This window comes from Caloenas nicobarica, chromosome 9, assembly GCF_036013445.1.
Source record: "Caloenas nicobarica isolate bCalNic1 chromosome 9, bCalNic1.hap1, whole genome shotgun sequence".
NCBI lineage: Eukaryota > Metazoa > Chordata > Aves > Columbiformes > Columbidae > Caloenas > Caloenas nicobarica.
Genome location: NC_088253.1, coordinates 8371142 through 8443230, shown reverse-complemented (window position 1 = coordinate 8443230; position 72089 = coordinate 8371142).

Below are 72089 nucleotides of genomic sequence, written 5' to 3'. Positions count from 1 at the left end.
AGCTGCATCCAAATACCTTGTTTCTTCAAAGTATTATCTCTTTGGCATCTTCTGTTGAGTAAGCTGGAAATAAATGTGTCTGTTATTATTCCTAAGTTATAATACTGATTATGTATTCTAAAGGTCATGGACACCTCACACAACCTGGGGCCAGGATTCTTCCCAGTTTCTGTTCCATCCTGTTGCAGTTCGTTCCCCTGATCTCAAGGACTATCTTGTAGTTTCTGCAAAGATCCCCAGCTGGTCCATCAGTGATCCCTCTTCTGAAATAAGGATGGAGAACACTCAAACGAGACTCCCCTCCTGTGTCCCAAGAGAGAGGGGACAGCACTTTTGAAGAGTTCAGATGTTCACGGTCACGTAAATTCTACCGCGATAAGTCTCTCATCCAGATTCCTGGTGTCAACTCAGAGCCTACATTTAAAGGGAGCCATTTCACAAAATACAACATATAAAAGCTGGCCAGGATCAGCCCAGCTCTGCTGTTTAACTGAAATATGTCTTGAGACATAAGTAGGCAGGGAGGTGCTTCTTTAAAGAAACTAACTCATGGATTTTGAATAGGATTAGGCACAAATATCCTTCTGCTTTTATAAATATTGACAAAAGGAACCATGAAGACAGGTCTGTCCATAAAGAAGAGGTCTGTTAACCATAATGCTGCTCTATCCAAGTGATAGTTTTATCTGTGTCTTAAAACAAAAGGGTAAGGCTAGATATTACTTTTTTATACTGACAGTTCCAAACCTCATAAATTATCAGTATCTGTATCAGCCATAAAAATTAACAACTCCAGATCCTTCAGTGTTGTGGTCTTCAACGTTATCACCAGTTTTTCAGTTTTCTGTGTGTGCACACACATGTGCGTACGTACATATATGTATGTGCACGCACATGTCCCTTCCTTCCTGAGCTGTTTGGCTAGTGATGAATGGCCTTATAATTGCTCAGCAAGGCTGTATGGTAGGGTTTGCAAGTGGCACTCCTGATTCCTTTACATCAGAGGTCACTATTGTACAGTAAGATCCTGATAGGAGATAGCAATAACAAGATGAAACAAAAAAACCAAACAAAAATAAAAAAGAAAAAAACTCTGAGTTTGATGATGTGGATTGTTCTCCAGTTAAATAACTTTCTAGTCACAAAACTAAAAAATTCTATCAGGCATCTCAGTCCAAAACTGCCCTTTTAAAATGTTTGGGAGCCAATGTAAACACTAAACTCAGTATGGTGTTTGTATTCACTTACTCAATCTCACTTTTATTAACAATTAATCCATCAAATTTCAATGCCTACAAAATCCCCTGAGTCACAAGCCCCTCTGGAAGCTTGTATGTTGAAAACAAAAATTGCAATTACTGGCATTACTCTTTTTTCATGTAGAATCAAATTTAAATAGGGTTTTACAAAGTGAAAAAATATCTGCATTTCTCCTGTCTAAAGGCATCAGATTCCCTTAAAGCTCATATACAGTGCAAACACATAGGAACTACAGGAGGCAGCCAATACATATGGAACAGATAAAGGCCACATAGTTTATTGAACCTTGTGGCCTGCTGATGTAACAAAATCAGCTTTGCAATGAGCATTCAGATCTGAACATCGGCTCGCTCCTTCGCAAGAGTGTAATAGATGATAGCTCTCCCAGGGCCAGATTTGGATCCCCATATTTATCAGGAGTCTTACTTCAGTCTCTGGCCCTCAGAGCTGAATGAGGGATTTAGAAACATTCATTTGTAATATATTCTCTTCTCTGAGCAAAGTGTGGTGAGAGGCAGCTGGAAGGCTTTGTGTTCCAGCAGTTGAGGGGAAAGAGATCCTCAGACCAGCTACATGAAATCTTTTCAGTATTAATGAGTCCATCTCTTTCAAACAGGTAAACAGCTCTTTGTCAGGGTTAAAGCAATTTGGACTGAACTGTGTCATCACTGCAATAAACCCTTGCTGAAATTTTAAACCAACTGGAGGAGCCAAAGCGAGAAATCTATGCCATTGCCTTTACCTGCTAGCAGCAAGGAGTCCATTGCTCTTGAGATATACCCTTTTTTCTTTCATTTTCTGTACCTATTTGCTGCCTCCCACACACACTTCCTTTTTAAAAAACTTAGCTTTGCCAGGATTTGAAGTCTAGTCACTCTAGCATCATTAGTAATAAAATCAACCCATGAGAGTCTGGTGTGAGGATAAGCAAGAAGGTTCTCACGCACCTTAAATCTGGTGCTAATGGAAATACCTTTAGACTTTCCCTCAAAGCGTTGCTGCACTGCCATCTATATCAACATTTAGGGTATCTCAAGAAGCCAAAGAACTTTTTCTGTATGACTGGGGACTCTTACCTCTCCAGCTGGAAAGAATCCAGTCTCCAAGGGTACAAGCCCAACACTAGTGCTCCAAGGAAGTGACCCATGTTCTCCACGTCTCTGTACAAAGATGTTCCTGATGATGAATTGTGGCTGTGGCAGTGAGTTTTGGCTCATAAGGATTGCTTGTTTGCTGGTATCATATTTATTAAAACACAGTGCTGCTTGAGGAGACAGTTTTTGAATGAAGACTATGGAACTGCGAGAAGAATGGGTGACTTTCCTCTCTTGTGTTTCCAGCAATTCTCCTTGTTTGCTTTTCTTTCTGTGTTTATTTCCATTCTTCTGTTGGGAATTAACTAACCCCAGTTTCTAGGAAAATTTAGGCTGGAAGGAACCTCTGGAGAAATACTATTTCATTCCAACAAGAGGCCTGGCCTGTATTCCCTCCTCACAAGCCACCTACATCCTCCCAGACATATAAAAGAGTAGGTTAATGTCCTTGTTATACAAATACTTTTACAAATATGCATTCATTAAACATCCATCTTCTCTTCAGTGAAGACCAGAGCATATTCCTAACCTGTTCCTGCTCTGGAAATGCACTCCTGGTTCACCAGACCACACTCATTCATCCATACTGCCCACTGAAACAAAGTGACCAAACCACAGGACAAATTAAATGCAAGTACATTGTAATTCATCCATAATATAGCAGACATCTATAAAAAGCAGCTTCTCATGTTATCAGAAATCTGCAGGGAATGAGAAGTACATTTCAAGATCACGCAAAACCTGAATACTCCAAAAAACTTGCAAACACTAAAATTGCTGTAGATGGCTCTTGTGGGGACATAACACCATTGGAGAAAAGACAGCTGCTCACCGGCAGCTGCCGAAGGTAAGCAGGGCTGAATTAAAAGGATTCCCAGTCCTGGCAGCCAAAGAAACATGAGTCAAACAAGATCTAACACAGCCCAGTCTCAAGTCCAGATGAGAAAGAAGGGGGTCACAGTCACCAGTGGCATAAGCAGATAAAAAGACCCAACAACATCATGGAGACATGTCCCCACTGAGCCAAGAGAGGAAGGTCACGCAGCTCACGGCTCTCCTGCTGCTCCAAGAAAGCTCTCTCAGTGCCCTGGACCAGCAAAGAAACCACTGAAGCCCTGTTGAAAAGATTATTGCCTGGTGGTATTCTCTGAATTACCTTCAAAGCATTCTCCTATCCTCATTAACCAAGGAGATAACTTGGTCTTTTGCCTACAAAGACAGAAGAGGGACAAACATTCACAATACAATAATGTGTTGATTCCTGAATAATAGGAACTTGAGCTCATTTTCCACCTCCTTAACATTTTCTGCATTGTGTAGGTAGCAGTCAAGGGCCAGTTGTTCCCAATATCATTGTATTTGTTTTGGTTTAGGAGATGAGAATTAAACACTTCTGGATCAACTATTACTTTTAGCTGCCTTTCCCATTTCGCACCCCATCCCCGCCCCAATAACACATGGCCTATGAAAATGTCTTCCTAGGAAGTGTTGAGATACACACACAGACCGATCATAAAGCTTTCTAAGAGCTTGTGGTCTAACCACAGGGTGCATTGGTTCAGTCCCTATTATCTTTCATCTTCCAAAGGTTAACACACTTCATTCCATTTTGCTTATTATGTTGTGGACCTCTTAAAGGAAAGTCTAAAAGCAAAGGCCCTTTGCGATTGGTGCTCCTAGAACATAATTTTCCAAGGGCAAATCTCAGTATAATTCTTCACACAGGAGAAATGAAGATTTATCCTCAGGGAACGGCTATCAGGGAAAAAAAAAAAAAAAGACCTACAAGACCACACTCTTCATTCAAAGTCATACCACTATACATGTGATTTTTAAAAATAATCTGATCCTCCATACAATAGTTCATACACTTTGAAATGAGGTTATATATTTGCCATGGAGTCCTGTGATGACACACTCCCTGTTAAGCCTTTGTTCTACACCCTGTTCTCTATTTCCATGGTTCCTTCAGATTTGCATTTCAGTGATGCACTTTGGGATCCTCAAGATGAAATACATTACTGAAATGTTAAAATAGTTTCATAGCCCTTATTTAATATGTTTTTACCATTAAAGGACAGGAATTACATGAGAAGTTTGCAGCCTAACACATAAGAAAACAATGATTTAGATAAAGGAGATCTGCACAGCTTATTTATTTCTTGCTCTTCAACCTATTACATGACATCATTTTAATATAAAAGTACTTTGTCATTATGATGACTTTACTGATAATTCTTTGTTGTACAACACTGGATCTTCCTTATCCAAGCCCAGAGATCTTTCCAGAGATCTTATACCCACACCCTAATGAAGTCCCACAAAAACTCTTCCAACCTTCTCAACTGCCTGCTGTGTTTCAGTGTGCACAAAACAGCATTTTCTGTAGTTTCCACATTTTAAGCTTTAATCTCTGCCTAGAGGGCAGCAAAACAGCATCTCCTGAGGACTCCAATACCTAAATTTGCTTCCTTTATTCAGCAAAGGACCACAGCCTCTTCCTTCTGTATTTCTAACACGCTGCTAGAAGGTACAGCCAAAACCATACCCGATCTCGGCCAGCGTGGCTTGGCAGAGCCACGGCGTGGTTTGCCCCATCTGTCTCCCCACTGACCCAACAAACCAAGCTGGGACCTGCCAGGAAAGAGCCTCCACTAGCTGTCCCCACGGGTTTGGTCAAACCTGCTGCCAGCGACCCACCAGCCATGAGGTAGTGTCTCTGGCTGCAGGGCTGGAGATTGCAGGATGCGCTCAATTATTTAATGATGGGGGAGACATTACTGCTGAGACTGGAACTTGCAGTTCTAGCTTCTGGGCCTAAATGGGGCCTGTGAAGAAACACTGGAAGCAAGACAAGCGCACGAATGTTCAGTTGCAAAACCTAAACGTCTGTAAGATTTTCTTCCAGTGAGGTATGCAGTGGAGACACTGCTTTGTGGATCAAAAGTCACCTGGCTAGTGGAACGAGATCGCAGATAGGCAAGCAGCCTGGGTGCTCTTTTTTACACCCCTCCCCTCCCCAAAAAACCCCAAAAAACCATATTAAAAACAACCAACCTCCAAAAATATCTCTCCAGATCTCCCACCAAAGCTCTGAAGAAAGACACTTGCCCAGAGGGACTTACCTCTCCATTACCCACCAAAGTATTTGAATTATACAGGAAAATGCACTTGAAGCAGAAGTGAAGTGTTTCCTAGATTAAAGCAGATAACACTGAAGCTGCAAATGTTGGAGTCAATGGTAACAAGAATGTCCCCAGCAAAGAAAAACATCTGAATAACTGTCTTGAGCAGCAGGGCTAATAAATCTGGCATCTCCTGGCTTTGTGTGTCTTGACTGGCTTCTCAGATGCATCATGAGGGCTCTTGTTGTACTTTTTTCTATTGGGGAAGGTGTGACCAGGGTCTTTCTCCTTTATCTTGCTATCTATTTTCATAAACCTGCATAGACATTTTTTTCCCCATGGCATTCTCTTTTTTTTGTCTTCTGTTAAAATTGACCAAAAGGATTAAAAGTTAGCCAGGGAAGATCAAGACGGACAGAAGCAGGATATGATAATAGTCTCTCCCCTCTAGAAAATGAGAAAATGTGCCAGAAAAAAAGTAATTACAATTTAAGTTAGCTATTTGGAGATATGAGGGCAGAACACATGCAGGAGTGTCATCCCCTCAGTATTTGGAATTACTTAATCTTGCTGGGAGATGGTAACAATAATAATAATAATAATAAAGACTCACAGCTAGGGTCAGTCTCTATCAGATATTTGCAAATATTTTCAGGCGTCAGTGCAGAAGGGATCACCCCTGCTGGCAGTCAGAACAGAGTGACCACTTTCTATCCAGCATTGCCTCCATCCTGTTTCTTAAGCACAGCTCTGGTTATGGCAAGCCATAAATCATTTTGATTTTCTTCATGGATCTTGACCCCCCTCACAAAGCTATCAGATACCTCAAGCAAAATTTACTGGAATTTGAAATTTGCCTGAACTGGTTTGTCCGAGCTCTCTACTTACAACAATACTCAAAATTCATGGCACACTCATACCCACACTCACAGGTTGCTCTGAATAACAAACACAACCTTCTCTTTTATCTCTGGCAAAAATGGAGAAGCAAAGCAAGACGGCTTGTAAAAAGCATTTTATATGCAAGACAGATTAGAACATTAGTGGTGTAATAAAGTAAATAAGATGGCAATTGACCTAAGACATGTGGGGTTTACCCCAATTTTTTGTTTATAGTCGAAGGTCATAAGCTATCCAAACCTCTATTGATCAGAGTCCTCTTTGTTTAAACAGAACCTACTGTATTTATTTGTGCTGTTCCTCTAAAGTCAAACAAAAGAGGACAGTTTTAAGTAAATCTCTGCATGACACTGCTGCCATGTGGTTCATTCACTCAGTATACAGATGTTTTCAATCTGTACAGTTTGTCTTTCATATCCATATGAGATGAAGCAGGCTTGATTTGCGCTGGGAATGATGCCAAAGAGAGAAGACACATCATTAACCCTTAATAAACGACTTACGAAACATCCCTGGTTTATTCATTAAAAGGACTCCGTGAAAGATTACCATAACACCTTATGAGCGGTAAGAACCTTTTACTTTTTTGTAATATTGTGCGACAAGTATTTATAGGAAAAACAAAATGTTTGTTGCAGGAGATCCTCCCCTTTCATTCTCTTGCACACTAGTATACATGCTAAAAATAAACATCTACCCAAGCTCAGCATCCAGATAACAAATATTATTGAGAATAAGAGGATGTAATTCATTTGGGTTTCGTGTTGCAACTGATACACTGCGAAACCAGAATCCTGTGCCCTGGGCATCATTAAGTCTTTCAGAATTGGTTCTTGCTTTGCAACCTTAGTACCTACTACATGTATATACTTAACACGTGCTATAGGCATTTACGCAACACGTACTACATATAAGAGACAAAATGGTGTCTCTTATTACGCATCTGTGGAACTGAGACAGCAGATTAAGAGACTTTCCCAAAATCACAAGAGAAGGATGTAGCAGAGCCAGGAACAGAACCGAGCTGCCCCAAAATGCAGCCCAGGTACCTCCTCACACGACCAGTCCCTCTATCTTGTTTCCACTCTGCTTTCCTCAACACCCTTTTTCCTATCAAACTGTTACAGCTCTTAACAAACATTAGATGCATGTTCAGTACAGCATTGGGCTCGTACTGGATACAGGAATATTAGAAGCAGCTACTGGCTTGGAAGAAATTGGGGAAAATTTTTCTTCAGACAGTTTACAGGGCTTTGCATGCTGAGTATATTCTTACTGTATTATTCAGCAAGCAATCTGTTGCATCGCTACAAAGAAGAAACTGCTGATCCAACGCAACTAATAGACAATCTCATTCAATCAGTTTCTTCCTTTATTAGAACATGCAAAACACAGTAGTGAGTTTAAACCTGCTGTGCCAATAGTAACTCTCTTGATTTTAGCAGGCAGCAGTGTGGCTTAGCAAATAAAAAAAAAAAAATCAGAATTGAGGGGTTTTTTTTTCCTTCTACTGCAACTCAGTTAGAAAGCAGAAATTCACACCACTTAGCTTAAAAAAGTCAGAATTGAAGGCCATTGCTCAGAAGCGTGGGCTGAAAGACTGCTCCCTGCTATAAAGCCTTGTCCCTACAGATTTTAGAGCCAATCCTATGCAGTTAGCAGGAGAAAAAGCCTATGGAGTTGGAAGATATTCTGCCCCGTTTCAGATTGTGTTTGAAGAAGGGGCTATACGTAGTCACATGTATGTTCAATTATTCATTTTCCAGGAGGTGTTTGAGCCAGGGATAGCAGGCTCAGCACATACCATAAAAATAGTTCTGCTCCTTATTCTCAAGATCTGCTCCACAGGTCAAACAAGCTATACTCAGTCATGGGACATTAAGTCCCTGTATCTTGAACTCCAGCTGACTGCCTCACCCAAGCTTTTGGGCTAAACGAGCATCTCCCCAGCCTAGCTGCTAAGTGAAGAAGTCAGCGGGTCAGGCTTCTCATAACCCTACTGCCAAGAGAGCTCCTCTCAGGACAGCTCTTGCACAGCCCAAACCCTCCCCAGATACTGCACGAGCAAGGAAATCAGTCGAACGCCGTTTCTTTCCATCTCCTGCCCTATCGTAAAAACTCAACTCCCCCAGTGCTAATCCCAGCGCTGGAGACACAGCCCTTTTCAAGCTGACTGGGGGGAACTCCTGAACTCGCGCAGCTGGCCCAGCGCCGCTCCCCCGGCAGCGCCGGCGGCCAGTGCTCGCAGCTGGGAGCCCTCGGCTCAGCCGCTTTAACCCCCTCTCTCACTGCAGAACCCCGCTGCGCTCAGGGCTGAGCCCCATCGCAGGGGCACAGAGGGGGAATTGGGGTGCCCGGACTGGGACAGCACCCGCTTGGCTGCTATCGGGCTGGTTAAACACCCCCCCGGTTAATTGCAGGGGCTAAGCATGGTGTGCTGCTCCTCCTAGGGCAGAGCCCAGCCCAGCCATGTCCCCAGCTCTGCTCGTGGCCTCTCTGGCACATGAGGAGTTTTGAACTGCAGCTGGGTGGGAGCCTGGACCCCTTGCAAAGCTAAAAGCCCAAAGACCAAGAGGTTCACAGGACAGTGATGCAAGAGAACTGGAAATACCCCAAACTGAGGGTGGATGGTTGAAAGCAGATCTCCAAGGAAGGGCCCTGACTGTTGGGCTGTGATATAAAACACGAGCGTCATCATCACCATGTTATGGTCTTCAAACTCTTGGACTCTGCTCCATTCCTTGGAGGATCAGTTTTGGGTGCCCCTGCCAGGGAGCGACCAGCATCTGCACATCAAGTGTTCTCCGTGTGAAAATGTCTGATAAAACAGGGGGAATCGCAAATTAAGTGAAGTGAAATACAGTGATTTCATCCAATTCATAAACCAAGTGAAGAGCAAAACCAGCCAAGAGCCCAACGAGTCCCAGTCTTATTCACCAGCTTACACCATCCCAGCTATGCAGCCTACAACCATATGGAACAGACCTTTTTGGAGACACAAACTCCTCTTCAAAAAAATTAAGAAAAGCAGACTGTTTTATCCACAGTACTTTAACAGAAAGCTGCTTCAGCAAGCCTATTTTAGAGTCAATTACTCATTTAAATATGGGGCAAGAATAGGGGATTAAGGGGGAGAGAGGGAGCCACGGTTACTGGCCCCTTTTTGAGTTTTAAACCAAACCAGAGACAACAGTCAAACTTGGGACAATCCTGGGTAAACCACAAAAGATGGCAGCACTTCTCATCATCCTAAAACAACAACATTTTTCCAAGTTTTTTCAATCAAAAATGCTAGCAAGGCCACCCTGGAATTTGCTACCATTTTTCCTTACCCAAAGCTATTTTTCAACACAAGTATTGAGTTTACATATTAATACACCACTAAAAACAGGATGAAGTGATTGGAATGTTGGAGTTACTGATTTGTTTGGGATTTTCTAAGAAAAAATAAAATAACTGTGTTCCCCCAGTTTTCTTTTTTGTTTCTTTTCCATTTCCCCATTAAGTGACTGTTTCAAATTAATAGAAAGAGGATGCAGCATTTCTTGGGTTTTATTTTATGGGTTTTCCCAGCATATGGAATCTTTTTAAACATGAGAAGCTGTGGGTAATATGTTATTATATGCATATTTTAAGTTAACCATTCTTTATATCTTTCTCAAAAGAAATATTTACCATATTTATGTCTGAGAAATATGTTTATTTGAAAGATTTACTCCAACTCTACTGACTTCTTTTACAGGGTTGTCAACTGGAAAACTATACTAGCATTTTTTATAATTAAAATTAGGGTGGAGCAGAAAGTAATCATTGCTTGTTGCTTTTCTAAATCATGGAAGCTTTCCGTAAATCAGACTTGACAGGCTCAAAATGTTATTTACTGAGCTTTGTTCCTTTGCCAACAGGGCCATTTTTAGGGTGGTGACAGAAATCTTGACCTGTAATGCCAACGGAGCCATAGGCACATCTGAGAGATCACAGGAATCCACATTTCCAAAAATGGTTACTAAACTGAAATACAGCATTTTGGGAAGGTGAAGAAGCAAAGGAAGGATTTCTCAACACCAACCTGGCAGAAGGTGATGGCCACGGAAAGCTCTAGGTCTCTGAGGAGCTGCTGAGCACTGCTGGAGAGCGAGAGTCACGGGTGAGCTGAAAAACGTGAAAGCAGCCAAAATCAGCAGCCACAGTATGAAAATATGAAAAAAAATGTGTACGTGACCCTGTTCAGCTCTCCTTAAAATAGATGTCATAACAGGAGGTATTACTGAGCTGACATGAGCATTAACAAAAATTTATAAAACCTTCATTAGCTATACTTTGCCTGTATATATACTTTGCCAGCGATAGGTGGTATCCACAAACCTGCAGAAACATCCACTGGATCTGGCACCTTAGCTGATACTGGCCCCAGCTGAAATTATGTACACAGTTTACTTTTTTCCTTCCTCACTAACCTAAAGTACTAGGATAAGAAAAGTGCTATCTCCCAAAATGGATTTCTACAAATACAGCTAAAAAAACATTACATTCAACAGACAGAAACTAAAGAAAAAACTAGTTTTATGTAAAATCTGCCTGCTGTAAAGAAAATTTCAGTTTTGGCTCAGGAAAGACATTTTAATTACACGGGAAAAATTATATGAAGTTGTTACTAAGTGATAACTGGGGAGGCAGGTTTCTGGATTCAAATTTACGTGACTTTGGGATTTTGTCTGGGTATGTGTTTAGTGTTGCTGTGTATGAGACCTGGCAAGTCATGCTGAATGTAACATTTATCTCCTCTGTGCTGTAATTCAGCATTGATGTGAAATTTCACAGGAGGGTGACACCAAGCTAATAAGGACAGCTATAAAACCTGTTCACACAGACTGCCCCTTCCCAAACTGCCCATCCCTTGGCCCCAAAACACAATTCACTTTTGAATTACCGTAGGAAACAGAGCAATCATGTTCCCCAGGTAAAGAAGTGAACCATGGACAAAGAGTGACCGCAGCCTGGAGATAGTAGGAAAAAAGCGAGGAAGTTCTACGAGTTCCTGGGGTTGATGCCGGGTGGCAGGACCAGGAAAATTGATGTCTATGGGGGGTGACAGGCAGAGGTGGAGCCTCCAGCATGGAGGGCTCTAAATTTGGCAACTCCTGAGCATCCACCTGGTCTGTGGAAGCTGTGTGACAAACTAGCTGACTCCAAGCTAAACCTAGATTTGCTTCTCCAGACCTTGTCACCTAGAACATTGGTCTAAGCAATAAACGCAAGTGGGTCTAACTGGCAGCTCTGGCATTACTCTCCAGTTCTGCACAGGCGCTCACACCACCTCCATTTCCCAGTGCCACCCATGACAAGCCCTGCAGATGTCCTCAGGAGCTGGGCTCCACGGATGATGGCTTCCACATTTTGCTGTTTCAAAGGCCAACTGAGCTCATCCGTGGAGCAGGGGGGTATCACCAAGTCAAACCGCAACATTAGGCTAAGGCAACACGGACATACCCACACTCTGTTTGACATGCCTGGCTTGGCCACACAAGGACAGGGGAGAGAAGCACGGCCCACCTGTGTCTCCTTTTCGTGCGCAGGGTGTGCGAGGAAGCGGAAAGTGCTGTGGAAGACCGATCCTATCAGCTGGGGCTGGCCAGACTGCCATGAATCAAGAGCCTGTAGGAAGATCACAGACAACAGTTTTAGTGCCTCATTTTGTATCCACTCAAACAGCCTTTGTTGCTCAACAGTTTGTACATCCATGTTTTTTTTTTTCCCACAGCTGTCAAACCACATTGATTTTCAGTCATTTAACCTGGGCAGGATCAGCAAACCTACTCCCCCAGGTGAAAAGCCAGGACTGCAAGGAAATGACTCAAGTTGGCTGAATTATCCAATTCTTCTAAGACACAAAGAATTTGTTTGCCTTGCTTATAAGAGCCAAGGGAGAGATGGCACGGAACGCTAAATCCTCGCTGTCCCCCTGGTACGCACTTCATGCTTTGCTATCGATGCAGGCATAAATGTTTCCAGGGCTTGCAATGCAGTTGGCAGTGTCTTTTCAGGAAAGGACCTCTACTGAGCAAGTGTGTGTCTGAATTACATCTCAGCCCTAGGGAAGATGGTTTCTTCAGTTCCTCTTCAAGGTCAGTTGTGGGGTAACATATGTTATTTGTCTCTCAGTCTTGCTAAGAGAAAATCTGACTGAGCGACATGTGGAAACAGGGAAATGAAAATAAACAAAATGAATAAACACATTTAAAGGGCTTGCGGGGGGAGACAGAATCCCGACCTATGCATAACATCCTTACCAACAGGACAATGCAAATGAAATTTGGGATTTGCATCTTGATGGGTACGGTAAATTTGAACTCTATGTGACTCCAGCGCATCTGCTAAGCAAATAGAGCCACTCTTATTACAGATGTACGGCACGGAGTCAATGTAAGATCTGAGAATCAGCGAGCTCACTGCCCTGGTGAATAGCACGTTCAGGGTTTTTTGTTGTTGTTTTTCTTCTCCTTGGACATCTCTTTTAATAATTAGAATGGAGCAAGATCTTGCAGAAATTAGTTTAAATGGTGTTTCAGCTCTCCTTTAACATGCCGTAGCAGGATGAAGTTGGAAAGCCTTTGTGTTCCCAGCTCTGCCTCTTCTCGCTCTCCAGACACACATTTCCAGCTGCACTTGCCCAAAGCTGGCTGGACACAGCCATGAAGCCCATACCAAACCCCTGAGGATTGGGGACGGAGCCCTCACAGCTTGACGGGAGCCATTCCATCCACTTGACGATTTCTCCCCAGGACAGCATGGGCAGGAGTTTCAGTGTGGTCTGTTGTTCCTACCAGGGATACGCACTTAGTCAGCACAGCCTGGGGACACATCAGCAGAGCCCAGACAGTTGTCTCAAGTATGCAAAGAGGCAGAGGAATACGTCTAAAGATGTTGTTCATGTTATCTGTGTTGTGTGCTGATATCAGGGCAAAATGGTTGCATGTTCTAGACATTCAGGGTTGCTCTTTCCTGGGTGTAGCAGCTGAAATTAGACCCCACGGTAGCGTTGTAGCCCTACTCCGGCATTTCTCATCTGTACAGTCATGTTTGCCATTCCAGTCATGGTAAAGAGTTCCTTCAGTGGCTCACCAATGCTTCAGCACACCCACTTCTTTCCTAAGATTTGGCTAAAGATCAGAGCAGCTTGGTTATAATAGCATTTGGCAGTAAAAGACTACCAAGCAACCTGGCCTGAACAGCTGAAAGGAGAGCAGTGAAGCGAAGTATGAGAGATGATTAAAAGAGACTCGAGACTCCAGAAGGAAATTTCTAGGCATCTCTTAAAACCACCATATCCTTGGATTTCTATTTTTGCCTCATTCCGCTGTGTAACACTTTTGTTTTCGCTCCTCCTTCCTTTTTTTTTTTTTTTTCATACAATTTGGAAGGGAGAGGGGTGAATTGTGAAGACAGGTTATGAGCATCTGCCCGAGCCTGTGTGTGTGCACGTGGGCACAGGAGAGCAACCAGCAGCATTGCCAAGGAGAAAATCTGGAGCCAGGCTAGTGAAAAGAAGTAAAACTGAGGATAGTGAGTTATAAGGAAATGGGTGAGAAAAACAGAAAAATTATCACAACAGTTTGTCTTAGCCAGCTGGCATAGCTGCTCCACTAGTGATAAACCTAGAGACTTTCAGAGCAGTGTATTTCTTAAGTGGGGTATTACAACTAAATTAAATTACAACACATCACACAGAAAGGCACTTTAGCATTTTCTACAGGAGCACTGATGCTGGAACTGAAGTGCTTTTGAGCTAGAAGTGAAACCCAAAGCCTTTGCTTTGGTTTTTCATGTAACAGTGTGAAATAGGCTTATGCTTCCCAGGAGTTGGAAGACGCTAGTGTCAAATCTAGGACAAGGATCTCCTCTTCAGGAACTCCTGAGGATCAATCACTGATCCAGGTTTCCTGATGGACAAGATTTTGTTTGCAAAGATCCCATGGTTACGGATGTGCTCCCTGAAAAGCAGGTTTTGCAGTGCATCTTGCATCACAGCAGCCAGGTCCTGGACCTACATCAAAGCCTTCACCTTATGAGTCGCAGGAGACATCAAGATGTGCTGCTTGCTCCGATCTGTGCAGCACCAGCTGTGCCTTTGCAGGGCAGGGTACCACGCCTCACACCACCCTGGTGATGTTAGCGGCATCTCAGGGAATAGCCCTTGCTCTGAGTAAGTGCCTGCTCAGTGATCATTCTCAGGTGGCAAGCAAACCAGGCAGGTTTTCTACCAAATTATTTCTGATCCTTGTAGGACCAGTCAGCTGCAGCATACTCACATGAAATTTATTAGCACACCCCTTCTGCTAATCCTCACTGGGTTTAAATCAATGGTGTATACATTGATTTTTCCTGGCCTCTAGGACAGCTGTGTAAAGTCAGAAGCATGTGCTTTGGGACAGGCTGAACCCTGGAGCTCGGCTCTTGAGAGATTACAGAAAATTGGGATCTGAAGGTTCACTTGGAGATCCAGGTGGATTTAATTTCTATTGCAATTCAAAGCAAAACTGCTACCTCTTGAGACCCCTCCACCCTTGCCACCTCCTACTTGAAATACCAGGATACACCACTGTTACCTGAAGGAGACTGCCAGGCACATCCAATGCTCTGACTCAAACCAGAAAGCACGAGAGAACAGACTCCACATGTACAGACACCCCCAACACATATGCACTGAAGACATCTTTAGGGTTTACTGAACAGCATATCCACTCCACCGTCCCACAAACCCCCAAGCATTGTGAGGTGGTTCTGCAAGCTTGCTGCTGACAGGCTCAGGAGTTGAATGCAAAAAAGATTCTCCTTCTGCCAGCTTTGAAAATGAGCCTTATCCAAACAGCCTTGGCTCCAAGGCAGCCACCTAATGACTCCCAGGCCTAGCTGAACGTCTTTATCTCTCTAAATACCATGTGATTCGGGATAGATTCAGTGGCTTCTCTGGACTACCACCATGAATAAACACGAGACACTCCCTGAAGATAAAGGTGGAGACCATCTGCTGTACACTCAGGAGTCCAGACCATTGGAGCAATCGCAAATGTGTGAACATCACTTCTTTAAAATGCTGGCATTGCGGCACCGCTCACGTGGTTCAACCACACCAGAGCTGCCAAAACACGTCATGATACCATGTTGGGAGCCACCCCACATCTGCCTGTCCTCACCCGGCATCAACAACGCTGCTCAAGCATGTAGCAAAGCCATGGAGAAATCTGCGGTGGCAATGGGGGCACAGCCCAGTGGGACAGAGTAGCGTCAGAGGAGGGATGCAGGAGAGGGAAAGAAAGAGATAGAAATCAAACCTGGAAGAGGTTTAAGGAATAGAAAGAAGGACATGACCAATAGGAAGCAGACTTACCTCACCTTTCAGAGCTTGATCAGACATGCACTGAGAGCAACGCAATTTATTTCTCCATTTCTTTAGATGTTAAGTATCCAGTTGCATCCAGCACTGAGTGACACCCAGGAGCAGACGTAAAACCGTAGATGTACAAGTGTGGATACGTGGAGCTCTTACACTTTCTGGAAAACTTTATTAATAGTACAACCTAGAACCTCAGCTGTGCCCTAGTAATTCCCACCAGCTTGGGAAATGCAATCTATACTTAAAGATTTAGCCCATATGCCCTGTACTGTCAGGTGCTGCCATTGACAACAATGGAGAATTTGCCCGCTTTTTATTGCCAGTGTTCTATCGTTCATTATCCAGAACATTGGTTTGGCCATGAAATTCTCACTAGAGCTTATTGTAATAAATCATTTGTGTAATAAGTCACACTTCTGAATTTGCAAATTTTCCCTACATGCCTCTCCTTTTTTTGGGAACATATTCATTATTCAGAATTCAGTTGTGTGAGGTCCGGTATAATTTTTTGCCCCACTTATAGGATAGTTGGTGTAAAAACAATTTTTATACAAAATTAGGGCACAGGTTATGTTTCTGCTCCATAATTGTATTTTCAAATTCAAGTTCTTAAATTTGGGCATCTAAGTCTGTATATAAGCATAAAAAACCCAATTTGTTTGTCAGAGGTATTATCTGCTTTTCTGTCTCCTTCAGGAAACACAAAACATTTAGGAGAAAGATTTCTAAGAATAAAATTTTAAGATTTCCATGGATTTCAGCATCTCTTCAAATAACAGATGATTATTCTTATTACTACTATTGTGAGGTTTAGGTAATCTCATAACATCCATGTCAAGTTATTTATCATTGCCAGAATTTACATCTTCAATCTGGGCTAAACTAATTAAATTAATAATCACATGCTCAGCCTGCTGGATCCTGGTGCCTCTCCCCCTTGCAGCCAGCTTGGCACTCTGTATGTGAGCTGGTAGATAATCCAGGTTTTAAAGGCTGACTCCCTCTTTATCATTACGTGACGCTGGCCTGCAAAGTTCAAGGTAAGGCCATTGTGTCTTGAGTCTATTTTTACTGTACAAAACGGTTGATGGAACTTAATTATTTTTTCCATCTGCCAACCATTTTGACTAATTGAACCCTTTGGAGCCAGGAGTCAAGGTTTCCCAATGTAAACCAGACCCTGGAATTCAGCATTAGCAGAAACGTTGAAAAATCATGAGGAGTTTTTGGTTCTGAGGTTTGGTTCTGTTTTCCAGAGTCTGACCAGGATTCAGAAGAAACCCAAACCCTCTCCTACATATACATTTTTTGGGGGGTTCCTTTAGTGTCTCAAATTTTCCAGGCACTAAAACTTCCCATTACCAAAAAAATTTTAAAAATTGAAGGATATAACTTAAAGCCACAGAAGTATGGAAATTCCCAGCAAAGGCTCAGACTTCCATTATTTTGGCAAAAGCAGAGCGTACTTGGGCAACATTAAATATGAAGCATAACTTAATACTGGAGGGTTTCCTGATAAGTGCTCTGTCCTGAAGATCAGATTGTTTACAATTCTGCAGCAGATTTTAATGTTATTTTCACCAACAGTTTTTCCCCTTAAGAGGGTGACTGATGCAGCAAATAAATTCTGTTGCATGTTTTATTTGCTTGATGACCCATAAATAAGTTGCCAACTGCAATAACATTCTGTCTCTGATTTTAACCCAGAATATGCAAATCTTGGGATTGGTGACTCTTCCAGCAGTACAAGATCATCAAGGACTGAAAGGTCAGAGGTATTATTTTCCAGGAGTGACTTGCGATACAGCTCTGATGAGACCGGGGAACTGCGCTTCAGATTCTCCTGCTTGGTATTGAAGCCTAAGTGGGTAGCTTGTGCCTCTTAGTTTTCGATTTCGGTACAAGAAGTCTGCCTTTAGTTCTTTTTAAGGATGCGACACAATTAAGGTGGTATTTCCATGCTGATGACTGCTGCTTCATTCATCTCAGCCTCTTCTGCTATTGACGTCTCTCTCCCCAGCAGTTCCTCAACTTGCCAGCGGCACTAATGATACGCCACTAGAGATGGTTCATCCTTTGTATTTCCTGTCTTTGGTTCCTGGCCATTAGGAAGCAGAAGATTCAACGGCTTCCACCACCACACTCATTCCCTTTGACAGAAAACTCATTTTACAGCATAGCTGTGACAGTCTGGAAATACTTCACAGAAATCAGGGATCTGTCTGAAATTCCACACTGGAGGCAAATGAAAATTTTTAATAGATCTGGGTCTTAGTTCCGCTAATTTCAATGGTTCGTTTCGCTGTTCTGGCAGTCAGGATCCATTAGTGGAACAGAAGGAGAAACATGTAAAATGCATGTAGAGCAACTGCATACTAATATGAAATTTCTTTTTTCTTTTAAGTTCTTATTTTTTTAAATAAATATATAATGAGTTACTGACAGTACTTAACAATATCTTATACTAGACACTGTAATACCCCAAATAAATACTTAATTTCTGCTTTCCTGCAACTTCACTAGGATTACATCATGTCAGATTATTCTAAGTCTGCTTTAACCCAGTTTGAAAACACTGGTTACTCAAAGATCTTTACAATTCTTAATTTCATCCCTTGAAATACCTTTTCTTTTTCTTCCTTTATACATTTTTTCAAGCCTGTGAAGGCCAGGGAGTTGTTGAAGTCAGAACAAGCCTGCAAGGAGGAAGCTGGGAAAGCACAAATGCAGTTCAGCTGACAGCAGAGCTCCCTCCCTTCCTCTCCCACTGGCCAGCAGCATTTCATTCTGCTGGGTAGGGATACGGCTATTTTCTGCACCTAATTCAACCTTCAGACTGTTTGATGTGGTAGCAAACTTACCAGTCGTTTTTGTGATGTGATGTAACTATGGAGAATGACACAGGCACCATGAATTCAGTTCCATAGGGTCCTCACCATCCATGCGACACCACGTGGTTTTGATCTATTGACCTGCTTGTAGATCAGAACCCCTGAGTAAGAAGGGAGTGTGTGCTACCTTTAACCACCCAGTGAAGTCATTAACATGCGCTCCCTACCATGAATTAAATTAGTTTAGATTCTACTGACGATGCAAATAAACTCATGAAGCATAGCTCTATAAGGCTGCAAACTAACCCATTTGAAAAGACTTTCACTGCTTTTGCTTATAATTCCATATGATAAACAGCTACCTCCCCAAATTATCAGGAAAAGAAATTTTAACCATTCAGCAAACAACAAAAATTGTTTTAATGATAAATAAAAAGTCACAAAGCTCAGCATGTTCTGCTGAGAACCATTAATGAGGGAAAACGGTGAGGCCTGTGAATTTACCTTCTCTTTCCTGAACACTTTTTTCCATCTGCAATCCATATACTTGAAGAGAACATACATTCCTTGTATAAAAATTAGAAAATAATAAAAAAACCTACATTTTGGTGCTATTTGTCTTTCGAACACTGCCTTATCTTGTGCTAGAGTCTTCTGAAAAGCTGAAGCAACTGAGCTCCTAATCCTACCATGTTTCTTTGAAAATCTGGACCATAATGATGACATTAATTATTGTTGCCTTTGACTTTCCTTCCTTTGTAAATATCAGCTTAAAACCCAACTGTTAAAATAGCCTTCCTGTGGTAGGAAGCACCTTATCTTGTACTTTCGTGTCCCTGTAACATCTGCATATGGTGCTCTGAACTTTGCTGCTGCCCTCAATTAAAAGCAAAACAAAAAAAACCCCACCTTGATAATACTTTGTTGGAAAAGGACCTAAACAATATCCTGCTTATTGCAGAAAACCAACACGGTGTGTTCCTTTAGTGTAGAAAATAGGATGCAGAGTCTTGGGACACAATAAAAAGCCCACAGAGTGCCCTTCCCTCACCTCTGCCTTCTGATCCCCATCCCTGTGCTCCAGGGGCTTCCCAAAGCTCACAGCACTTGTTTCCTGCTCGGTTATCTAAATGGGAGATACTGCTCTCTCCTCAATTTCCAAAATTTTCTGGCAATCCCGTAATGTCTATTTTCAAATGTGTATTTGGAAATAATCGCCCATCTATTTTCACTCTTAAGGTGTATTTCAGTATAAGGATCTCTAGTGTCTTCTACACAAAAGCTTTAAATTGGAGTATTTACTTGGTTGCATCTGTCAATGAGATTTTAGACACTTTGGGAATTGCCTCTTCTTGGCTACATGTTCCAGGTCTCTATAGCAGTCCTCTCCAAATCCCTTTGAATTCAGCTGACAGATTTAACTGAATAAACAGGTTTATATGACCCTGTCCCAGCACCAAACCCCAAACCATTCAGAGAACAGGACATACGTGAGCTAGTATCCAAACTATAGCTAATTGAAAAATACACGAGAGAGAAAAACATAAGAAAATAGTGATTCCTTTGGGCCTGAATTTAGCCAAAATTACATCATTTGTGTGTGCAGAGTCCATTTTGCCTGAAGCTGCAGCGCACACGCTGACCGCGGGCTCCCTCTCACATCAATCCCAGGAGATGGGAGCTCCAGGGGACTCTAGCTGCCTGCGGATGGGACACTCAAAGCACCAGACGACACAAAACGAAGACCAGACTGATAGTGGGACAAAAAAATACCACCATAAAGTCTCTAGAAACAAGAAAATAAGCAGGAAGAAACCTGTTTCACTCGCATTCTTATGTTTAAAGGTAGCCAGTTGGCTGTTCGTAGTATTTTATGCAGGCAAAAATGCAAGAAAAAGAGAGCATGAGCACAGCTGGGGTCGGTGCTGCAGATTTAGGGACCGCAGAACAAGTCACAGAACATCCACTGGCCTCAGACACGCAGTAGTGGGTGTTTTCCCAGAGAAGTGTCTGCTGGAGAAGGGATTGAGGAGCTAGATGGTGGGATGAACATTTTTCAACTGAAAATGGGTGTTGGCTCCTGTCAAAAGCTGTCTCAATCTCTCCCCAAGAAAGCTATTGCCAGTACTTCTATGCGACTTGGCATGATCATTTGTCTCTGTTCCAGAGAAAACTGCTACCCTGTCCCCACCCTTCTATGTGATAGCAGAGGCTTAGCAACCACATGTAGACCTCAGCGACAGACGTGAGGTGAAGAGCTCTGTTCAGTATCTAGGTAGGGAAAACATAAAGATCTTTTGTCAAGGCACTGCAGACACAGAGCATTAAATGCCATAAACGCACTATTTGTTAAAGAAAAAAAAGAAAGCAGACAGCACCTGAGATTTTTAGATTTAAAATCCTTGAAAATAAATAATAGTCCATTTTAAAAACACGGCTTATAAAAACTCTAAACATCTGAAAACTTGTGGTGTCAATCACTGCTTGAAGTCATTGGTTCAGATGTCCAGTGTTCCAAGGGGAAATGATCAGGCCCTAGTGAAGGGCAAGCAGGAATCCTGTTCAGAAAGGATCATCAGGAACAGAGTAATTTCTGTCTGAATTTCAGATGACTTGACACTGACCTCGGAAAAATCCTGGCAAGTGTTTTACAATTACTATATTCACTAGAATCATCAAAAGGATTTTTTTCAAACTCCTCAATTCTTTGCGAATAGATGACATTTAGCTGCATATCACTTAAGTTCATAATCCTCTTAAAAACATGTGGTTTTGATTTGGCACCATTTGTTTCCATACGATACTACTCTGTGACTCTGTATCAGATAATTGCATAATTTATTTGCCTTGCATATTGAACTGAGGTCTGAATGCTGCTCTCCCAGCCCAGTTACTCCAGACTAATGAACAGTGAGCCAGAATACAGTGCTTGAAAATCAAAATCAAGAACAACAATCAGTGGGCGTTTCTATATATTATATTTTTTCAAGAACATAAAATGACCAGTGAAGATCTGAAATTTCATTTGCTTATAAAACTGTCCCATTTTTAACTCCTCATTTGGAGTTAACTTTAGAAAGCGTTTCATCCAAGTACTGAGTGGTACCTTCATCACTTATTATATCTTTCATTTTACACCCACAATTAATATTATTACAAATGAAAACCTTCAGTTGCCTGTCTGCATCATTTGTTGATTTGATTGATAGCTGATGCAACTATTTTGGAGCTCAAAATTGCATCTGCACACATTTGGAGGCTACTTTAGCTCTCTAATTAGGTTTTTAACTCTGTGACGCAGAAATCAGGTTCCACCATGAACCTGAGTTCATTCATAATGTATGATGATCAGGTTTTGGACCACCTAAATACGTGAGAAGTTGCCAGTTTTATGACCTGCTAGAAAGGAATATTCAAAATAAGTTTTATCAAATGAAAAGGAAACTGGAAGTTGAGCTCGCTGACTCACATTTTAAATGTGCACTTGCTTCAATATAAAAATTAGGACAGATACCAAAAAAAGTCAACATTTTGGAGTTATCATTTTAAGGCTTCTTTCTAAACATCCAAGAGAACTGCTGCTCTCAGGTGAACTAGATTCTTTCAGATACTCTACAGGCACTTCTACCTCCACCTGGAAATACGCACCTTGACTCCTTCCTCCAGAAGGAGCAGGGTCTACTGAGATTCAAGACATGGAAAATATATATCTCAGCATATGCATGTGTTCATCTCAGAAATCAGCTGGACTTATGCACACACTTCAAATTATAGATGAGCCTCTGCACTTTCCTGAATGAAGAGGGATCTAGGCAGGTACTTACACTCTTTCTGAATGGGGGCAAGATGAAATTCAGTAGGGCTTGGTACCACTTACACAAGCTGGAATTTGGCAGCGCAGCATCACTGGACAGCATCCCTGCTCCGAGGGGTGAGCACATTTCTGGACGGGCTTTCACGGTGGTTTGTGCAAGAAACGCTCAGCCCACACGAACAGAAAACCAGGTTTGCTTTGAGAGAAAATTCTCCTGCGCCTGCGATTCATTTCATGACGAAACGAAACATATTTTATGCAAAAGCTGAACTAACTCAGAGGTATCAATTGCCATGGATTGACTTTAGAATCAGGAAACTTCTTTCCAGTTGATTATCATCAACAGGAGGTAGATTGTTAAATAATGGTTATGTCAGTAAGTATACTCTTCCCACAGAAGATCATCTTTGGGTAGAGGTAGGAAAGGAAAGTAAGTATGTTATAGTAGTATAATCTAGGACCATTTCTGCCTTTACTCTGGGGAGGTTTCCCACAATACTTTATCTGGAGGGCTGACTTTTCCTTATTTATAGTATCCAGCTACAGTAGAAACTCAAAGGAGTAAAACCTTGCAGTAGATTTGGGGGCTTCTAAAAGGACAATTACGATCATAAGAAACAAGAGCATCTTAGTTTTAAAATAACACCAGTGTTTTCTGCAAAATTATGAATGGATACATTTTTATTTTCTAGGTTTGTTGCAAATGGAAGTGAATCAGACAACATTCGCTGTCATAATTGCTTTCTGCATGAAAAAGTCTTTTTCAGGCTGGGCTGGCTGCTGCTGTTTTAATCAGAAGGTTGTCTATTTGTATGTTAATAGTTTCATCCTGGTTTATTAGGCTTGTTGATGAAAAAAAGCAAAAATCAGATGCTTTACTGTTTTCAAGATTCACTATTAATCTGGTTTTTTTTTTAGTGCCAACACTGAACCATTTCAGCATCCTCTGCCTTAAATCTTCTTAATGAAAGCATGAAGAATGACAAAATACTTCCTTTCATAAAGCAGAAGGCTGTGCCAATTCACTTTCAACATGCTCATTCAGTGGAACTGAGGTAAATATGTTGCTCCACAGGTGCTTTTCCTTGCAATAACACACTCCCTGGTAATCCATTAAATTCATCTCATGCTCTGTTTAGTGCCTACTTTCTGAACTGCCTAGCTGGTTAAGGTCATTGTGATAACAGGAGCAGGTTAAACAGCATGGGTATGTTGAACTCTGACATTCATCCACGATACAGATAAGAACGATAGGCAGCATTAGATGTGCAATATCTACTCAGATCGACACAACCTTTTCCCATCTGCAGCTCCTTACAAGCAAAAAACCTCGGGATTAGGCAAACATCTTCAGACCTGAATCTCAGGACTCCTTAAATTAATTTAATGCCTTTAGAAGCAACAGATGCATGGGGAGGAACTTGAAACCCATCACAGTTTGGTTCGTAGCACGCATCTTCCCATTGCAGGGTTTAAAAACAAGCTGGGTATAACTCCTGGGTGATAACCTCTTTCATTATGAAGTTCCTGTTAAAGGCAGACAAATAATTGCCAGTTAGTGAGCTGCTATTAAATTCAGCCCAAATTCAGCCCCAGCAATCCTTTCCAAAAGCCTGACAAGTTTTATTTTATTATTTCCTTTGCAGGGTGTTGGGAAGTGTAATCACTGGTAACTAATCAAACTTCTTTCAAACACCCACAAATATATAAAGAGAATGAAAGGATTAATTATTGGGCTAAGCCATTTCAAATGAGACCTCATCTAAATGAGCAGATTTATTTCCAGAGCAAGCTGGGTGTAAATTTAGCTGGTTTTCAAAACCCTGAATCTAAAGCATGCCTGGATTTGAGGATGGAGCGGTTTATTGGTCGCTATATAACCTCTCTCAGACATCCAGCAAAGCACAGCAATAAAAAACAGGCTGCAATTTTACAAAATAATTTTCTAAACAAAGTGTTACCAGGGTTAATAAATGCTGCCATTGGTTACTGTTAATTATAGGCAGGAATAGTTTGGGGCATTAAACTGAGAGGATTTAGTCTGTTCAACGTTTTTAAAATTTCAGTATTTAAATAAGCTTTTTTTTTTTTTTACCCACATAACTGTTTCATTCAAGGAAAAGAATTTAAAAAAAATGTTTTGTCAGATCTCCATCCCTGCCTTTATTCTGCTCCTGTGGTTTCCAATCAGTTCCTCACCTGCCTGGATTGTCCTTTAATTTTTCCAACAGTTCTACCTTTTTTTATTTCAGGATGGAGCTTTAAGCAGCACAGAAAACTGAAACATCTTTGGTTTCCTTCTTCCTGTCCTCAAAAATCCCTGGAATTTGCTAAAATCTTGCCACAGGAACTCAAACTCAGCGTCATTCTACTGCAGTCATGATAATCATAGATAATGTCTAGCAGTCTCTTTTCTTAGTGTGTCACAGGCTCATCTCTATATACTTATATAAAAAGGAATATTGTATGAATAAAATAATTTTATCCATCCAAGCCTAAGCACACAGAACAGTACCTGCCTCCAGAGATATGCAGCATTGCCCACATTAAAAACATAATTAGAAATGAGTTAGCACTATTGTATATGCTGAATATTCTTGTTCTCAGGCACAAAATAATACTGTGAGATTCAGTTTTACACAGAATCACGTGCACGTTTCTTCACACGCCGAATAAATTTAACAAAATAAGTATCATTCCCGCTGAAGCCCTACTTGAAGAAATTAAACAGTTAAGGTTTAGGTTAAGAGGCCTCAGTGCACACATGGGCTGCACACGTTGTGCATGTGTGGGTACCACATCTGCGCTTTGCAAGTGCTCCTGGAGGGAACCTGCCAGCACCAGAATCTGTGCAGAAAGCTGCTTTTAAATGCGAACTAACACTTATGCAAAGCATCTCCCCGACTTGTGACTATCTAATCACAACTAATTAGAGTTATCCCCGCGGTGGAAACACCCTGTGAGGAGGCTGAGGTGTGCTGCCGCGTGTCCAGCCCTGCAAACACCCACCTCAGAAAGTTCCTCAAACAGCTTTTGCACTGTGCAGTTTTATTTTTTGTGGCATGCATTTAACAGCCTGATATTTTATACTTGTCCCCAAGGCAATTGAAAAAACATGTTTCTAAAGTTATTTAACAATTTTAATGACAGTGGTTGAAAGATACATTAAAAAAATAACATTCTAAGCCAAACATTTTTTGTCAAATGACACTGTTCCCAAATTTGCTGTACCATGGTGCTCTATTTCTGTAAAAACTCTCATTGAGGCTGTAGGTCACAAAAGAAGAATGAAGGCTTGAAAAGATACAATGACTACTTAATATTGTGTGGGATTATATGCAGTGGCCTGTGGCAATTCCTTATGTCTCTGGTCTCTGGGTAGTGATGCTTTTCCAGCATTTTTTTTTTTTTTTTTTTTTTTTGGTCATCACACAATTCCATTGTGAAATATTCTTTTCATGAAGGAGGAAGAAAGAGCTGGTTACACCCCATAGTGTTTTGGGGAAGACTAAGAAGCATAGTTTGCAGAGAGTAGGTGTGAAATATGACATTTCATTATGTGTAATTATTTTTTAACCAGTAATGTCCACGTTGAAATGAGTTTCTTATTTTTGGAATGCATGGGGAGTGGTTGGGGAAGGTAGTCATGTTTTTTTCCCTCTTAATAAACTCAAGTCATTCTTATGCTAAAGCCATTTCTCAACAAAACAAATTTCTCTCCATCTCGGTAATGGCACACCCAAATGTGATTACATTACAAGAGATATTAAATTAAATTTCAAGGTAGGAGCATTATTAATCCAATGCATTTGTCTTTATTATCATTTGATCTAAACCAATAAGAGACTTGAACACGCTTTTAAATGGCAGTTCAGTGCTTGCTTCTTAGGGCAATGTGGGTTTGATCTGAAATCCTCAGAAATCTGTGGTTTGGGTCCGGCCCCAAAACTCTCTCAAAAGGTGGAGCAGGAATGGCTACATCCACCCCAGAAAGACAGGGGGGTTCACAAGAGGTTCACATGGCTGGGATTCTTTCTGAGCTTAAATGACCAATATCAGATGCTGCTCCAAGAGGTTTTTAAGTCACAGTGCTCACAGGGCTGTGAAGAGGCGGGACATACAGAATTGGCAAAGTCAGAAATACACATTTTTCAGACTGACAGCAAATCAAGTCATCTCCTTGAAAAATCAGAGTTCATATTTTTAACAAATTGCTAAATATTGCCCATCCTGATATTCCAAAAATAAGTGTTTACATGCACATGCAAAGGAATTGGATGCCCAAATGACTTGTGTTCATCTGCTTTCTTGTGTTCACAGGCATTCAGATTACATTTTGGATGCAAAACCAATTTTGCTTAAACCCACAGCCAAGAAAATGCAGTAAATAAATACAGAATGTATTAATCCCTCTTGGGCACTGTTTTTCAATCCATCACATATGAAACTTCAGCTATCTATGCTTATAAAATGAATGTGATCGGAATTTGTCATCGCAGCATTATTTGTCCACTTTTTCCTGAAGAACCTGACAGCTATCAGCTGATTACATTTGATCTGGCAACACAACACTGACTTTACCAACTCTTCATCACAACAGAAAACAAAACAGCAACAACAAAAAGAAAACCCCCCTGAGCAGCACACTAAGTACCGTTATTACAAAATGCTACTGTATGATCTTCTACAAAGGAGCAACTTTACAAAATGTGCCGATTTCTCACATTTCTGTCCCTGGAGGACTAGCAGGTTGTATAGTTCTTCATGGGGGCTTTCCCTTTGCCACCTGGACTGGGAGACTGTGCTGCTCAATGCAACATTTCTGGGATTAGTTTGAGTGACGTTGGAAATACATTTACCCCAGTGCAACTGTGTGCATGTAAACACACGCTTGTGACAGTGGCTGCCCACACAAATGTATGTTTTTCTAGCTAATACCTGTGTCCCGTTTAACAATATGCTCTGAGAGCCCCACTGCAATGCAGAAGCAGGTATTGCGTTCCAGCATGGGTATCCATTGCCACACAGAAACAACTTAATCTTCACAGCATATTCCCTCAGTAACTGCCTGTGCATGAGATTTCCAAATGCTCAGACATAATTCTCTCACTGGAGAGTACAGGCTGATTATGACAAATTCCGTCAATTTTATTAGCCGCACAGATGTTACAGATATATGTGAAAAATCAGCCATAATTCTTCCCATGATGTGCATAGCGGCACTGCTGCAGACTGTGTCTTTTCCCTCCCCAACCCCAGAGCTCACAGGCTTCCTACTCTTCAGCCTCTTTGTGGCCCCTGAGCTAAAGCGATCTTAAAAAAGAGAAGCATTAAAAGGATTAAAAATGACACTATTGAGCCAGTGGGTGACTGCAAGCACAGAGTCCCGAGAGCTGCTGAAGGGCTGGATTGCTGCCGTGCCATCTCGCTGTGCCGGGGTTTCTCCTTCGAGGGGCACCCAGCTCCCTGCAAGGCAGGCTCCTGTGTCCCACAGTGCTCATCAACATCTCTGATGCTGAGCACCACGGGGCCAAGCCCGGCTGCATCTCAGAAGCTGACGGGGCCACAGTTGAGCTGTACAACCCTGGAGGCTCTCCCACAGACCTTCTTTAAACTTGCCATGGGGCCATGAGGCTCACTATGTCTATGGCAAGGCTGGATGCAAAATGCGCTCTTGAAGAGCTGTAAGAAATATTTCCATGGAGATCATTCAGCCAAAGCCTTCCCTGGCTCCCAGCACTGGGTCTCAAAGGCCCGGCAAGCAGAAGGAAAGTGACGGGTACAATTTAAAGGGGAAGATGAAGCCTACAGGAAGATGTCGGTTTAAGTCCCCATTGCAACGTGTGTCTAGGAAGCTAGGAAAGGAAGACGAAGTGCAGGTTTATCGTGGTGAGGCTGGTCTAGGAGTGAGGATACCGGCAAAGACTCAGCCCTCAACCCCTCCGCACCTTAGTTTTCCCATCTGTAAGAAGTCCTCGGGTTTAATAATCTAGAGAGTGCAACAGGCCACATGTGAGGGGTGAAAGTAATTAGCAACTGGGAAGTACAGAAAAACTGTTGGTGAAAAGAATCACATAAATGCAAAGTTATCACGGGCGCCCAGTTACCATAGTGATCAGTGTCTCAGAAATGCTAATAATAGTAAAATAAATAATACAGGCCAGGCAGGAAGAGCCCCCCGAGACGAATGCGAGCTGCTCCCCCGGGGGGACGGCACGTCCTGCTTTCTCAGCGCTCTCGCCCCGCGCTGGCTGCGGCTCCGCTCCCTCCCGGGTAACACGCTGAGCTGCTGCGAGCGCTGGGTCAGCCAAGTCAACGCGGAACTTTTAAGCGCTTTATTATTTCCAAGAGTCAGAGCAAATGAAACCCCCACAACTGAGAATAATTGAATACGTCAATAATATTTTGACGTGTCCATGTCTTACAAGGTTTACTATAGCCCTGTTAAGTACTTTATTGCTGTCCCCCCAGCGATGTTAATTAAGTTCACCATAGGCTCACAAGTCCTTTTTTCCCCTCTCTGTTTCTTCCCTCGCTTTTTTAAAAGAAAGAAAACAACAAAGCAGTTTTCCCAAGTATAATGCCTAGCAATGGGAGCTGTAACACAGTGGAAGGCACCCAGACAAAGGCAGATTAGAATGAATAAACACGAGGCATCCTTTAGTATGATGGTCAACGCTTCTCAACAAATAGGAGAAATGTTGGAGAGGACTGTTAGTCAGTGCCAACTAGAATAAGAATAAAATACGATCACAAGCTTTGGCTAAGAACACAGCATTTTATCCAAGTTTTGCTCACTGAAGTCTGCTCACCATTCACATCTTTCCTTCAGTTTCTGACTCCAGCCATATACGCAGCTGATAAATTAGGTTAATTTACCATAAAATACCCAGAAGCACTAACTCCACTGCTGAGAACTGGACATATGGAACCCCCACTGACACCAGGCAACTGTTTGTGAGCCCACCCCTGCTTTTCCTGACGTCTTTGCTTGCAGTCTGCGCAAGGATGCTCCAAGGAAACAATTTCTGTACCTGGCTGGACTACAAGGACACACTCATCCTGGGTCACTGTGTGCCAAACCAGTGAAGGGAAGAAAAATAATTTGGTGCCTTTCCTTCCATTCAAACGATACTCTGGCACAATCTGGCTCTATGCAGTGTCCTTCATGGCCCCTGGGAAAATCATTCAAGCCACCACAATTAATCTCTTCCCAGTTTAACACTAGCTAGCTACACTATCTGATGGACAAAGATGCTGAAGGAGGATTGTTTTAGTTTTAAGAACAGTCCAACCTAATGGAAAGCACCAGTGAACCCTCTATCTACCAAGTTAATCCTGAGTCTATGTAAGTGTTTCAGCAAAACTCCTGAGCACTTGTGTGATGAAGCAACACAAAGAAGAGAGATGAGTCAAGTACGACACTCACATGCAGGACGGGGAGACAGGACAGAAAGTGGAGGTGGAAGTGGTTGGTTAGGAAGATGAGGCATCCAATTTTTGCCATGACTCATGCATACAAATCGATCAGTGATAAGATGTAGAGACATCATGAGAAAAGATGAGGGAGGAAAAAAAATGAAAAAGTTTCCACTCTTTCCAAGCATGGAAGTGGTAAAAGCAGAAGTGAGTAAAAAGTTTAGTAGTACAGAAGGAATAGGAGGGGAAAGACAAAGACTACATAAAACCTCCAGTTTCCACAAGTGTTGAGCTTGAAGTTAAATTAGTTTCTCACATACTCAGCCAACAGAGATAGCTGTTTAGACGTAAATGAATCAGTAGATTGTAAGGAAGCCAGCGCAGGAAAGATGATGTTGCAGACAGAAAGCTTGCAAATTGGTATCATAAGCAAAGCACTGAATAAGCAGGAAGGAATTGAGCTTTATTTGAGCAACAGTTCGCTCATACCTAGATGAGTTTTGAAGATGGTGACACATGATCATTGATAGCCATCTCCCAACCTCCAAATGCTTCTCTGTACGTATGATTGTACAAACCAGCGGATCTACTGCTTGTCTGCGTGGCCTTGTTTCTTAGGAACAGAGGACTGCCAGAACCAGAGGAATGGACCAAAAACATGATGTTGGAGGATGAAATTTAGTAGCTGGAAAAAGTCCACTACTGACCAAAAGAGACTCAAAGTTGGACAATCAGCCAAAATATTTTTAGGGATTAAAGGCCTCCTCGCTTAGAGTTTCTACACAACAATCCCAGCTCATGGCTGTATTAGATAAACCATTTTCACCCATGCATTTGACTGAAGAAGAAAAAGTTAGGAGGTTGAGTGTTTCTTCTGAGACAAACATCACGGACCTTCTCAAGACGACCAGATACATTTTGTGCTCTGCTCCTCAGTCCCTCCAACATGTATGCCATGTAAACCAAGCAATGATGTTGCTTCTCCCTCCCATAGTAATCTTCCATACACAGGATTTTTGATCTTTCCAGAAGAATCAAACAGTTTGGCCTATTGCCATATCCAATTATGTTACACAGAATTATCCCCTTTCTGTCCCTTCTCTTTGTGGCCTGGTTGTTTTAGGAACATAAAACCTATCCTATGATTATATAACATTACAGTAGTATTTTCCTACAGGAGCAAGTGAGGAATATAGAAACAGGCTGTAATTTTCATTAGCAGTTACATCTGCTCTTGCTGCATAAACAGTTTCTCCTTCCCAGGCCATTGCATCCTGTTGCAAGCAAAACATAATCCTACCCTTGAGACTACAAAATCAGTTTCCATGGGAATCTATGTGATGTTAGAAATCTGCTCTCCTTACTCCATAGTAGGATTTCAATGACACAGCTCTCCTCATGGCCACAAGTCACATAAGAACAAATGGTTTGAATACTTTGCTCAAGCAGACTCCAGGAAGACACAAAGACGTGCACCTAAAACACTCATCCACCTACTTGCACTGTATGTCTGAAGAGTGTTTCTATGCTTAACTCAAATCCTCCCTACCCATTGTTTCATTTCCGTTCACCATCTATTTTAACTTCATTCTTCTACAATGCTTTCAGACTCTCTTATTTCCATTATTTTACTATTACTGTTCATACCTTGCTTATTCATACCAGAGCATGACACTAAATGTAAAATATATTGTGCTAAATAATTCACAAATAACAAGAATCAAGCTCTACAGGGCCTCAAGATGGACAAGATATGCACACAAAGCATTATGACAGAAGTGAGTGTTACATTACCTTCTATAGCCATACACATTTTATCATTTAATCTGAAAAAAACCCATGCTCAAAGTTATCAGTGTATGTCCCAGGCCACAAAGCCTACTTAGTCAATTCATTACAATATTTAATCTGTTCAGAAAAAAAACCCAACCTACTCAAATGATGAGCTTACAATCTGGCAAGATTTAACTAAAAATAAGCCTTTTGAGTAGAGTATGCAAACCACTCCCTTTACCTCAGAAGAATCAAAGGTATAGATCTTGCATGCTTCAGAGTATAAACTCCTTACTGTTTGATGGGAAACAGGATGCACAAAACCAAGCAAGGTCGCACTTGTCCACAAAAAAGTTACTCTGAAGTTTCCAGCACTGGCCAGTGTTGGATGTAACTTGAGTACCAAACTTAGTACATGACTGGTGGACCTAAGATATCAATGACAGTTTTCTTTCCTCTCAATAGTATTTTTCCTCTTAAGTAGCACATGACTTTAAAGAGAGAGAGTTCTTTTATCAGAGACCTTAAAACCCATTAACTGTAACACAAGACCAAATTACTGATGAGAGCTTATGTCCTACCACGGTGGACATCGCAAATAAAAAAATGGCATATAGAAAGCACAAAGCTGTGTTTATGGCATGCTTCAGCTACTTCTTGTAGGATAAAGAGACCCTCAAACTACCTTAAAGTCTTGGTAGTTCAACTGAAGGCACACAATAGTGCTATAATTGTGTCTGCTACAATCAAACAATAAATATGCCATTGTCAAACATTCCCTTAATGACTAGTCTACAAGCGACTAGTTAAATGGTAAACATACAGATGTTAACTAACAAATTTGAAAAGGCTGACGTAAAGTAATCCAAAACTTCCTTAATGATCTCAGAGTGCAATTTCTCTAGTTATCTATTTATGATCCATAGTAAATGATTTTGTCTGTTTCAAGAATTATGCCATGCCTGCTGCTTTTCCAGCACTGTGAAAGAACTGTAGGATGAACTACTGTGAAATAATACCTGGAAACAAAATTGTTGGCAAAGCTACTGTTTTGGTTTAGAAAAAAAACATAATTAAACAGCCTGCATTGAGAAGTCAGTAGGATTTTTACCAATGAATGGATATCCTGGTTATGTGTTTTTATATATGTAAATTCAAATTCACAAAAATAGGATGTGTACTACCAAGAAAGATGATGATTCTTTCCTTCTGCTAAAGAGAATGTTGTTTCATGCTCATTTGTATTGTTTTGAGGCTGACTGTTGAACAGGTTGTCCTGATTTTGGCTGAGATAGACTTAATTTTCTTCCTAGTAGCTGATCTAGTGCTGTGTTTTAGATTCAGAATGAGAATAACGTCGATAACACACTGTTTTGGTTTTTGTTCAGTAGTCAAGAACTTCAGTCAGCTTCTCATGCCATGCCGCGTGCACCAGAAGCTGGGAGGGGTCACAGCCAGGACAGCTGACCCCAACTGGCCAAAGGGATATTCCAGACTGTACGATGTCATGCTTAGTATGTATTTTGGGGAAAGGAGGAGGAAGGGGAGAATGTTCAGGTTGATGGTGTTTGTCCTTCCAAGTAACTATTACATGTGATGAAGCCCGGCTTTCCTGGAGATGGCTGAACACCTGCCTGCCCATGGGAAGTGCTGAACAAATCTCTTTGCTTTGTTTGTACGCATGGCTTTTGCTTTACTTATTAAACTGTCTTTATCTCAACCCATGAGTTCTCTCACTTTTACTCTTCCAATTCTCTCCCCCATCCCACCAGAGGGGAGTGAACGAGTGGCTGCGTGGGTCTGAGCTGCCTGCTGGGTTAAACCACAACACACATATATTTTACTTTTTAACATGACACAGCAAAATTTCCAGTAAAAAGTTATTGATGCAATTCAGCAAAGGTTTTTTGGCCAGCAATGTTAGCAATATGAAGTGTTTTAAAGAGGTGATTCGGTAACACTTGTTCCCTTCCCATCCATAGGAGAAACTGTACTCATTATTTGTAATAGTTCATAGTAAGGTGGACACTGGTTTCATTTAAAGTGATGCTATTCCTATATAGAAGTGCTGGGATTTAAGCATGTGACTCCCATTAACACTGATGGGAGTTATATGTTTAAAACCTCTGCACATTGTGATGGGAACATGCTCCACGGAATCCAATTAATCTGAAGAACATTGCATACATTTGGGAACATTCATCTTATACAATTTCACTGCATATGGGTCTGTCTTCAATAAAGCTTGCTAGTATCTGGTAACAAAGACATGAACAATCTACTGTACATTTAAATAAAGGAGGACTAGACTATATGTTTTCCCAGCTCAGTGTAGGCAGCTACAAAGAAGCTTTTGAGTGTAAACAAGCAAAGAATTGAAAAAATAAGGAAGAAGGTGGTATTTTAAGAATGTGAATATTTGGAGAATGCTTGGGGAATGAACACAGAGGAGGTTGTTCGTTTATAGGTTAGATGCATTTTCAACAGGAACCAAGCAAGTACAAGAAAAAAGAAAAGAAAAAAAATATGGAGGGAAGATAAAAAGAATATTCAGACTCTGGCTGTTTCCCACACACCAAAGATAATAATGTGAATGGAAGTGATTTTGTTTTAGGGGTCAAAGCAGAGGCTGATATTGCAACCTTTCCAGATCCTGAAAAACATCATTTGATTAAAATAACTGGCCCCGTTGTTCTTGGAATCCTAAGGAGGCTATTTTACAGGATGAAGACAACAGCAAAGCAGCAAACAGTAACTTCTAGTGCTACAGAGACACACTGCTGCTGGGAAATTTAACAGAACATTAAAGCACATGATAAGTAAGAAAGAATCAGCAAAAAGTTAATAGGAAACCACAATGACGATATGTCCCTGCAGTTCAGTACAATATTTCTCTCTTTTTTTCCCACCTCTTCTAACAGGATGAGGAATTTAACAGGACACAGGAAAGCAATCTCTTAGTAAAGAAAGAAAGGAACAACCAGAGATAAGGAAATAATGGTTCTTGCCACTAAACAAGCTATTCAATTTTAAGGTCATTTGTTTGTAAATGTTTGACAAGACCTTACTTGCCCAGACCTTGATGATCCTCAGACCTTTTTCAGAAATGTTTCCTTTCTCTAAATGAAGAAATATGTGACCAGAACTGTCAGAAATGAATCATTATTTTTGAAGCCTCAATTTGAAACACGTTTTAAGTCCTCGTACTCACAGAAGGATGTTTAGGTCTTTCGGAGGAAGCAATAGCCTTGAAACCATCTCAGATTGGAGATCCGATTGTGAACATGTGCAGGCAAGCTATGTGCAATGGGTGCAAACCCACCTGCCTGTGTAGCACCCTGTACAGCTGCATATTTGTTTATGTCAGCTTCTACAGATGAGTTCAGAGTGTTTCATTCCTGTAAGGCCTGTGGAGTTTTGTGCTTGCCTTTGGAATCCACTACATACTCAACACACAGCCCGAGAACTAGGACATGAAAACACCCAAGGTTCCACAGCCCTGCATTTGGGGGAATCAGAGAAAACAGTTGTGTTACCGGGAGTGGCTAAACTGAAAAATTACCTGAAAGCTTCTAAATTAAAATCAGCAAGCTGAAGAATTACATTTGAGGACTTTTTTTAAAAGGCATTTTTAAAACCTCTTGCTGAACTAGGAGGGGCTATTTTTATTATTTTCTGGCAATCTAAAGCTCTCACTGCTAAGTCTAATAGTTGAGGAAGTCCCAAAACTTGCACACATACCAAAGAGTATGGGCCTGCTCAGATGCAAGGTTTAATATAGCCTGTCTTGATCAGAAAAGAAGAAAAATACTTTTTCAAGCTGCTTTTGACAGTAAGATACGGTATTCAGAAGGAGGTATTACTAAGAAAAGGGCAAACTGCAGATGACAAAAGTTCAAGAAAAGTTCAAGTTGTTCATGACTCTGAAAATGAGACAACATGAATGTTTTCCTCCTCCTTCTAAGCAGCGAGCTAGCACTGCGCAAGGGTCTTGTCTTCCTGGCCATCATGCACTGAGCCACAAGCACAACAATTCCCGGCAACGTATGGCATCAGTCTACCTTCTGCCAGCTGTCTAAAAGGGTATAATTTAATGATCTGGGAGATAACTTTCACTTTGTATATCAGGGAAGTGTCTAGAAGTCATGTTCCAAAATATCCTGGTGGCCCAGAAGAGCAGCACAAGTGCTCCATGCCCGAGGAACAGGCAGGGCTCCCGGGCAGTGGAGGACAGTGCCCCGAGCTGAGCCCCAGGGCCCTGTGTCTCCACCGCCACTGACTCTCCCCATTCAACACCCCAGCAGCAGCAGAGCATTCCAACGCTCATGGGATGTAGCCCCAGCCCTGGAGAAGCCTTTCAGCTGCTCAGAGCGTTGGTGCACACAGAGAAAGGCCACTAACATGGGAAACGTGCAGCCAGAAGTTGTGCGACAATGCACACAGCGTTTCACGGCCACGTGCAGAGCCTCCAGGAACCAAAGCCCTTTCTTCTCCCGCAGTAATAGCTCGTCTGAAATATAGGGTATTGCTGACAACTCTGTGCATTTTTTTTTTCCCCTTAATCTTGCTGCCTTTTTGTCCTAGCCCAGCCATGACCACAAAGTGTTATAGTCAAAGACCATTTGTAATTCATCTGTTCACTTGGTATTAAATACTCATTTTATAAAAAGCAAATACATCTTTCTTAACAAAACAAACAAACCAAAAAAACCCAAAACACACACACAACCCCCGCCAAAAAAAAGAACAAGACCTACATTATTTTTACAGACCATAATTTAAACCTGATCCTGAAAAGTAATGGTAAAATGATAAACATGTTGTTTGTGATGTGTTAATTTTTAATGATGATGATATTGAACACAGAGACTAGATCCCTATCAGATGTGCTTTTGAAGAAGATACCTGGGCTATGGAAAAATTTTCAAAGGCGGTTTTCTTGCTAAGAAATAGCCAGCTCCTTGTATATGTCTCCTTCTAAGTATCCTAAAAACACATCAAGTTTTTCACTCTCCAGTTCAATTTCAGAACTGCTGTTTATCTGTTTTAAAGATCTCTGCAATGAAAAAAGAACTATAATTAATGAGGGGTTTAGGCCTTACTATATACACAAAGAAGTTTATCTATCCATCCAGAGACACAGACACATTTTAACTTTAAGATGCAGTTTAAACTTAAAGAACTGATTGCAAAATATTGGCAAAGACCATTTTATTTAACAAAATATCCAGCGGTTTGCCTAACATCTAATTCCACAATGACCTCACTGAAGTTATCATTTTCCAAAAGGCTAACAGAGAGAGGTTTTTTAGGGTAAAAAAGAGCAGCTAAGCCTCAGAATATGGATGATCCAATGCTTGTGCAAAAGAAAGTCACTCCAGGCAACGCATAACCTTACCTGACCTACGAAGAGATACAGCCTCCCCCTTCCCCGTTTCCATTTACCAAATCCAAAATTCCCCCAAACACAGAAGATGACTATTCCTATTCCATGGTACCCAAGACAACATGTCAAGGCTCTCGTGTGGGCTGGATGCCAGCCGGCAGCACTGTGTCCTGATTGCCTGGTCCAGTCCCCTCCTGTCCTAGCTGAGAACACGGCTCTTGCTGAAGAACAGCACTAACACGCGAACACGCTATGGGGAAGATGTGTGTGTTACGAGGGACTACAAAAACACAGCAACTTCAGAAGCAAACCTTTCAAAATTTAAACAAAACCCAAACAGTCTTAAATCTACCTTTGGAACACACTGGACAGAAAAAAAAGAAGAAAATAATGTATGAATAGTGCTCATATCCCATTTATTAGAGTTCTGAGCTGTGTACGCTCCCTGTACATTTTACATATCCATCTACAGATGTGCCCAAAGCACTTCAAAAAGAAATCAGATTACAATCTCAGTATCTATTTTGTTTCGAAGAGGAAAATCAAATTGCCATGTTAAGTCTATATGCCAGTCCCTGGCCCAACAGCCCTGCAAGCAGAACTGTATGTGTGTTTAAAACTAAGCATGTTTTACATACAGGTCCAATCGTGACCAGAATAGTTAATATCTTACAAGACCAAAGAATATATGGTAGATTTAGATGGACTTTACTCCATGAAGAAGTTAATTGATAATATTCTAATTCAAGTTTCTAGCTTCTTCAAGGTATCTGATATTGAAAAAATGCTAATGGTCTGGTGCAGAACGCAAAGACCTGTAATCAGTCTTCTAAAATATGATATTGCCTTTTCAAGTTGAGAAAGAAAAAAAGCCACTCCACGTACTTTTTTAAGGATGGTAACTTCCTAATAAATCCAATGCAGAATGCTACAGACAGCATTTAAGAGCACACTGACATAGTACTATCTACAGAATTATGGACAGCCTTAGAGCACTGCCAGGTTGAAGCTTAATACTAGAAATAGAATAAATTGATTCAAGAAATCATCTTGAACACCACTGTTCAGCCTGAGTGCAATTCAGTCTCTAATGATTAAATATTACTTTATAAGCTTCATTCTGGCCAAAACTATCTTACATTAATATTTTCACAAACTACGCCCCAAAATAAACATTTTATATATGATAGAAATACCAAAGTCACTTCAGTTCACTTATTGTGGTCATGACCACTTTGGCAAGATTTTGGGGAGGGAGGAGAAATTCAATAAATCAGATATTTTAATGATTTAGTGTTTGCAAAGGTCAGAAACCAGCACACAATATCTCCCTACTCTGAATTACACATCACTTAATAGAAAGAGCAACATTTTCCAAGAATCCAGCCAAAACCTGGCATCAGACAGAGGAACTTCATTAATGTGTCCTATCTTTTGGGCTCCTCCCTCCCACCATTACCTCCTGAAGAAATACAGTGCAATAATGGACACAAGAACTAGTTCTTAAATTAAGAAACCGACAGCAGGGGAAGGATGAATGGTGAGGTACTTTTTTTCCTTTAGTGGCATCGTGCTTTTGTTAGCTAACATTGTAGCATTTGCACTAGAAGAAGATAAACTAAAGAAATCTGGTCACAGAGAAGGAAGTTGAGCTTTGCGCTTCAGAGATCAGAGCATCTGCAAAATCAAAGTATCTCTAGGATTTTTGTTTTAGCAAGTATTTAAGAAAGGCTGGGGCACCTGCAAATTCACAGACAAATTTCAAAGACAGAAAGCATACCTCCAGAGTACTGGAGATGTGCACTAAATGTGATTTTCTTCTAGGACAGTAAAGTCTACTCAGTTTCATATTTACCTGAAATGCTTGCTCCTCTTTGCACCAGTTTATTTTCTTCTGATCTATTCTGACACAGCTGGCATTTGACAGACACATACAATGCTCATCACATGAGAAATATTTGTGATGTGTTGGAAAAAAAAAAAAAAAAGCCAGAAATGTTGGATTCTCTTCTGTGATTTGCTGTCGTACTTCCTTAGTTGGAGGTACCAAGCACATCCTCACCTAAATGAATGAAAGGGAAGTGAAAAGACGCTTATCAACAATGTTTGGCCTGAACAGAACAGAGTGTGGCTCATACAGCACAACACCCTAGACAGAGCTGTGGATACCACTCCCCAGCCCCACTGGCAGGAATTCCCCATGGCGAGAAAGCTCCCACTCCAGTGTTTGCACTGGTGATGCTCTGGGGATGCTGCACAGGCTGATGCAGTTTGGCGAAGCTACTTTCTGTACAGATGAAAAAATGCAGACATCTGCTTTCCAAAGCCAATAGCAACTTTGCAGCACTTAGTAAGGCAAGCTGACATGTAATTGATATGAAAGGAGCAAGCCAACAGCCAGGAACTGGCAGGGATGCCCCAAAACATGCTCCTCCTGCATATATCATAGCATTAAAACCATCAAACATTCCTGGTAAAAAAGCAAACAAACAAGACCGGCATAAGACCAAGATATATAAAATGCCCAAAGCAGCATTATATCATCTGAAGATATTCCCATTAAACAGAATTATTGTCCCCATTAAGAATCAATCAAAGCTATTTAGAATCATTGGCTATTCAGCCAGTTCCCTGGGAGACTTCCCGATTAAGCAGATTTTCCATGTGGGTTTCTTGTGATTAAAGGCCCTATCTTGCAAATCCTTGCTCATATCTATTGTCCTAACTCAAGTGAGCAGTCCTAACAGATGAAGAGCATTGGTTTACTCATCTCATCTACATTTACCTAATTCTGCTGATTTTGGCTTGATTTGCATGACAAGAGATCAAGCCGAGGAAACTACTCTCAAAGGACAGAGTTTGCAAGAGAAGAACTACGGCTGTGCTTACAGTTAGACACAAGCAGACCCACATTAAGAACTCCACATCACCAGAGCTTAAGTCAGCTCTAGTCTGGAAGGCACATCGCCACGTTAGCATAAGATGGTGAAGATACAGATAAACCCACCTGAGAGGCAACACTTTTTACTGCAGACATATTCACACCCTGATGTGTCCCAGTGGCTTCCTGACCAAAACTGGCTTGTGCCCCAGTGCCTTGGAGTTAGCCTGTGACAGCACCAGACTGTGTAGCCATGTTCTATACGGTAAGTACATCCTATATTGACAGCATTTAGTTGATCCTTCATAATAAAATGTGTATTCTACTGGTCTGTAATTGACTGGCCTGCTGACTGTCTGAAATTGCCTGGAGACAAAGAAATGAAATGGGATAAATTACCTCAAGAGTAATTGTATTAATAAAACTTAATGTAGTTTTGTGTGCCGTCTAGAAATAGTGTTAGCATCAGGCAGAAGAGCAAGCGAGAATCTCAAATTCCACGACTCAAACCAGAAATTAAGGACTTGCTCTTTTTTAAACCAAACTTGTGTTTGCCATTATTTCCATAATTTATAAGTCTGGAAATTAAACTTGACATCCATAAATTCCCATGTTCCAAGTTTCCTAATGTATTCTTTCCATATATCTTCTGCCCCAGCCTTTCTGTGGTCCAAACAGGATTTCTGAAGACACTGTGCTGATATCAGCAGTTTGATAAAGTACAGTGACTTCTGCTTTCTCTGAGGAACATGCATATCAGTTCTTGCCTGAGTATGTTTGCATGTGTGTGTTTAACACTCTTGCATTGGCCCTTTCACTTGGTCCTAATGAAAAAAACTGATTATCACAAAACAATCCTGAAAAATGGTTAAGAGGCAATATACCAATCCCACGTGAGCCCACAAATTGGTTCGCTCCCTGGTCCCTGTTTCAGGCACCCAAGCCTAGCAAGAGTATGAAATGTTAACCTTTTATGGTTAGCTATGTGATGAAGTGGATCTTGTCTTGCTTCATTTTTGTTTGACAGTGCTATAAACATATGAAATTAAAGTAGTGCCCCAGCCAAACCTCTCTGATGGATTTCTGTTGGAATTTTTGTGGGGAGCAGGAGAGGGAGGGAGAATGGGGCACAGACTGCAGGGCTGAAATGCATGAGTCTGAAACCCTGACAGCTGAAACTAAGAAGTGATTTGATCTGTAGGAGTTACATATGGTACTCATGCAGTGACCTCCAGGAGAGCATCAGGGTGGCCAGTGACAGGGAGGGCAGGAATGACCTCAGGCATTTCCATCAGCTCAACCACAAACGTGAGCCAGGACCCTCAAACCAACCAGCAGCACAGTCTGTTTAACACACCTTCACTGTATTTCAGCTCCGAGGCGTCCATCTGAGATACGGTAGGGGAACATTAAAAGCTGGTACATGGCAGCATCTGCTCAGCACATCCACATATGTCAAGCTCTGCAGACTCATTACCTCGCTGTGGTTAGACACCTTGTTTTGAGATCCAAGCAGATTATCGCTAAAAGCTTTTGCTTCCGTTCATTACTTCCTACTTCAGTGTTACTCATATCGATTTTCTTATTCTAACTCCTCAGATCTAAAAGCAGAGCACTGAACTCACAGGACTGCTTTTGACTCTTTTCATAAAGAGGGCTAACACTACTACAGATCAATCACTGTAGAAGTTATTTTTCTTTGCTTCTTTTTTGACTGAAAGCCAAAGAACTTGGACTTTCGGAGGTTCTGTTAAGAGGCATATGATGTGATTTAAATATAATGTGTCAATGGCAAAGATATGGTGTATGGGAGAGGGAAGGGACAAAAAGACCACATCTCTCTGCATTGTTGAAGTTAACAAGAAAAAGAAGTCAAATGAAGCATGTGGAGTTACACTGGTGCAATACTAGGGCAAATAAGAAGAAAATCAGGCACTACAGAAAAGGGAACAGAAAATTACAGCTCTAATAACAACCAAAATGCGTGTAATATGCATCACAGATAATATACATATGCATGGTAGATCTTATTAAAAACTACAAATATTTTCTTCTTTGCCGTTCTGCTATTGCTCAAAAAATAGAATAGCTCTACCTCGCTTTGTCAATAAATCACATCAAGGTCACTCAGAGGAGCAGCACAATATAAATGTCTTGTATGCAAAATCAAACTATGTTTGGGGTATAAATGTGATACAAATGCCATCCAAAATACACTTGAAAGAGAGAAATGAAGTACTAGTGCATTAGATTTCGCAATTTATTTACAGAGTGGAAGTCATTGAAATCTACTTCTCTCTAAACTATCCGTTCCCAAGCTTTAAACATTCAATAACTCCTCAGCCAGGGAATGTGCCTTTTTCCCCCCCTTCTTCCCTCTGTTTTCTCTGTGGTTTGCCTTATCATGTGCTAAATATATTATTGCAACACATTAGTTACTTGGGTCCACAGCTTTGAAACCTTTCACACAAGGCTTGAGAAATCTCACAGATAAATCACTGATCAGAATAAACTGATTGTCTAGTCTGGATTTTCTTCCGTAGGATTAAAAAAAAGATGAAAAGATAAGTTCAGAAAACAAATTCAAGTCTGTTATTTCTCAAAAGGCCATGGGTTTCCACCCTTAGTCTATGTATTTTGGATTTTTTTTCCAGGTCTTCTGTATGAATGGTAAAAGCTGCATTTCTCTCAAATTGTGGGACAACTGCCTCACAATCAGATTGTATTTTTAGGACTACAGACTTGGGTTTCATTTGAAGTTTAGATGGACTGTGTATATCTTCACTTGACCCAATATTTAAGAAGTTGCTTTTGTGACCTACTGAAGCAACACATCTGCACTACTCTGCACTTTTCAATAGGCTCATATTTAGCCTGGTACACTTGATGTATAGGAGAGAGCATCCTGGAACAGATAAGCCATAAATAATTCCAGATCTTCAACTACCAAAACCACCTTCTTTCAACATCCTTACTCTGATCAGCCTTTTTTTTTTTTTTTTTTTAAATTAGTCAATGGATGCCAGATTGGGGTTATGGACTTAATTAATTTTATGTCTGTGACATGCTCACTGTATAATTATACCAAGCTGTGCATTATTAGATAATTATTTTTGGTCCTCAAAAGAGGAATTCAATTTGTTTAAAATTATTTTAGCTCATTCAGAAAGATAGATGTTATTTCCCTTCGAAAAGCCATCAAACTAAGTGATAAAGCGACCCCATTCTGGTAATAAAAGACTACGGCACTGAAGTGGTTACAAACCATTTTGTTCAACCAGACTATTTACAAGTAGCAACAGGGTATCTGTTTCCTGTCATCTCCATCATATATCTTGAGGCAGAGAGATTGGAGCCCAATTACAGCCTGATATCTAATCAATACACACCTTATTCCTAGAGCAGGAAGTAAAGGAGGAGGCCCCTGGGAGCCCGAGTTCAAATTACTCCGCTGTCGATTCCAGATAGCAGCTAATGATAGGACATATTTCTGGAAAGGGGAGTGGGTGGGAAGGGCAGCATGGTTTAATGGGATTGTTAATATAAGGAACACATACGTATATTAATTTAGACATCTGCTTCTGAATTCCAAAAGCCCTAAGTGAATCAGAAGAAAAGTGACCCAATTTGCAATTCACTCCTGTAGTTTTTGGGACTTGACTTTGTTAAAATCAAGCATTCTAGTGACAAACCCAGTCCAAAAACCTTTTAAACGAGATTCGTAAACTACATTTGGTTTGACTCCCTCTCACCCCACACTCCTTTTAGAGTTGCTTTTTCATGAAAAAATACTTACTTTCATATGGATATGGACTTTATGTAGCTCCAGGGACTTCCAACCAAGCCAGTGAGCTTTTCCCTTTCCCAGCTGACCAGTTAAATTTACTGGTTTGCGCATGGACCCACTAAGCCAAATCCCACACTTAACCGAAGGCAGCTGTCCGTTGACTCTCAGTCAGTTACTAGCTGTTTGGGAAGATCTTAAACAGATAAATCTTGGGACTATTTGTCCCTAAGTGTCTACTTCTAATTTGGTCAATTAGCCAGAAAAACAACCTCTCCTATTTACTAATTCCTTTGTATTCCTAGCAATAGTTCAAAAAACTGACTTTTGCATAGCAGTTGTTATGAGGTTTTTTATTATTATTTCTTCCAAGAATTACTCTAACTCAGAAATGTAAAATGTGAAGAGCAAATAGCCTGAATAATCAAAGATAGCCACATGCTACACACAGTACTCCAAGAAAGAGAATGAAGCATAGGGACATAATAAATCTTGTTAGTATTTAGCTTTCAAAATGGTCTGGAAGGCTGCCTGGTGACACGGATTCCTTCTAAGTTTAATGCAGGTTCGATTAGCCAGGAAATCATTGTCTTTTTCTAGGGAGCCAGACCACAGATCTACAAAATTCACAGTAAACCAAGCAGGCAACACAGCTCTTATCCATGGTTTTCTGGTGGGAAGCGCTGCAGTAGGCTCTGAGACTCCCAGACTCAGTGGTCAGTGCCCCGAGCAAGGCTGCGCATACACAAGCCAGGTAAATCCTCACCAGGACCAGATCGAAAAAGACCTTCAGGTTCCTGATTTAACTTTCTACAGACCTAAATCTGGTCTTGGATCACGATGCGCTTCAATTCCTCATCTGACATATTTGGGTGAGTAGTCTCTCCTGTCTTAACTATTGCCCATCTTAACTATTTATAATATAAATTCTTCCAGCCAGTGATGACTGCAATAGATTTGTACAATACTTAGCACAATTTCAGCCTGGGATTTCTTAGTCTGACTCAATAGTGCTATTGCTAATACAGAACTTCATATAAATAGGGCCCCAAGATTGAACGATACCTCTAAGTGCTGCTGTATTACAAATAAATAATTATATGATATACATAAATCTTGCATTGTTAATGCTGAAGTCCCATGAGACAGAAAAAAGATTTTAAACGAGACAACAACTTTCTAATTATACTGCATGTTGATGATCTTGGAATAGGTACAAAAACCATTAAAGACTCTTACTTTTTTTTTTTCTGCCTCTTAAATAGGAAAAATCTTTTCATCAACCATAGATTGAAGCCAGCGATAATGTAACTCTGGCTTACTAAATAATAACAGTGCAGGGCTTTCTAAATAGCCTACTTCAAATAATGATTTATATTATCCTAAATTCAAAAGAAAACAACTGGGGAGAAGGAAATCACTAAACGAAGAGCAATATTAAATTCCAGAGGGTGAATGTGTGCTGCTAAAGGTGTGGTCTTAGTGGAATTTGACCTAAATCCATAATTTTGTTGTCACTCAGCGCCAGCTCTCACAGCACAGACGGCAGATGAGCAGGGTGTGCACAAGGCGGGAGCTGCCTAGAGCATCAGGACTCCTGGACAGAATGTAGGGATGACCCCGCAGCCTGCTCTCCTGCCACGAGCCCTGGACACTTGGGCTGGCCAGCACTGCCATTTAGGAAAAGGCTAGGGTGAGCTGGATGGTGGCTACTGCTCGGCACGTGTTGGCGTCTCCCAGCAGGAGCAACCAGTTCTTCCAACATCCTTCCAGCATCAACCTTACTGGCCCAGTCAACCATCCCAAGCCCCTTCACATCTCTAGGTGTTCAGGGCACAGGAACAAAGAGGTGGTGGCCACCTTCTAGGTCCATAGCCCTTGGGAGAGAAAATGAGATTAGGTTAGTGAGCTGCCTTTATCTCAGCTGAACTGTTGGATGAACTCCCAAAAATATCCTTGAATTGGCATTCTGCATACAGCTGTGTTTATGAAAGGCAATATCATGTATGTAAATAAATTCAGATGCTGCTTGAGTTATTTTAAAACAATCAGTAGAACACTAATCATTTTATAGGCACAATCTTATCCCAAGAAAGTGACAACTTGGTGTGTATACACATGTACTAAAAGTTAAAGATACTGTTACTTGTATCTCGATACAGACATTAAGCAACATGCAACTTGTCTTATGGCACCATGAAAAGCTACTTTTGTCTTCTGTGTTTTGCTTGCTGATGTAAGCTCTAAATACAGTAACCTAAAAAAAAATCACTTAGCCAGAGCTCTCGGGACCTCATCCTAGGTGGAGTTCATTATTGGTAGCTATGAGATGCACTTTGGCAGCACATGAAGACCAGCTCCTCCAGTGCCACCTACCAAGGGGAGCCCCAGGGCACCAGCAGGGCTCAGTCCCTCCCCAGCAGCCCAGTGCCTTGGGGGGCCCAGGGCACGTTCAGAGGATGCTTGAGCCCCCTCTCCCGAGCAGGGGGTCTCTGAGCCAGGCCAGGGCCAGCCGGCCGCAGGGCCTCAGCCGGGAAGCACATGTGTCACAGAGCTCCCTGTGTTTAAACCCATTCATTATCACACAGTGTAAACAGTTTGGGAGCATTGCAGTCGCCTGTTCATGGGGAGTTTAACTACTGTCTGTCCTAACTTCATCACTGAGCAGATTCAAGGAGGGCTGCAGAAATACCTGAGCAAGATGGGGAGATAACAAACACATGCCCTGGCTTTGGCTCCTGTCAGCCCGTGGCAGCTTGAGATGATATTTCACTTGGACTGGACTAAGTCAAACTGCAGATATCGCCTGGACTAAATCCACGGGGATGCTCCCACTGCCTTTAAGGGAGCAAGGACATCACCTCTTAAAAGAGCCTGAACTTCACACTTGTTTTCCTAACAAATACCACAAAACCAAAACTGTTAGCATATTCCTAGTAGCCCCACAGTAATCCCATGGTATCCAGCAATTTTCTGCTTAGTTTTTGAAAAGGCAAAAGCCCTGAACAGACAGTATATCTGGGTAGTCAAAATATGTAACAGAATTCTACTTCTTTATGCCACAATATACCATACCAGAGAGTTCTGTAATTCAGGTGGTTGTTTTATTAAACACCATATCTTGGTCCCCTTTATTCTTTTATGATTGGAGAACAACCTGGAACCGAGAGGCTATAATCTGTCATAGTCTGTTATGTACTATGTTATCATCTTTTCTCCAATGTTAGCCTCCAGAGATGACAGGTCTGGAAATATGAATACTTCCATTAATGTTAGCTCTGGTTTCATTTACATTTTCCTTTCTGAGCAGAGTCTTGCACAGCAAGGTAAACTGGTTATATGATGAGAGCTGGAGAGAATATGACCACGTAACAAGGTGCATTAGCAGTAGATGGAAAAAGAGCTTAAACTTGCATAGTGATAAAACTCAAGTCCACCTTAAATTTGATGTGTCAGCAATGCAGCATCGCTTCAGACACAAAACAAAATCTGGTGGCTTACGAGTGTTACTGCCATTAACCTCATCTTGATCTCCAGGGTCGAAAGTAGGAACTTAAGGTTTTTCTACAGCACAAAAGTTGCCCTATAGAAGACTAAAAAACCACAGGATTACAAAACATCAAGGGTTATTGCAAACTTCCCTCACAAATGCTAATGAATTGTTTTCTTTTTTTTCTTCAGTCCTGTTGTTTCAAATGAAAACACATCACTGCTTTGTTGCTGAGCACTTTCTCCCACAGTGCCCTGCATAAAGACTTGCTTGTGCACCCTCTGGAATGTGCTTATTCCAAGACATTTAATTGTCATTTCTTCCACCTTGCATCAGAAGCCTGTCACATGCATTAATTAGGTCCATAAAAATATGCTTGAAAACCCTACCATTTAAATACGAAAGAAAGAGAAAGAAAGAGAAATGATCACTGTAATTTCCAAGAATGACTAATGTCTTGCTGAAGTTAATTCTCTAGATTGATGGCCTAATTGCCAACATGGCTGAGGTACGGCATACAGTAAGATCTCAGGCTGCTTGGCAGTGAACGCCTTCTTACCAACACACAAATGACAATTTTTCAATTGATGTTTCCAACTATAAAAGTGATTTAAGTTAACGACTTACTTACGGAACAAACAACAAGCTGCCATTTATTGAGTACACACACACAGAGGAATGGGCAACCAGGTCCAGCCACAGAGAATTAGTAAGTGAGGGTCATTCTGTGTGATGACAGAAGAAAAGCAGCCCAGCAACTAGATGAGAAGTTCATGTGCTACAGCATCTCATCTCCAGCATCATTAGCTCCAGATGCCTCAGAGTACGTTTAAGTAAGAGTAACGTGTAAGCAATGCGTACAGTGGGGTCATTGCAATACCATAAAGTAGCCATCAGTTTAAATAAGATCCTTTCCTAGCCAGGAACCCCAGGCTGGATTGCCCTCTCTCAATAACATAAATGAGAAGTAACTTCATTTATACCAGTGGCATTGCAGCAGGGATTTATCCACTGTGAGAGTGGGGAGGCATGGCAAGGTGAGCTTAAAATGGCCCAGCTCAGGCAATAAGCATTTTAAACCAGCTTTGTTCCTGCAATAGCATCGATATATCTACATACGTGAACACTAGTTTCTCTTTCTTTTCCCCGTAAGGAGAGCTGGTAGCCAGGGCTTCCTAAGGACATTTATCCCCTTCCCACTTCACACCCTTCTGACATCCAGCAGGATTTTCGCTCCCCACTTAGACATGTTCTTTCCGTAGAGCTGAAGATGGGTCATGCAGAGAGGTCTGGTAATTCTTTCCATGTTGTTACTGCTCTGATACAAACAGAAGGCTTGCGTAGGTGTGGGACGCTGAGTAACCATCACTCCAGCACTGCTGCCCTCCATCCTGAGCTGGCCAGGGGTCAGTGCTTGCCAAGCTGCAACACCACAAACCGTCAGAGCCACACACTCTCTCTGGGAGTCTCAACAAATGTGGTGAAGAAGCTCCCAAGGCAAGGAAGAAAACTGCATCACAGTCTGTGATATTTAGGGTATTAAGATGTAATAGAGTTTGTCAGGATATTAAGACATACTCACAGAGCACATGAAAGACTCACTTGCAGACCAAGTAGTAAACTGTGAGCGCTGTCTCTTTGACATCACTAACAGTGTAACTTGCAGAGCCAAATATAAAATCAAATAAAATTTAACCTTAAAACTTTTGTATTTTCTTATGTTGACATAGTCTTTCAGAACTGAGGCAATTCAACTGCTTGACTTAAATAGCCCTGAAAAATGAGACTTCTAGTCAAATATCAACTTAATTCTTCTAGTATTAATGGTTTTTACTTTTGCTGGGAGAAAATTCTGCTGTTTGTTTAGAGCAACCAGAGATATATACAAAACGTGCCTGGGAAAAATATACAGACAATGAATTGCCTTCTGAAAAACTAAACCGGATTTGTATCAGTACATCAACTGCATTTGTTTTCACCATAATTCTGATATCCAGAGTTAAAACAAATGCATGTCTTCATAAAACACATGCAGAAGTATATTCAAACTATCTCAAATAAAACATCTTTCACTAGCTCTTCTGATGAACTGTATCTTTTAGATTTATAGCAACACTTATCTGGGGAGGTCAAAGCATTCTGTAACATAAAAAAATTGAAACTTGCAACATCCCAGATGAATAGTAAGCATGATTATAATCCAGTTTACAATTCTAAATATGGTTTTACAGTAGTCAGACACAGAGAGGTTAAATACTTAGCTCGAAATAAATCAATGCAACCTAGCTCTATCTTCTCTCCCCATTCGTGGCTTTGCTCCTCCACCTCTGCTGGTTGCAGAGAAGAGCTCCAGTGGCTTTAGTGACAGCATTTAAAGTTGCTGTCTCCCCTTCGTGATCCTTTCCCCAAAATATTCACCCCAAAGCAGAGGGAGCAGAAAGGGTTGTATGGGCATCCAACTGCCCAACCCCTCTGTGCCAGGCTCTGTCCCCACTGCACAGGACTTGACCCCAGGGAATACATCAAGCGCACGCAACAGATACCACTACCAAAAATGTTCTGCCTTTTTCTAACATGCGAGTTCATTTTGCTGAAGAGAAGGTCTGAGGTGGTTTTAGTGCATAAAAAGACTCGCTTCAGCTTGGCTTTCTAATCAGAACAGACCTGAAATATTACATCACTGCTATGGTGTAGGTAGCTCTTTAGTTGACACCAAGTTATCGTCCCCCAGCATAGTCTCCAGATGGGTGAGCCTGACATGAGCACATACTTTGGGTTTTTATTTCATAAACCATAACTTTTAATACTCAGATCTGTCAAAGTGAGTTCCCTCAGGCAATTAACTTAAAATTAAACTAAGGTTACAATATCTTTAGTAGAATTCAAAAGCAATTCCTACAGTGAAATGCACACACAAACCCAGAAGCGAGCACCCAGCACCCTCATGGTATGGATGGGAATCTTGCTGATGACCTCTCCCTCCTTGCAGCCTCAACCTGACCAAGTAGGTGATTTGATTTGTTGCTCTGTGTTAAACCTCAGTTGACATATTTGACAATAACACATTTTTATTATGCCAGTTCTACCAATGAGAAATCCAAGATACAATGAGACTAAGTGAGATATCCGAGGCTGTACATGACGTTTATAACAGAGCTGGGAGTAGACTGAGTCGCAGACTCCTCTTTTCTCCCCCTGCCAGCAGGATTGTATTTACTCATTGTCTTCTCTCATGCTTAAAATAGTTGTGGCTTATTAAGAGATTTACGAAAGAGCACAGGTCAATTTACCTGTTCACCTAGAGATTGCAGTGTTTCTACAAGATGCATACCTTGGAGCTATAATGTCACATGATGCCTAAAGATGCTGCATGGCTTTCCGGAGACTTAATTTGAGTACATAGTTGTTTGTCAAATAACTAACATTTCTCTTCAGAAAAAAGCTGGGGGAAGAGGGCAACATAAGTAGGCTGGAAGAAGCGAAGAAGATCTTACAAAGATTTTTAGATCACTGTGTCACTGTGAGCTGACCCCATGTACTCAAAGGAGGTTGGACCAAGTCTGAAGTAAAGCCCAAAAGATGCAGAGAAGTTGCTCAAACATCCAGTGCAACTGCAGTGACCAGTAGACAGGCTGAAGCTGGTATTAAACAGGAGGAATAGGTACACGTTTTGCTATAAAGCAGTTGCAAAATAGATACTAACTCTTTCCGTAGTGGTCCATAATAGCCTGACTGTATCATACTTGGGCGAATAAGGCCCTCTTGATTTAATTAGCAATTAGATGTTAGACAGAAGCACTAATACAAAGTAAGGAAGTATTATCAACTTGATTTCATTTTCAGATGGTTACTTCCTATTCTGGAACCAGGTTTTATTCTGCTTGTGGAGTACCTATTATACATATTTTTAATAAAATCATTGCAAAATTACCCACAGACGGAGAGAGAATAATTTAACAGGCTACTTGAGTTCTTTTCAGGATTCTTAGCATCAGTTACAACTGAGTGAAATAAGGAGAAATGTAAAATTTGCCACTTTACAAGTCACCACACCATTTATTCTCCCAGCCTGCTCAATGCAGTAGTTAATTCTTAACCATTTGAAATGAAAAAAACAAATAGCAATGCATCAGCTTGGCTACAGAACCACCGTATTCAAAACAAATGCCAATTTCAAGAAAAGGAAGAATTATTTCTCCTTTGCTGCTTCAGAAGTCATAAACCTGAAATCTAAAGGGTGAACAAATTCTTCTTGATCTCAGTGGACATCCGGGACCCAAAAACTTCTGAGGAACCAGGCCTTTGCTTTTACCATTTCATTTATATGCATAATGGAAGGAAAACATCGTTAGATTACTTGACCCTTGCAAACTCCAGAAATGCAGGCACCTTTCAGCTGTCCTTTTAGAGAATCATTTTGAAAGATCCCTTTCCCAGACTCAGTGAGACTGTCAGGCATTTTAGAAGAACACAAAATCTTTCCCAGTTTGATTTTTACTTTAACATCAGTTAATTTCTATTCGTTCTTCCTCCTCAATTTCACTAATGCTGTTTTTGTATACACATATTTGTCCATTACAATCTACGGAACAATCACCCTAATTGATCTCATGTTAACCTCTAACAGCTCCAGATCCAGACTGTTTTTATCTGTTGCTCAGTCCCAGTCACAGCATTAATTCCCTATAGTGCTTACATCTCTGTCACCATTGCCACTCGGCCCTTTTACAAGCAGCAACTCTCTAAATAAATGCCACTGTAAACCATCCTCACAAGAGGAATGGAGGCTTTTGAAAAGCCTCCACTGTAACAGTTTGGTTTTGCCTTGTGTTGTATATAATGATAAATTTCATACAGGTGTCACTTTTTTTAGCAGGAGGTGAGGATTGATGGGGAGCAGTAGAATGATCCATCACTGGAGGCAGGTGGCACAGTATTGGAATTTCAGAAATCTGCTCCCAATCACATCCACTGCTGGATGACTCAGTAACGACCCTATTTGCGATGCGTTACTGAAAATCAATGTGCCGCATTCAAGGTCAATGTACTGTTAGAAAACTCCTTAAGCACTGATGGATGGATTGTGTTCATTCAGAATAAATGTGAGAAGAAAGTGACAGCTGAGCATCCCAGTAGTTGTGCCAACTTTAAGAGAACAGCTTCCTCCCGGAGAGAGAAATGTGATTCCCTCGGGGATTACATCACTCCTTATTTCCTTTGTTCTTTCTCTTTTGAGCATTTAGGTAATTGTTCAATGTATCTGTCTTTGTGCAATTAGGAGACTTCAAAGTTTGAAGACAAATACTGATGAACAATCTTTATGGACTTCCCTGTATGAATAATATTAATCATTATGAAAGACTATCAAAGTTTATAAGGATTAAGTAGAAAAGAAGGGAAAATATTTGAAGAAGAAACTAAACGCACACACAGGTATAGGAAAAAGCCTCTCTGCAAAGAGTTCTAAAGATAAAATCCCAAGTCAAAACATGGTCTTGATTTTTCTGTTATTATAATAGTGAACAAGATACTTAGTGTCTTTACATATCTTTACATATTTTTCAACTCTAAGTGGTTTTGCATAACTTTAAATGTTTTAAATTAGCTGGGAACTTGCCATGCATGGTAAAACAGATTTTTGCTTATAAAAGATCCATGCTTATAAATAACGCTATCTCACTTTTTCTCTTAGCAATGGGATGGGATAGCTTATTCAACTAGTTTGCTAAATATGAATTAATGGTCCTTCAGAGACTCCTTCCAGAGGGATTCAGAAATTACACTCCTTTTCTTTCCTGAGAAATAATGAAATTGTCTTTTAGTTGATGGGGGGAAAAAAAGTAATCATCAGCTTCCAAAAGGAAAACAGGATTGATAGCTCAAACAAACAGGAAGGGAGAAAAGTGTAATTTACCATGTGGTTCAGCAGCAGCTAAATCTGTTCACTTGACACAATAAATGATGTCAGGCTTCCTCACCCACTGTGTCAACAAAATGGGTGTTGTCAAAAACATTAAGACATCTTATTGACAAACTCTCAAGTCATTATACTCTTTGAAGTGGTTTTGTCTTCTGCCTAAAATTATTGCACCGACAGCATCGATTCATCTGATACATTGATACTGCAGCAACAAGCTCCGGGGAGGATTCTGAATATAGCCAAAGCCATCATCCAGACAAAGTTATTTTTGACAATTTTGGTAAGATTATGAGAGGTGGTTGGTTATCAGGGACACGCAGTTCATTTCCAATATTCAAACAATTATATTTCCTCAAGAAAACAATTGTTTGCTATCATAAAGTAACTATGCAGAGCACTGTTATAAAGAGGATGCTTTGCCTCAGGAGCTATCAACTAAGGGTTCATCACAAATATATTGCTTATTCAAATAGCTTAGGGAGTACAACGCTTCCAAAGCTCCTTTCCTTACTCAAATAGTTGCACTAAACTCTGTTAGCCCAACGCTATGAAAAAAATCTGAATGGTTTTGCCCAAATCATTACGTTTGTCAAAGAGGATTTGGTCAAAACATGTGAAATAAATTAAAAAATCAGAATTAATATGCTCATCTGGGAGGTCAGAGGGTGAGTGCCTGGAGCAGATTGTTTCCCAGTCTGAACTGGTGTGACCAAGGAAGGGCTGGGTCAGGCAGTGCCGTCAGCACCACCGCTGCCCAGCAGGAATTCTTCCGCAAACAGGAGACATCGGAAGAGGGATTTACAAATCCTTCTGACCCTGACCATTCAATACACCATAGGCCTAATCCTCCATTTATGCCAACATGAATCAGAAAGAACTCCACGGAAGCCGACAGCATTACAACAGCACAAAACCAAAATGGGAGGGAAATCAGTTTTGTAGGGGATTGAGTGTCTCTCCACCCCAAGTAAAAGAAAGGCCCATTTCTTCTTTCCCTCCTTGCCCATTCTGCTGTACAGAGGAGTCTCCAGCAAGCACAGCAAACCCCAGCACTTCTTCTCTCCTCTTGTTTTTCAGGAGTGAGGTCGGTGCAGGAGGCACAGCCAGAGGATGCTGCGTCCCTGCCTCCTCACTGACCATTGCTCACGCTCTTCTCCTCGTTGTTGGGTTTGGCAGATCCTAGAGGCACAGGCCAGCATCAGGGACTAATAACCAGCTCGCTTGATCCCACCACAACCGCGTGCACAGGCTACAATCGTGTGCCACCAAGCACTTGGCTGACTGTCCCTACTGTAAAGCATAGAGCTGAAGATAGAAGCAGGCTGAGAGTGCCAGTTCTGTCCACTGTGGCTTTGTGATTAAGTTTTGCCATTAAAACACAGTATATAAAACGCTAATTCAAGCCAAAATTATAGACTCAGATAATATATGTAACTGCCGTGCCAACAATCCACAATAAAAACACACAGTACAAATAAGTGAAAAAAATCTGAAGTCAGAAATATGGATAATGAAACTAAATTGTATAAACATAATTAATAAAGGCTTTGAATGGAAATTTCCACTGCGTACTGGCTGAGCCTAGATCCACTGAATATCCACAGACTAATCTAAATTTAAGCTGGGATAGTAATGACCAGCTTCTTATGTTTTGTTTAAATTGTATCTTTTATATCAGAAGGCATCTAGGAGTCTCCACTAAATTGTTTTAATTAAACTAGCCGTTACGTTTTATTAGTTCCAACTTTACCATATTCAGATGACAAATACAGACGCGTGTGAAAACCAGACTTTGACATAAAGAAATCCATTCCTGCACAAGTATTTGCAGCTGCTATCTTGCGCTGCTCCAGCCCTGCAGATAACAGCTACTGTTTTGCTGGACTTGTCATGTAGCCTGGAAGTCTGACAGGCGTTTTGTGTGATCCATTTGCAGTCTGTGCAGAGACTTTTCTAAGCATTTGTTTTGCTTTGCACAAAACCCTGATCTTGGGTGGCCTTAGTGCAGGATTTTCAGATTTTGCTACTAATATGATGAAGACTTTTTCTTTTGTCATGAAGTACTTTTGCGTAAAAAATACCACTGAAAATATGGAGAGACCAGGATAAAACAACACCTACCTTCTTCACAGCCTCTGACTTGGCTTAGCCCTGCACTTCAGAGGAGAGATTCCCATAAAAAACTGTAGGAATCGGCACCTCCATCTAACACTCCATGTAGACACAGATGAACTAAGTGGAATATAGGCATAGTGTACTGTGACACTTACATGTTACAGTGCAGGAACAAACGTGTATGTACTACAGGCCAAAAAGAGCGAAACCCTACGCAGAGCCTGAATTTTTGATCCCTCTAGTTTTGGTTTACCCATTTAATGAAAAGAATGCCTTCCTACTATTTTTCATATGATGGATGGCCATGAGCCACTGAGATTAAAGAAAGAGAGTATCTGCTCGCTAGCCTGGGTAGTGAGATTCCTAGCCCAGTCTGGGGGTTGTAAATTTTTTTGTGATCACAGAATGAAAAGTCATCACAGAAAAAAATGAAAATCCTCACAGTTTTACATTGCATAGTTTGTGCAGAGCTGCGCAGTTCTAATACTAAGGAGGATGTCCTGAAGACATCTCTTGGTTTCTAATCAACTTTTTAAGAGATTGCAATCACACAAAATTCTATTGAAATATATTTTCCATCTGTAATCACAATGCAAGTAATTAGAAAAGTCTCCTCCAGAATGTGGTGGAACCACACAGCTAATTAGTTCACTTATATCACTCACATGAGGCCACAGCCCAGTGGAAACCAGTTTCTGAAACATCCTTCCCAGCTCTGTCACAGACCTCGACTTGGGACCTTTTGCCAGTGCCTCGGCCACGTCCGCAGCTGCTGTGCAGCTCTTGGGCTGTTGGGGCTCCCCACAACCTGGGCCACGATACAAAGGAGCTGGTGCCACTGCCAGAAAAGGAATGAGAAACCAGAGCTGCTGGGAGTGATGTGAGCCTCCAAAAACCTGCCTCCAGTAAGTCTGTGCCTGCGACAGATGACTTTCAAACAGGCGCACAGAGGGAAACGAATAAATTCCTTGTAATTTTCACAATAAACAAAACCAGAGTGAATCACTCCAGAATAACAACTTCAGTAATTTGACTTCTTTTACTCTTTCAGAGAAAGCAAAATTATTTTGTACAAATTAAAGGCCATTTCTGCTGGGAAGTGAGAAACAATATCCCAACTAAGGCAAAATATTAAGCAATAGGTTTAAAAAAAAAAAAGTCCCCCCCTCCCTATACAGCAAAGGTACAGCAACTTTTTAGTTCTGAATTAGAAGTATTTCCAGAAACCTTTGTAAAGTTGTTTAAATGCACTGCTACATTAGCCTCACTATATTTTTGAAGTTAGTTATCAGGTATTTAGGGGAATAACTACCAGTTTGAGGTGCTGGTTCCAGGTTTGCCCCATGCTTCCAGGCTGAAGCAGCACACATGCAACCCCAGGTACAAACCAGGAACCTTCTCCCGACCCAGCCGCAGCAGCTGGCAGGCGGCTCATTGGATAGTGGCGACCGCCCTGTCCCCAGCCAGCACAGAGAATCACAGAGGTTTCCACTGGCTGCTTAATTGCAAAACCAGACAGCTTAGCAAGAATTGCTGAGGGTCACGATTTGAAGCAATTTAATTGACTTTACATCGATATAGATAGAGCAACAGCCATACAGACCTCTGCGTTTCCTCTAGCAGACTTGGCAATCTAGCCTAATTTCATCCCATCTGTTTCCAGAAGGAAAATATTCCATGTTTTCTTTCTTATTCACACAGATTACTATGTCAGTATAGCTCCACAGATCATCACATTATCACAAGTAGTTTGTTTGCCCCCCCCCACACCCCATCTTCTTCCTACTTACTGAGCTACTATTAAAGCCATTAGAAATATTACGTTCCTTCCAGGCAAGTCCTACAGAAAATTCTCTGTGCTCTTCATATGAATGATGCCAATGGAAAATGTTCCAGTGCTGTCAGTCAGTGTATTATCAGTCTCTCTACAGTATGGCTTTTGGGGTAGTTCATGTCAGTATGCTAAATTAAATAATAATTAAAGTAAGTTACTCAAAAGTGGTTTGGATGTGCTTCCAAATGGAAGCCTTAAAAGATGGGATACAAAAGGACTAATAAGAGATACATATGTTTTGATAATCTGAAGTGAGCCAGCTTACCCAACAAGCCACTTAATTACACCAAAACTGAAACATCTGGTTTAGATTAACTGCTAGAAAATAGCATGGTGAAAAGTAAACCACTTGGAGAGGAAGTATTAACATTATTCTTGACTTACAGGCTGTCACGACAGAAAACTAATACCTTTTAAAAATTATTTTTGTGTCTCCATATGATATACAGAGAGGAAACTCAGCAAAGTAAGGATTCCACTCGCCTTCACACTGACTTGGGAAAAAGAAGGAGTTCTCCCTGCCCTGTTCCGAGCAAGCTGTAAGACGACAATTGCAGCAGACTGCAATGCTGGGGGATGCCAGAGGGACCAGGCTCATCCTTGTCCCTTGGGGATCCTTTGGAATCCAGGTGGCTCTCTGATGTCCTGCCATGTTCAGGGTACTTAACAAGGAAAAAGTACCAAGAAAAGGCAACATTCTCCACTCTGCCTTAAGAACATTCCTAACATTTCTGTTGTCCACTATTATTTATTTCCTTTTTTTTTTTTTTTCCCCCCAGTTGCAGCCAAGCAAAGAAAAATGCAGAAGTGATGCCAGCTCAGTCCCTGCACATACAGAAGGTACCTCCCAACTTGGAGATACCCAAATCTCTCTCTGGTACAGTAGCCTGGTATTTCTTAACAGTATCTGTAGTTGAGAAGTCACATTATAGCACTTAAGAACATTTAGAACCTACAAGAAAACCTTTTATTTGAACATTTCAAAGCTCAAAGCTCTAATCTAGGACTTGGTATATTTATCCAAGTCCTTAATTATTAATGTTACTCTATTGATTTGATACCTGAAACTCTAACAACAAAACCTGTGCAAACTAATTATGCCTGGCTTCTGACTTTACAGGGCTTCTTTGCTCCTCTTCTAAATCTTATTTTTCTTAATCAGTAAAGTTTGATTCATAAAACAGTACAGAGATGCCAGAATTGAGAAATAAATGGCATATTAAGGCATTATAAACCATGCAACATCTATGCACATTGCTGAAGCATGTATTCACCTGAGGGATCCCAATGATACCTAAATTTGTCTTTGCTTATTATCCTAATGTAGGCAGCACAATCAATCCTAATTGTATTTTAATTAATTTAGAAATAGAATTATTTAAAAAAAAAAAAAAAAAGACTTTGGTCTCTCCATGCCAGGCTTTGTAACACCACTTTCTTGAGGTGGTGCAGCTCTGCCAGCTTTCTGCAGAAGTTAAATATAGAAACCTCGAATCCCCCCCAGTTCCTCTGTTCCTCCCAGCAGCACTTCTGCAGTACCAGCACCACTGCTGTGCTCTGCTCTTTTGCAAAGCTTAAATGAGCCTAGATTCCCCTAATCTGCATTCAAAAATACTGAATCAATTTAATTTAGGGCCAGATTCTGATGTCTTGCTTTGCTCTGAGTAGTATGCTTGAGATAGGCAAGATTATTTCTGGAGTAGTGTTCATGCAAAGGCCTGGTAAGATCACCATAAATAATTTTTTAAAAATCTTTTATACTGCATCACCAAATACATAATACAGAAGCTTTACAATGCTCATTCCTGCTCAGTTAATTGTTTTTTTCTTAATTTCATGTGGGTATAACAGTAGAGAGCAGAATATTTAATTGTCAACAATATATTTGGTGCTCTACAAAAGTCAGGACTTTACGGTCTTGCTAATACTCAGTAAAGAGGACATCCTCACATCCCTTCCTAAGATATATTACTGTCATAAACTTATTCCTGAGACTGAGGTGTTGCCATATGGGAGACTGAATAACTAAGATACTACATGATCTTAACAGTTTTTATTAAGGTCACTACAAGGCATGACATAAAACTTAATGATGCTGGTGACTCTTTGATTACAAATGTACATAAACTATTTTACTAAGAAGCAAGAATTTGGGACAACAGGCCTCACTGAAAAGCTATTTTGATTTACTTGAGCCTTTGCAAATTTTGTGCCTTTTTAGGAGAGAATTTATTTTGCTTATGGAAGAAAATATACAACCTTTTTTTTATGACTCTTTTTCTGGTGGTCACCTTAAAGCAAGCTGTTGTCTTATGCCTTTACTATGTAAGGGTTAATATTTCCTTGCATCGCACCATAGACATTTTCGGTGTGATTTCTGAAATTGTTGTGTTTTGCAAACCCAATCCCTGACCTGAACAATTATTCACAAGTTAATAAGTGAAACACATATTTTCTGTTCTCAGCAGCCTGGACCCGAGTCACTGCTGTCCTGGGGAGCACTTTTTACCATTTTGCCTAGGTGCGACTTCTTAGAAACAAAAGTGGATAATGAGACTGTTCCCGTCTTTCACTGCAACGACCACAACAGTTCAAAAGGTTCCACAGAGGGGAACGTGTAACACTACAGTTGTCACCTCTTCTTGCCAGCACAAAGGCGAGAAATAGATCAGATCCTTTATTCCCCCTTTTGACCACATTTGATTTTTTTTTTTCTTCTGAATAGCAAACGTCCAAATATAACATATCCACATTTTTTTTTACAGAGAGTAGAGACTGCATGCCATATTTTATTTGGGAAAAGTGGCTCAAAGATATTATTAGTACTTGACTACAGGTTTAGAATTGGTCCCCAAACCTCCTCAAAGCTGTACTTCAGGAACTTGTATCTCTAACACAAAACTGATACATGAAATGACAAATTACGTCCTAACATATTTTTAACCTCCACATTTGAACATTTATTTCACTTTTATTATTGTCACAATCACTGTGTATATAGACTCAAGAATTATTTTCTTCAAATCCTCTGATCTACCCAGTTCTTACACAAATATATTAATCTCAAATCCTCTTGCTTTCTAAATGTCATTTCGGGTAGAAAAAAAATATGTTTAAAAGTGAATCAGAAAAGAAAGAGCACAAGTTCTGAGGAAGATGCATAGCACAATTTTTTATTTTAATTTTTTTAGCTAAACCTGAAGTAGACTAGCTTAGGCTACTTCAGGATTACATCAAAACCAATTGTGATCAGAATTTGGTTGAAACATCTCCATTATGGCCAAGCTCCATTAGTTCCACTGAACAGCAACTTACATCATAGAGGGAGGTAATTTACAATTTTTATAACCATCATAATTTGTAGTGCGCAAGTAACCACATGGCCATTCTTTCAAAACACCAAGATAAATCACAAGAAAATCAAAGGCATGTTTAATGTTTGATGACAAATGACTACTAACAAACATTTACTGCAATAAATTGTTGTTAAAAACAGAGATTATGGGAAAATGCTTAACAAAGGTGATTAGGACCCCTTATTTTAATTTTTTTTTCCATTGCTTCTCTTAAGTGCATGGACCACCAAGCTTCATTTAATCCTTTCTAATTCTGAGCAATATAATTATGGCAAATAATGGTGAATGAATCACATGCCTGTACAGGAGTACCACAGCCATTGTGGCATTTAGATGAATGCTGCGTCAGAGGATTAATGCGGTGTAATACCGCATTTGCTTTTGCAGCCTGTTATTTTAATCTTGTGAGCTGCCTTTCATCAAGGTGGGGAAATACAGTAAGGTTACTGTTGATCTCAGGCATCCGGAGAGGATGCTGTGTGACATCCAAGTCCTTCAGTCCTACAGGGGACTTCTGGCAGCTTCGAAAAGTCTTGTTCTGTGCATTAATGGAAGGAGAGAGAATTTGCCTGTGCTAGGGAAAAGTTGGCAGGTGAAGGAACAGCACAAGAGATGCCATTGTGCCAACAAGTTACTTAGTTCTGAGTATGTGCACCCAAGAATTCACGGGGTCCTAAAACTGCAGAGGCAGCAAATCACTGACCTGTCACTGTGGCTCGGGAAGCAGAGACCTGGCAATGGCCAGATCTAGTCTATAAAGGAGTGAAAAAGCCTTTTAGCACTTTCTTCTTGCCTTGATAGAGTTCCTCCACTCTCTGGGCTGAAGCCTTCAGCATTACACTGACTAGCGTGTCCCTCTGAGAGGCCACTCCTGAACTTTGTCATGGAGCAGCCTGATCCTCATCAGTAGACACTCTTTCTTGGCAAACAACAGGAGCATTTTGAAGTGCGAGAATTGTACATTTAGTTATTGTTCCTATTAAATGCCCACCTACGAACGTGTGCTCCCCACTCACAACCTTTGCAGAAAGAAAAGCAGCATGGGACTGTGAAAATTGTTCAGAAGCAAATACTACTTCCCCAAGCCACTGCCTAAAACGTAAAAGGAATTCAGAACACATTGCAGATCAGAAAAATTCTATTAAATTCTACCCATTATATTTTCTAAAACAAGATGGAGGAGTGCCAAAATACCTAAACAAAGCACTTTTTTCATGCAATTTCCATCCCACTGAGAAGCAATAAGTCCTGGAGATCCTATAAAGAAACCTGTTCTTGAACAATTTACTGCCCAGATTTATAGGTCCAAGAAATGAGGATGGTTCAGATTAGCTTCACACAAGCATCTGTTCTCAAGAGCTCTTCTCCAAACCAAGCCTGTGCCAGATTTTTTTTCCCCAGTTAGCTGCTCTTTTCCACTGGTTGAGTTGTGTGAAGGTGATGGAAGGTGGCCACAACTGCATGCTGGAGAATTCCCCCTACTATGGAGCAGTCTCCAACTGCTTTGAATCACTGGAATCTCTTCTCACACTTTAATGGCAGAAGAAGGGCATGAAGCACTCCAGAGAGCTCTGCTAACCCACTTCATGGCCAGCGCCCAGAGCCTGACCTGCTCTGATTGCTCTTGGGGTCAGCACTATGAAGCCTGCAAATCTGAGAGCATTATCCTGTTGTGAATACAAAAAAGTAGCTGAGGGGTTTGGGTGGGTGGGGGTTTTTTTATTTGGTTTTGTTTTGTTTTCCTTGGCTGAGGGAAAAAATATTCACTCAATCTGAATAAAAGATTTTGGATTACATTTCACATAAAAATTGCAGAAAAAGTCCTTTTCAGCTGAGAATGCTGAAATTAAATATTGACTTTTTTAGCTTTTAAATTTTGATTGGACACAAGTAATTCAGGGAAGTCAACATGGATTAATTGGTGCAATGACAGGCTGCCAAACTGGCATTATTTTTATTAGTACTAGTTCTAAAAATGGATTGGGCCACTCAGCAGAGACCAGCTATTCTTATAGGAGATATACCCATCCTCAAACTTATATTATTCATCAATTGTCCACTCTGCTGTGTTGGCCACTCCCCAATAAAGCAGAGTAAACTTGGATTATCAGTGAGAATCCAAACCTCACATAGTTCACCTCAGCTGGTCAAGTGAAGTTTTCAACATCTGGTTTAAGATCTTCTGAAGATCTTTGCATGACTTTCCATGTAGGAACCCATACAGAGTTCAGCCCAAAATAAAGAGCTTTGAAATGTGGATTCCTCTGAAAATCTGGCACCGGAAAGGCTTCATAGTCAAAACAGGCAATGGAAGACTGGGAGCTGCACACCCTGACTTTACCTTAACTACGTTGACTAGAGATGAACTAACCAGACATTTGTATATGACCCTCAACCTTACCAAATCCATAAAATACTCTGGAAAGATAGCAGTTAGGAAGAGCTAGTAAAGCATATGTTCACTCTATTTGAGGAGAAAAGTAAAATATCGTAGCATTAGAAAGAAGGCAATTTTTATATTAAAGACTAATTTAAAAGTACACAGAGAAAGACTAAAAGCAGAGAAGTACAGTTTATAACCTATACATACAGGTGGATGGTATGATAAAACTCAAGGTGACAGAAGCTGGTTGAAAATATTTTGAGCCCCCAGACTCTGAATCATCTGCAGCTGTTTCCAGGCCATTTTTTCTCAGAGGGTAAAACAGAATTCTGAACAACAGTTCAAGCAAATGGAAGTCACATCAGGCAAGCTGAAATCATGCAATTTAATCCTGTGCGTCCTCTACCTTATTTTATTCATTTATGATTACACCATACTTAGAGGAAAACACATGTTCACTGGCAGGTTGCTGAGAAAGCAAAGGCTGGTGATGTCCTAAGTCAAGACATCGTATAAATAGAGATTTCAATATGAATTTCCACAGGGGAGAGAGAAGAGTGGCAAGATTTCATTTTCTGTTATTACTACATGCTGGTAATGTGCTTGATAGTGTAAATATCTTTAATTGACAGAAATGGATTTTTTTTTTTTTCCCAATCTATGGGTCTTCTCTCTTACTCTGCAGCAAATCAAAAGACACTTTGCTGGTGTCAGTATTGTTGTATCAGTGCATAACTTGGGTGAAAAGAGAATTACACCTCTATTCTAAGCAGGTGTGGTTCTGGTTCAGCATATATTTTCATTTAAAGCATGATGAAAAGTGGAAGATGGTCTGTGAGGCTGGACTGAGAGCATAAGATAGCAACTCTACTTCCCATTCCACCTCAGACTTTCAGCACTATACTTTGGGCAAATAATTTAGCTTTATTGAATCTCAGCATCTCATGAATCTGGCTTTAAGTTTTGTAACACCAAGGATTTTTGTAAAGGGGAAAAAATAAACTTAGAAACTCTAAAAGCAACAGGGAATTTTTTTTTCTAGTAAATACCAATGCAGTTTTACAAGCCAATTCAGAAGAGTGAGAGAATTTTAGATACTTTCAGGGGTTTTTTTTATTGTATTAAAAATCATTGAGAGTAAAGGCAGAACAAAGACACCCACTGGTTTGAAAGGAAAAAAAAAAAAAAAAGGAAGATTTTTAGATTTATTTTTAAGTGAATCAGTTACCATGGATCCATATTCTGGCAATAACACATCTACGCTATTGTATATTTGAAAGCTATAGAAGCATATCAAGGTAAAAAATTACTTCATATTTTAAATTAAAACCTTGGTAAAATAACAAGACACTGAACTAGCTTAAGAAAAAAAAATAATAAAAAAAGAGAGGAGGCGGGTTTAATTCTGTCTCTGAAAAAGACAATAGTGAAAAGCCTGACTTTGTTTATACCAAGGGCATTTTGCCATCTACCTTCAGAGAGCCAGGACAACTGTGTTGTGTCTTGCAGGGCCCCAATCCTGCAAACTGTGTGATGGAGAAGGGAATTTCTAAAGTCTGTGGGATTCCCCACAGCTCTCAGGATCAGAAATTTGTGGGAAACTATGTATAGAACTTGTTTGAATTTTGGCCCAAGAGTTTTCTCATTTCCTTTGACAGCCTCTATAAAAACCCTCTTGTGCAACTCCATTATCTTTTCATCTTGGGATGCCAAAATATAAGAGTCTGAACATCTGTCTGAAAAATAGAATATGCCAATATTTAAATTAGCAATGGTTTCTTTTCCCTCCAAGACTATCAACTAATTATTTGAAAGAGATTTACCCAAATATTGCACTTAGTTCCATATTACACATGCATAAATGAGAACAGAATTTGGCCCAATATGTTTAAGCTAAGCACATTTTTGCAGCTATGAAAAGTAATCTGATTTCCATGGAACAGTTCATACATGGCAATTTGCCTTCCTGGGCCTCAGTTCATGTCAAGCCTTTTCACTCTCTTCATTTTAGGAAGATTTAATTGAATCCTACTTAAATAGCATCAACTAGCACTTATTCATAAAGCCATCAAGCCTTTCATCACAAATTCATAGTTTTGTAATTCTTAAAAAACTGAAATAAATCATATATATTCTGTCATACTATCACTGGAAACACTTGAAACAAACTCTTCTGTCCGCAGTCTCCTACCATGATTTTGAAACCTCGTTTTGAAGTCCCATTAAAAAATAATCATATTTTGACCAAAGGTGATTTTATTTTTCACTGTTTTTCTGCACAAAGTGTGATAGTGATGGTGAAGTTACTGCTGCACGGGCAAGGTTTCTCTTAGAATGAGCTGATGGAAAGAAAGATAAAATAATGTGAGGTAGGAAGGGCAAAGCTGTTTGGGCAAACCCAGCAGGATTGTTACCCTGGTACCAGAATGGGACAGCACATCCAAGCCTGGAAGGTGCAAAACCCTAAAATGAATTACGCCAATTTCTACAGAGGCTTTGTAAGACTACCAGAAACTCCTGAAGAAGGTAAAATTTGACCCCCAACAGGCATGATTTATCAAGCAACGACGACATCTGGGTAGCAAAAACAAACAAACACAACCAAACAAAAAAAGACACAACTTCCAAAACCCAAAAGAACAAGAAAGCCAACTAAGAAAAATACACCAAAAATGAGAGGAAATAAGTCTTTTCTTACTAGCCCTTCTCCAGCAGTCCCACCATCCTGCTGGGAGGGGGCAGAGCTCCTGCCCTGCCTGCAGCCACCAGCCCCACCACTGCTGTCACCTCCAGTGCTTCATCCCCCAGTTTATCACCTCCAGCATCTCCACACCAACACTACTGAAACTGTATTTTCAGAAAGAAAATCTGAGTACTTTGCCATTGGGTAAATTCTTCAATTTACTGCGCCCCCTCCACCCCCCTAGCACTTTGACCCAGGTTGTTATTTGCCAGAACAAATTGGGTCTTACATTATTGGTTCTTGTTCTTTACAGTCGCAGAGCTGATACCATGCTGTTCATAACAACCTTTCCAAAATAACTCAGACATGCCTCAGGTAATTAATTATATGCCCCCCCAGTCAAACAATATCATATTTCTTATTTCCATCATATAAAAGATCCCACAAAGGACTAGGAAGCCTTTTTGTCTCATAAAAATAGCTTACACAGGTGCATACTTAAAGCATGATTTCTCGTTATTATTTGGCATGGTAAAGACATGGTGGATTTAACTCAGCAGTGATGAAAATGGTGTGCACTGTGACTGTGCCCACCAATATAGATCTGATAGTGCAGGCAGAGCAGGGAAGCTGACTTTTTTCATCCAGCATAGGATGGAGATTATTTGCATTGCCTATGTTCAGATTAATTGATTCTGGATTCTGCTTCTAAACAGAGATGTAGAAAGAGTCCTTTCTATTTGAACAGAAAATCACAATGCAGATGAGGAGGTAGCCCATTCCACACCTACCTCCCTGGGCTGTCAAAATGCAATGGAAAACAAAAATTGTTTCCCCTTTTGTTTCCTAATTAATTTTCACATAAAAGCAGGACGAACATAAACCATCGGAAATTAAAACAGCAATAGAGAGGAAGGGAAAGGTAAAAATGGGAAACTGAAAACTTAATCCATGACTCAAAAGACAAAAAAAAGGGCTCACAGACAATTTTTGTATCTGATGTCCCCATCTTAAGGCTGACTCCAGTCACTTTGGACTTGCGGACGTTTCTACAGTCAGCCCTGCAATTTAGCTGCCCCTGTGACTGCATGCTTATACCAGCCCTCTCCTTCCAGCCCCCTCACCTTCTCCTGGCTTCATATTCCATCTGTACTTAGCTTTCTCAGCCTGTTCTGTGACATCCCCTCACCCTTCTCCTGTTTCACATCTTCCTTTTTCTTTGCTTTTTTTTCTCCACGCAGTTTATTTCTTCCTCGTTAAATCCACCAGAACACAATAATGCGGTTATACTGGTTTTTGCTGACCCAATAGTGTCCTCTCCAGGTCATGTTTCCACAAGCCCAGTGAAGGACGGTACAGAGATGAGAGTCCATATCTGAAAACTGTGGGACTGAATTCATGTGGTCCCAAGTGTGGAGCAACAAACATCGTGTGGCAGATTTGGGTTTGCTCTCACACGCGTGATGCTGCCCTGCTCTGCTCCATGTCCATAGCTGATCTAAAATTTATTACCATCTATAACATTCTCAGATACCTGCTTTTGCGCATTTGGGCTGATTTCCTCCATTCACAACAACATGGCCAGATTTTAGCCAAAGAAAAAAAGAAGCTCAAGAAGTCTGGAAGACAGACTCTACCACTAACACGCTGTTGAGAGTCTGATTCCACACAGCACTCAGGGACGCCCATCTGCCCCACCAGCAGACCATGTTTGCCCAGTAGCAGTCAGAGCACTGATGGCTTCTCTGCTGACCCTTGGGTTCTGTGTGTACTTGGAAGGTTTCACTATTATTTTAACCTCTTGGGCAGTCTTCCCTTCTGTACTCTACTTTTACTTTCCTTATTTTTATACTCTTTTATCTGCATTCTTTCAGATCTTTTTATTTAAAGGGGTGTTCTTCACTACCATTACTATTCTGTACAAGTTTAATGCAGAACTTCCGAGCGTGTGTTAACTAGGTTACTCATCTGTTACTACCTGTCTCCTCATAAGGCAGTAACACTTCAGGAAAAATGAACATTCGGGTCTTGTTCTTTCTCGTTAGTCAAACCCGACTTCCAAGCTACCGAGCAGACTCCTTCCAGTGTTCAAATGTACAGGCCCTGGGCTTCTCCCTATGAGCTAGTTCCCCCAAATATTCAGGCTTAACACATGGAAAGTATCTTGATTGATCTAGCCCCAGAGAATAAATATGTGAAACTGTTTGAAATTAAAACACACAGTTCATCTGAAGGACTTTCCTGCCTCCTCACAAAGGCTTGGATTTTCTTTGCCTGATACATTTGCAGAACCTGTCAATACGCAGATTTTACAACAAGCGCGTTCATTCACCACGAGCTCCCCTCAGCTTCCTCTCGGAGCCAGGTGTTTCCTAACAACACCTATTGTCCTGCCCAGCTGGCAGCTCCTCACTCCATCACACCTACTGGAAGGCTCTCACTTGCTTCTTTTGTCAGAACATAATCTGCTTCCACGCACACTTTTCTCACACTGAGAAAGCATCTCCCATCTGGCCAGAATCAACCTTCCTTTCCTTTCTCACCAACCCTGCCAGATAACAACGGGCTCACCCTCCCACAACCGGAGCCCACGGCTGCGCTCTCCAAGCGGAGCAGGACCGTCGCCAACTCAACATCACGAGCAGCAGCACGCTGTGAGACAAACAGGCGCGTTATTCCAAGCTTCAGCTTCCTCTTCCCTTTCATGGTACAGTATCTGCTTAGTTCATCAAGGCAGGGAGCAACGTGCCGTGTGTGTGCCAACATCCTCCCAGTGCACATTAAAACCCAGTTTCTCAGCCCTCTGCACTAAATTAACTCCCGTGCACTGCACAGAGCATTAACCACTTTAATGCACTGGGGCGGACAGTGCAGTATATGCTCTGCTCAGCTGGAGAGGTCCTCCAGGCACCCTGCCCCTCTGCAGGCACCCGAAATCCCCACACTCGCCTCTCCGGCAGCGTGGTCTGTGCCCGGGGCTTTGGAGACGGCACTGCCTGGGTCGGGGTGCACCCCAGCTGGGCGAGCAGGGTGCCAGGGATACTGGAGAAGCTGCTGCACAGCCCCGCGGAGCCTCTGCGGCACTTGTGCAGTGGCCAAAGGTAGGACACCTCCGTGGACACCAGCAGCCGGTGCCCGTCCCTCTCCTCTCCCAGCATGGGGCCGGGTGGAGGCTGTTGACAGCACTGAGCCGAGCTGTCCAAACACCTATTTGTCCATATAAAAAAGCTTTTCTGAGACTGCTGGAATTCACGACAGGGATCAGGAACTCTTTGTAATGAACATCAGCGCTGAACAACCCACGGGCATCAAGCACTTGATCCAGCACAAGCGGGAATGTCAGCCCTATATTTTTTCACACAGAACAAAATGGGGTCTTAAGTCAACCATAATTGCACCCCATGTTCTAAAACTACCACCAAAAAATCCTTAAAATTTAATGCTAGACCTTGGTTTTATCTTTGTCAACATGGTACCCTTTTCAACTCCCGTTTTTTAGTTTTTATTTGGGGAAGATGGGGCTACTTTGTTTTGTTCTGATATGTTTTTTTGTTCCTGCCAATTCTGTGAAATGGAACATATTTGGGAGGAATGAATTAAATTTTACAAAAGCTCTTCTAATAATATATATTTAAAAAAATAAGCAAAGAATAACAAGTATTTGCCCAGTAGATGAACTGTAAATGTTATCAGGCAAAGTAAACATTCCAACTATAATTGTTATTGTAGATGGATGAATTCATAAATATGGAAACACTAAAAAATGGTGTAATCCAGAAACAAAATGCAATGGACTGAGAAAAGAATGCAGCATGCAGCAGGCTGGGCAAAGGCAGTTCAGAGAGGTTAAATAGCTAACAAGAGCACCGAAGAGCAGAGCTTTCTAACATGGCACCAGCTCCGTGGAAGCCGATGCAAACATTTGTCACCTATTCACCCCTCGGGATTTTGTTGACACTGCATCTGAACCCAAGAGAAAGTATTCCTGTCCCCTTTGTCCAGCACCAAACAATGAGCCCTCACTAGTAGTTTAGGTTGCATCCGGAGAGCATTTTGAAGTCCATCTCACAACTGTCCTTGCTTACCATGGCTTTGGCTTTGGCTCCCAGCATGGGTGGTCTTGGAGCACACAAATCCTTTTGGAAACCAGAGGACATATTCCAGGGATGCACCTGAAGTGCCACAAGTTCTTGGGCTCAGACTAAAGGCAATGTAAATCCTCATTAGGGAGCCCTGTGGACACTGGTTACTTAACACTAAGCGTTTTCGTCCTACTGCACCACGTGCCCCACCGACATGGACATTCCCTCCCATACGGACCCCGCGCTGCTGGCTGCTCTCCCAAGGCTTTCCGTGGGCTTCTGTGGAGGACAATTCACCTAACAGGGATGCTGGTCACTCTGTACTGCCCTCAGTAGGAGTTTTTCACTCTCATTCTTTTTCAGTGCCAGCTGTTAGGCAGCATAAATACACGTGATAAAATCACATTGACTGACTTTGCGGGTTTCACATTACTGGTGTTTTATTAAAGCTCTGCATTATGGGAGAGTCTGGACTCCTGACACGTGCCAGACCAGAATCAAAGATGTCCTGGATTGTTTGACAGATACAATGGCTTGTGAGGAGTGAAAGTACCAGATGTCACTCTCCGATGCTCTTCAAAGTCACTTTGGACAAATTCAGGGAAAGCAGTGCAACCAACTTCCTATCCAGCCTGCAGGGCTATCGCAAAAACTAAATTCTTCTCTGTGCACTGGATTCACACCACAAATCCCACACCACCCTTGTCCCCCGGCCAGAGCGTGGCCAGCAGCAAGAGGCAGGTGGGCAGCCCGGCTGTGCCCAAGGATACCTCTCCTGTCCCCATTTCTGCAGCAGGTAGCATCGTGCTGGTAAAACCGGCAAGCACATCAAGACCACCAAATGACATATTTTCCCCTATCCCAGCCCTGTTCACACCTGACTGTGGACCTAGATGTTCTGTTTTCCCCCCGCTGCTCTTTTGGTATGTACACATAAAGGCCTGCTAATCCTCCAAAATCAGACCCGTTCTTTCCAAATGCTGCAGATCCCTAGCGAGGTGGTCAATGACAACAATGCACTTATCTCAATTTTCAGCTCATTGAGCTGCTCAGCTGAAATCAAGCTGTAACTTAAGGAAAGAAGTAGTGTCTCAAGCCTGACACTTTAAGAAAGCTGCTCTTTATTTCGCCAGAATACCATCGATGCTTACACCCCTGGTTTCCTTTATACAATGCATCGAAAGCACAAATATTAGCCCTTAGCTGATCTGATCTTCAATCATAAAAAGCTGTCTCAGAGCTAATGTCTGCACCCACGGTTCATTAGCGAGCAGGAAAAAAGCAGCTTCTGAGAAATAGGAAGGCTGGTCCTCTGCTCATCTGAAAATTTATCTCTGAATATTCAAGTACAACCTCAGTCATTAGTTTCCAAAGTCACATACGGAGCAGATAGATGTCAAATCAATATCAAGACAGATAACTTCTTATCAGTAGGAATGGATACTGAGAAACGGCCTCTGTGTGATGGTATCATTTCATTAGGTTAGTTATCAACAACCAGTGCCATACTTGACAATCTCATATAGCCCTGAAAAAAGCCTGAGAGATAATAGCATGCTTTATAGCTTCATTCTCTGCATCAGTTAATTATATGGCACATTAAATCTACCTCAAAATAAACAAATATTGCAATTATAGCTAGAAAAAATTTATATCATTCTCATCAACCAAAGTTTGACTGGGGGAGCTGGGGATATTTGGACATCTAAATCAATATGTAGGTCCTAAAAATGGATATTTAGATTACTTCCGATCTTTAAATTCGAAAACTGTTGTGTTGAATAGACAGCATTAAATCAAAATATTACTTTTCTTTAGGAAAGTCTTCTTTCCATTTTTTACTGTTTAAACAATCACTTCTATATTCAACTGCTTTGCATACCTACTACTTATAATTTCATTGAAATGTTGAGGAATCCATATTTTAGATGCATTTTTTACCACTCTTGCATCATACAGAGTATGCAATAAGATGCAACTGAATTAATTTCATCACTGTGATGGATTATTAGTATGCAAATCTAATGGATCCCCTAGAGTTCCTTTGCTATCGTATTACTTCTGCTTACAAAGGATTGCAAAACTTTCATTATGTTGGCCAATCAGTCAAACATTGACTCAGCTAGCTCATCTTTTTCTGCCTCTCCCAGTGCCTCTATTTACATCAACTAGATGTTGGACAATCCTCTAAAGAGCAGCAACTAAAATATTCACTCCCCTCCAGCAGCAAAGATCTCTAAAATCAGATTCATGAAAACTCCTCTGGCCCATCTCTGCTGCAGTTTGCGGGATGGGCTGGATCACAACACACTCTGTCCTGCCCTTCCCTTCTCCCAGAGTAAATAAACCCAACTAATTAGGTTAAGGAATAACCATGAGTAATGTCACAGCTGCAGCAAATGACTCTCAGAGAGGAACTATGGATAACTTCAGCATTTGAAGGAGTACAGAAGCAAGTGCTCTACAATAACCCACCATATATCAAAATAATAAAAAGAGACAGAATTTGGCAACAGTGAGGACGTGGCAGTATTGACATACACAGAGATGTCCAACATAAATATT